Here is a 72089-nt window from a genome sequence, read left to right on the forward strand (position 1 = left end):
GCTGTATCACTGCACGTATGGAGCTGGCAGAGTGACCAGGAGCGCTGATGTGATGTAATACTGCTGTAGCGCTGCACGTATGGAGCTGGCAGAGTGACCAGGAGCGCTGATGTGATGTAATACTGCTATATCACTGCGCGTATGGAGCTGGCAGAGTGACCAGGAGCGCTGATGTGATGTAATACTGCTGTATCACTGCACGTATGGAGCTGGCAGAGTGACCGGGAGCACTGATGTGATGTAATACTGCTGTAGTGCTGCACGTATGGAGCTGGCAGAGTGACCAGGAGCGCTGATGTGATGTAACACTGCTGTATCACTGCACGTATGGAGCTGGCAGAGTGACCAGGAGCGCTGATGTGATGTAATACTGCTATATCACTAAGCGTATGGAGCTGGCAGAGTGACCAGGAGCGCTGATGTGATGTAATACTGCTGTAGTGCTACACGTATGGGGCTGGCAGAGTGACCAGGAGTGCTGATGTGATGTAACACTGCTGTAGCGCTGCACGTATGGAGCTGGCAGAGTAACCAGGAGTGCTGATGTGATGTAATACTGCTGTATCACTGCACGTATGGAGCTGGCAGAGTGACCGGGAGCACTGATGTGATGTAATACTGCTGTAGTGCTGCACGTATGGAGCTGGCAGAGTGACCAGGAGCGCTGATGTGATGTAATACTGCTATATCACTAAGCGTATGGAGCTGGCAGAGTGACCAGGAGCGCTGATGTGATGTAATACTGCTGTAGCGCTGCACGTATGGAGCTGGCAGAGTGACCAGGAGCGCTGATGTGATGTAACACTGCTGTAGCGCTGCACGTATGGAGCTGGCAGAGTAACCAGGAGCGCTGATGTGATGTAATACTGCTGTAGCGCTGCACGTATGGAGCTGGCAGAGTGACCAGGAGCGCTGATGTGATGTAATACTGCTATATCGCTGCACGTATGGGGCTGGCAGAGTGACCAGGAGCGCTGATGTGATGTAATACTGCTGTAGCGCTGCACGTATGGGGCTGGCAGAGTGACCAGGAGCGCTGCTGTGATGTAATACTGCTATATCGCTGCACGTATGGAGCTGGCAGAGTGACCAGGAGCGCTGATGTGATGTAACACTGCTGTAGCGCTGCACGTATGGGGCTGGCAGAGTGACCAGGAGCGCTGCTGTGATGTAATACTGCTATAGCGCTGCACGTATGGAGCTGGCAGAGTGACCAGGAGCGCTGATGTGATGTCATACTGCTGTATCACTGCACGTATGGAGCTGGCAGAGTGACCAGGAGCGCTGATGTGATGTAATACTGCTGTAGCGCTGCACGTATGGGGCTGGCAGAGTGACCAGGAGCGCTGATGTGATGTAATACTGCTGTATCACTGCACGTATGGAGCTGGCAGAGTGACCAGGAGCGCTGATGTGATGTAACACTGCTGTAGCGCTGCACGTATGGAGCTGGCAGAGTGACCAGGAGCGCTGATGTGATGTAACACTGCTGTATCACTGCACGTATGGAGCTGGCAGAGTGACCAGGAGCGCTGATGTGATGTAACACTGCTGTATCACTGCACGTATGGAGCTGGCAGAGTGACCAGGAGCGCTGATGTGATGTAACACTGCTATATCACTAAGCGTATGGAGCTGGCAGAGTGACCAGGAGCGCTGATGTGATGTAACACTGCTGTATCACTGCACGTATGGAGCTGGCAGAGTGACCAGGAGCGCTGATGTGATGTAATACTGCTGTAGCGCTGCACGTATGGAGCTGGCAGAGTGACCAGGAGCGCTGATGTGATGTAATACTGCTATATCACTGCGCGTATGGAGCTGGCAGAGTGACCAGGAGCGCTGATGTGATGTAATACTGCTGTATCACTGCACGTATGGAGCTGGCAGAGTGACCGGGAGCACTGATGTGATGTAATACTGCTGTAGTGCTGCACGTATGGAGCTGGCAGAGTGACCAGGAGCGCTGATGTGATGTAACACTGCTGTATCACTGCACGTATGGAGCTGGCAGAGTGACCAGGAGCGCTGATGTGATGTAATACTGCTATATCACTAAGCGTATGGAGCTGGCAGAGTGACCAGGAGCGCTGATGTGATGTAATACTGCTGTAGTGCTACACGTATGGGGCTGGCAGAGTGACCAGGAGTGCTGATGTGATGTAACACTGCTGTAGCGCTGCACGTATGGAGCTGGCAGAGTAACCAGGAGTGCTGATGTGATGTAATACTGCTGTATCACTGCACATATGGAGCTGGCAGAGTGACCGGGAGCACTGATGTGATGTAATACTGCTGTAGTGCTGCACGTATGGAGCTGGCAGAGTGACCAGGAGCGCTGATGTGATGTAATACTGCTATATCACTAAGCGTATGGAGCTGGCAGAGTGACCAGGAGCGCTGATGTGATGTAATACTGCTGTAGCGCTGCACGTATGGAGCTGGCAGAGTGACCAGGAGCGCTGATGTGATGTAACACTGCTGTAGCGCTGCACGTATGGAGCTGGCAGAGTAACCAGGAGCGCTGATGTGATGTAATACTGCTGTAGCGCTGCACGTATGGAGCTGGCAGAGTGACCAGGAGCGCTGATGTGATGTAATACTGCTATATCGCTGCACGTATGGGGCTGGCAGAGTGACCAGGAGTGCTGATGTGATGTAATACTGCTGTATCACTGCACGTATGGAGCTGGCAGAGTGACCGGGAGCACTGATGTGATGTAATACTGCTGTAGTGCTGCACGTATGGAGCTGGCAGAGTGACCAGGAGCGCTGATGTGATGTAATACTGCTATATCACTAAGCGTATGGAGCTGGCAGAGTGACCAGGAGCGCTGATGTGATGTAATACTGCTGTAGCGCTGCACGTATGGAGCTGGCAGAGTGACCAGGAGCGCTGATGTGATGTAACACTGCTGTAGCGCTGCACGTATGGAGCTGGCAGAGTAACCAGGAGCGCTGATGTGATGTAATACTGCTGTAGCGCTGCACGTATGGAGCTGGCAGAGTGACCAGGAGCGCTGATGTGATGTAATACTGCTATATCGCTGCACGTATGGGGCTGGCAGAGTGACCAGGAGCGCTGATGTGATGTAATACTGCTGTAGCGCTGCACGTATGGGGCTGGCAGAGTGACCAGGAGCGCTGCTGTGATGTAATACTGCTATATCGCTGCACGTATGGAGCTGGCAGAGTGACCAGGAGCGCTGCTGTGATGTAACACTGCTGTAGCGCTGCACGTATGGAGCTGGCAGAGTGACCAGGAGCGCTGATGTGATGTAACACTGCTGTAGCGCTGCACGTATGGGGCTGGCAGAGTGACCAGGAGCGCTGCTGTGATGTAATACTGCTATAGCGCTGCACGTATGGAGCTGGCAGAGTGACCAGGAGCGCTGATGTGATGTCATACTGCTGTATCACTGCACGTATGGAGCTGGCAGAGTGACCAGGAGCGCTGATGTGATGTAATACTGCTGTAGCGCTGCACGTATGGGGCTGGCAGAGTGACCAGGAGCGCTGATGTGATGTAATACTGCTGTAACGCTGCACGTATGGAGCTGGCAGAGTGACCAGGAGCGCTGATGTGATGTAATACTGCTGTAGCGCTGCACATATGGGGCTGGCAGAGTGACCAGGAGCGCTGATGTGATGTAATACTGCTGTAGCGCTGCATGTACAGAGCTGGCAGAGTGACCAGGAGCGCTGATGTGATGTAATACTGCTGCAGTGCTGTACGTATGGATCTGGCGGGCCAACCAGGAGCGATACAGGGAGGCCGCAGCAGCAGGACAGGAAGGCTGCAGGAGCAGCAGGACAGGGATGCAGGGAGGCCGCAGCAGCAAGACAGGGATGCAGGGAGGCTGAAGCAGCAGGACAGGGATGCAGGGAGGCTGCAGCAGCAGGACAGGGATGTAGGGAGGCTGCAGCAGCAGGACAGGGATGCAGGGAGGTCACAGCAGCAGGACAGGGATGCAGGGAGGTCACAGCAGCAGGACAGGGATGCTATAAAGCTGGCTAGTAATGTAGCTGTTGCCTATTAAAAGACTATATGTCCCAGCAGACCATGCCAGCCATCACCATAGTACTGTATGTCTAGGCTCTACAGCAGGGGTGGGGAACCTCAGGCCCATGGGCCGTATGAGGCCCGGGGAGCCACTTGATCCGCCGGCCAGCCTCACCTAACCGAGGGAGATGTCGGGCGCCCGCTGAGATTTTGTTACTAGCGGGCGCCCGCCTTCTTCCCCTCAGCAGCAGAAGCTCACTCCTGAGCTCCGGCTTCCAGCTCCGGCAGTGTGCGTGTGCGGTGATATGGGAGAGATGTCATGACGTCTCTCCCATAGTTCTGAGGAGCGGGTGGCCAGGTGGAGGGCAACAGTCCGGAAGCAGGAGCGGGGCTGGTGAGTATTGTGTTTTTTTTTTTTTTTTTCAATGTGTGTGTGTAAGCGGCGCTACTAGGGGGCATATCTACTGACTGGGAGCATATCTACTGACTGGGGGCATATCTACTGACTGGGAGCATATCTACTGACTGGGAGCATATTACTGACTGGGGGCATATTACTGACTGGGGGAATATTACTGACTGGGAGCATATTACTGACTGGGGGCATATCTACTGACTGGGGGCATATCTACTGACTGGGGGCATATTACTGACTGGGGCATATCTACTGACTGGGAGCATATCTACTGACTGGGGGCATATCTACTGACTGGGAGCATATCTACTGACTGGGAGCATATTACTGACTGGGGGCATATTACTGACTGGGGGAATATTACTGACTGGGAGCATATTACTGACTGGGGGCATATCTACTGACTGGGGGCATATTACTGACTGGGAGCATATTACTGACTGGGGGCATATCTACTGACTGGGAGCATATTACTGACTGGGGGCATATCTACTGACTGGGCGCATATTACTGACTGGGGGCATATCTACTGACCGGGGGCATATCTACTGACTGGGGGCATATTACTGACTGGGGGCATATCTACTGACTGGGGGCATATTACTGACTGGGGGCATATCTACTGACTGGGGGCATATTACTGACTGGGGGAATATTACTGACTGGGAGCATATTACTGACTGGGGGCATATTACTGACTGGGGGCATATCTACTGACTGGGGGCATATCTACTGACTGGGGGCATATTACTGACTGGGGGCATATCTACTGACTGGGGGCATATTACTGACTGGGGGAATATTACTGACTGGGAGCATATTACTGACTGGGGGCATATTACTGACTGGGGGCATATCTACTGACTGGGGGCATATCTACTGACTGGGGGCATATTACTGACTGGGGGCATATCTACTGACTGGGGGCATATTACTGACTGGGGGCATATCTACTGACTGGGGGCATATTACTGACTGGGGGAATATTACTGACTGGGGGCATATCTACTGACTGGGGGCATATTTCTGACTGGGGGCATATCTACTGACTGGGGGCATATTACTGACTGGGGGCATATTACTGACTGGGGGCATATTACTGACTGGGGGCATATTACTGACTGGGAGCATATTACTGACTGGGGGCATATTACTGACTGGGGGCATATCTACTGACTGGGGGCATATTACTGACTCGGGCATATCTACTGACTGGGGGCATATTACTGACTGGGGACATATCTACTGACTGGGGGCATATCTACTGACTGGGGGCATATTACTGACTGGGGGCATATCTACTGACTGAGGGCATATCTACTGACTGGGGGAATATTACGGACTGGGGGCATATCTACTGACTGGGGGCATATCTACTGACTGGGGGAATATTACGGACTGGGGGCATATCTACTGACTGGGGGCATATCTACTGACTGGGGGCATATTACTGACTGGGGGCATATCTACTGACTGGGGGCATATTACTGACTGGGGGCATATCTACTGACTGGGGGCATATTTGGGGGCATTTTACTGACTGTGGGCATATCTACTGACTGGGGCATATTACTGACTGGGGGCATATCTACTGACTGGGGGCATATTACTGACTGGGGGCATATCTACTGACTGGGGGCATATCTACTGACTGGGGGCATATTACTGACTGGGGGCATATCTACTGACTGGGGCATATTACTGACTGGGGGCATATCTACTGACTGGGGGCATATTACTGACTGGGGGCATATTACTGACTGGGGGCATATCTACTGACTGGGGGCATATTACTGACTGGGGGCATATCTACTGACTGGGGGCATATTACTGACTGGGGGCATATCTACTGACTGGGGGCATATTACTGACTGGGGGCATGACTGCGGGCATATTACTGACTGGGGGCATATCTACTGACTGGGGGCATATTACTGAATGGGGGCATATCTACTGACTGGGGGCATATTACTGACTGGGGGCATATCTACTGACTGGGGGCATATCTACTGACTGGGGGCATATTACTGACTGGGCGCATATTACTGACTGGGGCATATCTACTGACTGGGGGCATATTACTGACTGGGGGCATATCTACTGACTGGGGGCATATTACTGACTGGGGGCATATCTACTGACTGGGGGCATATTACTGACTGGGGGCATATTACTGACTGGGGGCATATCTACTGACTGGGGCCATATTACTGACTGGGGGCATATTACTGACTGGGGGCATATTACTGACTGGGGGCATATTACTGACTGGGGGGCATGACTGGGGGCATATTACTGACTGGGGGCATATTACTGACTGGGGCATATTACTGATTGGGGGCATATCTACTGACTTGGGGAATATTACTGACTGGGGGCATATCTACTGACTGGTTGCATATTACTGGCTGGGGGCATATCTACTGACTGGGGGTATATTACTGACTGGGGGCTGACTGGGGGCATATCTACTGACTTGACTGGGGGCATATCTACTGACTGGGGGCATATTACTGACTGGGGGCATAACTACTGACTGGGGGAATATTACTGACTGGGGGCATATCTACTGACTGGGGCATATTACTGACTGGGGGCATATCTACTAACTGGGGGCATATTACTGACTGGGGGCATATCTACTGACTGGGGGCATATTACTGACTGGGGGCATATCTACTGACTTGGGGGCATATCTACCCTCTGAGGGCATATCTACTGACTTGGGGTATATTATTGACTGGGGGCATATCTAATGACTGGGGGCTGACTGGGGGCATATCTACTGACTGGGGGCATATTACTGGCTGGGGGCATATCTACTGACTGGGGGCATATCTACTGACTGGGGGCATATTACTGACTGGGGGCATTACTACTGACTGGGCGAATATTACTGACTGGGGGCATATCTACTAACTGGGGGCATATTACTGACTGGGGGCATATCTACTGACTGGGGGCATATCTACTGACTGGGGGCATATCTACTGACTGGGGATATATTACTGACTGGGGGCATATCTACTGTCTGGGGGCATATTACTGACTGGGGGCATATCTACTGACTGGGGGCATATTACTGACTGGGGGCATATCTACTGACTGGGGGCATATTACTGACTGGGGGCATATTACTGACTGGGGGCATGACTGGGGGCATATCTACTGACTGGGGGGCATATTACTGACTGGGGGCATGACTGGGGGCATATTACTGATTGGGGGCATATGTACTGACGGGGCATATTACTGACTGGGGGAATATTACTGACTGGGGGCATATTAACTGACTGGGGGCATATTACTGACTGGGGGCATATCTACTGACTGGGGGCATATTACTGACTGAGGGCTGACTGGGGTCATATCTACTGACGGGCCATATCTACTGACTGGGGGCATATTACTGACTGGGGCATATCTACTGACTGGGGGAATATTACTGACTGGGGGCATATTACTGACTGGGCGCATATTACTGACTGGGGCATATCTACTGACTGGGGGCATATTACTGACTGGGGGCATATCTACTGACTGGGGGCATATTACTGACTGGGGGCATATTACTGACTGGGGGCATATCTACTGACTGGGGCCATATTACTGACTGGGGGCATATTACTGACTGGGGGCATATCTACTGACTGGGGGCATATTACTGACTGGGGGGCATGACTGGGGGCATATTACTGACTGGGGGCATATTACTGACTGGGGCATATCTACTGACTGGGGGCATATTACTGATTGGGGGCATATCTACTGACTGGGGGAATATTACTGACTGGGGGCATATCTACTGACTGGTTGCATATTACTGACTGGGGGCATATCTACTGACTGGGGGCTGACTGGGGGCATATCTACTGACTTGACTGGGGGCATATCTACTGACTGGGGGCATATTACTGACTGGGGGCATAACTACTGACTGGGGGAATATTACTGACTGGGGGCATATCTACTGACTGGGGCATATTACTGACTGGGGGCATATCTACTAACTGGGGGCATATTACTGACTGGGGGCATATCTACTGACTGGGGGCATATTACTGACTGGGGGCATATCTACTGACTTGGGGGCATATCTACCGACTGGGGGCATATCTACCCTCTGAGGGCATATCTACTGACTGGGGGTATATTATTGACTGGGGGCATATCTAATGACTGGGGGCTGACTGGGGGCATATCTACTGACTGGGGGCATATTACTGACTGGGGGCATATCTACTGACTGGGGGCATATCTACTGACTGGGGGCATATTACTGACTGGGGGCATTACTACTGACTGGGCGAATATTACTGACTAGGGGCATATCTACTGACTGGGGGCATATTACTGACTGGGGGCATATCTACTGACTGGGGGCATACATATTACTGACTGGGGGCATATCTACTGACTGGGGGCATATCTACTGACTGGGGATATATTACTGACTGGGGGCATATCTACTGTCTGGGGGCATATTACTGACTGGGGGCATATTACTGACTGGGGGCATATCTACTGACTGGGGGCATATTACTGACTGGGGGCATATCTACTGACTGGGGGCATATTACTGACTGGGGGCATATTACTGACTGGGGGCATGACTGGGGGCATATCTACTGACTGGGGGGCATATTACTGACTGGGGGCATATTACTGATTGGGGGCATATGTACTGACGGGGCATATTACTGACTGGGGGCATATCTACTGACTGGAGGAATATTACTGACTGGGGGTATATTACTGACTGGGGGCATATCTACTGACTGGGGGCATATTACTGACTGAGGGCTGACTGGGGTCATATCTACTGACGGGCCATATCTACTGACTGGGGGCATATTACTGACTGGGGGCATATTACTGACTGGGGCATATCTACTGACTGGGGGAATATTACTGACTGGGGGCATATTACTGACTGGGGGCATATTACTGACTGGGGGCATGACTGGGGGCATATCTACTGACTGGGGGCATATTACTGACTGGGGGCATATCTACTGACTGGGGGCATATCTACTGACTGGGGGCATATTTCTGACTGGGGGCATATCTACTGACTGGGGGCATATTACTGACTGGGGGCATATCTACTGACTGGGGGCATATCTACTGACTGGGGGTATATTACTGACTGGGGGCATATCTACTGACTGGGGGCATATCTACTGACTGGGGGTATATTACTGACTGGGGGCATATCTACTGACTGGGGGCATATTACTGACTGGGGGAATATCTACTGACTGGGGGCATATTACTGACTGGGGGAATATTACTGACTGGGGACATATCTACTGACTGGGGGCATATTACTGACTGGGGCATATCTACTGACTGGGGGTATATTACTGACAGAGGGCATATCTACTGACTGGGGGCATATCTACTGACTGGGGGCATATTACTGACTGGGGGAATATTACTGACTGGGGGCATATTACTGACTGGGGGCATATCTACTGACTGAGGGCATATTACTGACTGAGGGCATATTACTGACTGGGGGCATATTACTGACTGGGGGCATATCTACTGACTGGGGGCATATTACTGACTGGGGGAATATTACTGACTGGGGGCATATCTACTGACTGGGGGCATATCTACTGACTGGGGGCATATTACTGACTGGGGCATATCTACTGACTGGGGGTATATTACTGACTGGGGGCATATCTACTGACTGGGGGCATATCTACTGACTGGGGGCATATTACTGACTGGGGGAATATCTACTGACTGGGGGAATATTACTGACTGGGGGCATATTACTGACTGGGGGCATATCTACTGACTTGGGGGCATATCTACCCTCTGAGGGCATATCTACTGACTTGGGGTATATTATTGACTGGGGGCATATCTAATGACTGGGGGCTGACTGGGGGCATATCTACTGACTGGGGGCATATCTACTGACTGGGGGCATATCTACTGACTGGGGGCATATTACTGACTGGGGGCATTACTACTGACTGGGCGAATATTACTGACTGGGGGCATATCTACTGACTGGGGGCATATTACTGACTGGGGGCATATCTACTGACTGGGGGCATACATATTACTGACTGGGGGCATATCTACTGACTGGGGGCATATCTACTGACTGGGGATATATTACTGACTGGGGGCATATCTACTGTCTGGGGGCATATTACTGACTGGGGGCATATTACTGACTGGGGGCATATCTACTGACTGGGGGCATATTACTGACTGGGGGCATATCTACTGACTGGGGGCATATTACTGACTGGGGGCATATTACTGACTGGGGGCATGACTGGGGGCATATCTACTGACTGGGGGGCATATTACTGACTGGGGGCATGACTGGGGGCATATTACTGATTGGGGGCATATGTACTGACGGGGCATATTACTGACTGGGGGAATATTACTGACTGGGGGCTGACAATGCTAAATTCCTTTGTCGTATAAATAACCCTTATGAAGCTAAGAACACTGTACGCTGCTTACTTAAGAAGTACCGTAATGGTACGCTATCTGCGTAGCGATCGCTCAGCCGTAGGCGAGACGCTCAAGCGTCACGTTCGCTCGCGGCCCAGTGATCACAGGACACGTTATTGGTTAAGTCTAGGGGAAAGATTCGCTATGGCGTAGCGTACGCTAGAGACCACGAGGAGGTCACCAGCGATGCAGACGCTCACGACACTATACCTTTATGTTAAACCTTATACCGATGAAACACACAGAATACCTTAATGTGAGTACAGGGTGTAAATGCAACCTTGTGTAACCTGACTACCTACAAAGCTGTTTGAGCGTCACCGACGCTCAAATGAACACTTAACACTATAGTAAATACACAAATACTGATTTAGGGTTCCAAAGCCTATTATCTGTATTATATCTAGTATACTTGTAAAAGAGTAACACAGTACAAATGATACACTACAATATAACAAAGACTTCCTAACCAAACACCTAACTAAGGGATAAACTACAATGCTATCCTGGTCTAACACAATATAATACAATAATACTACGAAGTATTTAAGAGAAAAAGAGGAGAGGAGAGATAGAGAGAGAAAGAGAGATATTGGCTCACAGAAAGACAATGATTAAGGAGAGAACTTACGCACAAAGGGTATGATCGCCAGCGCCTCGATATCCAGCTCCCGATTATCAGCAGATAACCGTTGATGAGAGAGTGAGAGCTGGATGTGGTCGGTCTGCCTATTTATGCCCCACACACAATGCAATCTCCTAGTCCCTACAATCCTACAGTTTATTGGACACAGGAATTCGGCCCTGTACTGTAACCAAAGGTCATAGGTTGATTCATACAGGTGGGCTGTGCTGATTTCCAACAGCTCAGGTGGGTGGGGAACTGGGTTTCCCGCCGCATACCTGAGTATGTGCAAATCATAGAAATGGACATAAACTTCTTATGTCCATAACTATTCGCACGAGCGATTAATACGCTCCAAACCAACACCGGAATATTGCTAATTAAATACTCTTCCGATGGGTATCAAACACTGCTGTATGACTCCTGTTAGACCCTTCGTGCAATACAAAGAGGGATTCCTCCGCTCAGGGACATTCTATCTAAACCAAACTTACAGAAACTATTGAGGGGAACATGATCTATGAAATACATTAATTGTGAATATTTGTAACGAATGAGTCGCACGCTACGATCACATAAACTCTACCGTAAATGCGCATACTGCGCGTGCGAGTGCACGCTATTGCGGGTATGCGCTTCCACGGGAGAGCGTACGCATGCGCAGCACGGACCAGTGTGCGGTGCAAATATGGCAGTGTGCATTAAGACATTTTTCTGACTTCGACAGTCCACCCTTTGGCAGTCAATAATAACTGCCACAAAACATTTAAGGAGAAAAATGTAAGTCAGGGGTTAATTGATTTCCATGGTTGGGTAGGGGAGGAGAGAGGAGAAGGTGTGAAGAGGGTATGACCTAGTGAGAAAGCAGAAGCATGTGTGTATGAGTCCATGTTTGGAGGGTCATGTATCATCGTGCCGTACGTGTGGTAAATCAAGCTTCGAGGTATTGCGAAGTATACATTTGAATTCCTTCTTATCCCGTACTAAGGGTCTGTGGATGGGCTGTCAAACTCTACCGAGCTCATTTCGGCTGTGGTTGCAACAAAATGGGGATGTACATTTTAGTTGATGATACATGAATGGGGGAGGTATGTGGTTGCTGATATCTGTGCCTGTATTCCCTATCGACTATGTGTGTCATTACCTGAGGGTTGTAGAGATGAAGATAAAGAACACTTATGGAAAATGCAATGATATTCTATGTCAGGGAAATGTACATTCGTCGATTGAGGTCTTGATTGGTGTCATTTGCTTGGAGTCTTCTTCTTTGTGCTTTTGCTCATAAATCGTGAGTAAAGCAATCAACGTCCATGGATTTACAAAAAAATGTTGGGCTAGCGTGATTTTAAAGTTCCTAGGGAAACTGGGGTACCCATGGCATTGTCCATCAAAATCTTGTATATCAGGTCGTCTGCTCTTCCTCTTTCCATCTTTCCGTTGTCGGCCCCTTGGCTCATCAAATCCTTCGTCTACGTGGGTCTTTGTACCTCGGAGGAAAACATAGAAATGGGTGAAAGACGGACCGTATACTCATTACATCATTACGTCATGGTTTCTAGCATTGGGTCATAAATCAAATCCAGGTTAATTACAGTTTCCTCACTCCTCAAGCTCATCACTTTCGTACTTTGTTTACACTTCGTCAAAGCCTGCCCGCATCTAAATATCAATCCAATCGATATAACGACACCCAAGATACACAGTAGAAACTTTCCAACATCCATTATGACTCCTTGAGCCCACTCTCCCAAACCGGAGAACCAATTTCGCGGGTTCAACCATGACACCCAACCAGTCAGCTCATTACCTACAGCAACAAGGGTGAGATTGTGTTTTCGACGAAATTCCCATTTTAATTGCAGAATATCATCCATCTTTTGGTCTATGACCTCTACCGGATCCTCGGTACTATTTGTGATATACGTGCAACACTTTATGCCGTACTGTGTTGCCAATGTAACACAATATCCGCCTGTTACTGCTGTAAGGTAATTAAGAACCATCCTATGCTGAACTAGTTCCGTTTTGTAAGCTTGGAGTTCTCTTCCGGTGTATCTAAACGTGTCATCATACATTTCAGTGATATTATCTAACAAATTGGCGAGTGCGGAAATGTATTTATAATTCATCACTCCTCGAGCGGTACGAGTGAAATCTAACGCTACCAGAACCTGAATCCCGGTGGATTCATGGATAAGATCAGAGGCCGGATGCTCTAACCTTTCTGACAGTTGTCTTTTAACAAGGTGCTCGTAGTGAGTGTGAGTATAAGGAGCTTGGGCACCACGGTGTATGTCTTTCATTTTGTCATGTGTAACAGTCATCACTTCAGGCAATACTTTTCCAATATAACACAATCCTTCAGAGTTTGGGGCAAGCCACTTGTACGCCTTTCTCCCGCATATGAAATATGCATCATCGGGGAGAACATAAGGGACGGAGAAGGACATGACCATGTTACAAACCTTCCAGGTGAAATCTCCTGACCCTAATTCTTCCATCTGTCTAATGCACGTATCAGTTTGTACGATATGTGCACAGTATCCTGGTGATACCTCTCCAACTTTAGTAATCCTATTTCCTAAGGTATATCGATACCGAAAAGATTTTCCTCTACTGGCTATGTGGCGTACGAGCTCTGTATCTGTAGGCATTCTATCTGCTCTGTGTGAAAAGGTCATGGTAAGGTTGCTCCATGACACTTCCCAATTTCCCGGTTTTCTAGGATTTGAGATGTTAAAACATATGAGGGACCTATCCACATGGTATTGGTGGAGCTTCAAACTAGGAGGGCTGGAGATGTTAAACCTCCGGTCCACCGGTCTCCCACCACTTAGCTCAAGTACCTCCCCTAACGTTAAAGGAAATGGTACTAGCCCTGATTTTACTGTGACCCTGAGGTACTTGAGAGCATACCCAACAATCTGTTTGGTTCAACACGTTACCCACTATAGAGTGATAGTCACTCAATGGATGCCGGTCCATATGGATATTAAAACTGGATTGGCATTACTTTGTTACAGGGCCTACAGATACAACTTTCTTTTTGAACTAACATTCCTTCACAGTTGTTTACAGATAACATGGTTGTTAGATCGTGCCCGGTACTCGCCTTTGCTTGGTGATTGGGCTGCTATTGGAAATTTACACCTCCGTCTCAGTCATCAGGACCTTTCTGGATCCTTTCTCGACCTCACTGGTACTCTCACCGAAACAGACTGCTCTGGTCAACATCATGGTTAACGGGAAAAATCCATATCACAGTCTCTTGGGGCAAGTCCATCTTACAGGAGGAGAAAAGAAGAAATTTGTAAATGGGGTATAAGAAAATCAGTTTGAGGGGGAGAGAACTCGTTACGATAATAAGTTCTCTCGTCTTGTTGTTCTTCTTGTTCTGCTGTCCTCTCAAAGGTGTTGTCTCTCAGTCTTCAAAAACGATCATTCTGGTGATGCAATATTCCTTCCTAACCGGCGATCTTTCTGTAAGGAGAAAAAAAAATCTGGCATTACCATTGGTCCAACTGAGGGGTGACATACCATCTTTAAACCATGGAAACATGAGTGAGAAGAGAGAGAAAATAAAAAAACAAAAGAGATAGAGAACAATTCATGTGCATATATACATTACATAACTCGACAATAACCATCAATAAGAAAAGAGAAACAAAGCATTTTTAAACATTGTCAACATTAAGAAAACATTGTTAGCATTAGAAAAACATTGTCAGACTTATTAGGCTGTCGTATCTACGTGTCTAATGGTTTCCTTGAGCAGTCCCTCCCCACCAGCACTTGCATTATTCCACTGTCTGTATCTGGCCAGAATACATAGTGGCGGATAGGTCATGCTGGGGTTTGGTAGACTTCTGCAAGGACCAGGCGAATATGCAATGTTTGAATTCTTACCAATAATCATCAGAGATGGGGATAGAGAGTGAGAAAAGGGAAAAACATTTTTCACAAATACATTTACAACTTTTCACCCGGTCATTCCTGTGTCTTCAGGGAATGACCTCCCAATTTATTAACCGTTACCTCAGGCTTACCATCAGTCCTAATGATCACCTTTCCTGACTATATATTATGGGTGTGGCCCAAAATTCTTCCTATATGATCCCTGCTTGTAATTTGGTGTGTCATATTCATGCTCATTTTCATGTCTAGGGGGTCTAACTTTATGTGGGTTATTACAGTTACTGGCATAATGCCCTTCTCTTCTACAATGATAACAAATCCTGGGCTTCCTCCAAGTGTCAGTGAAATGGGGTCTTGGCTGATTTGATGCCTCCTCAAACGCTCGGATGCTCATCATCATCAATCGTTTCCCCTGTGCTTCCCTGGTTCCTTGGTTTTTATGATTATGGTGTGGTCTTTCTCGTGATCTACAATCTCTTGCAATGTGTCCCTTTCTATGACAATGGTAACAGACTACCATATCTGGATTTCTCGCAGGGGTGTGGGGCTTTTGTTGGGGTGGTCTTGTGGTTTGGGCCTGTATTTTTGCTGCCATTAACTTATCTCTTTGTGACTCTCTGTATCTGGTGATATTCTGATCCTGATTGATGACGGCCTCTCTTAGTGCAGTCACCGAGATATCTCTCCAGTTTGGGTTGGTGGTCTGTACCCTTGTTTTTAATTCATCTTTTAAACCATTCATTAATACCTTAACCGCTATTCTTCTATGTTGTGCATTTGTCTTGATGTCCGTGATCCCAGTGTTTCCAGCCATTATTTGCAGTGCTCGATTGAAATAATTAGAAACATTTTCCCTTTCGTTTTGTCTTATGGAGAAAATTTCATTCCACTTGACAGCAGCTGGGAAATATATTCCTAACTGTCGGTTAATCTGCCTAATACATTCCTGATTGTGTTCCTCCGTACAAGGTACCTCTGTGTTTAATTTACAATCAGCAATGAACTTTTCAGGGTCAACCCTGGAGGGCAAACATGCCCTCAGCACTGTCCGCCACTCTTTGTTGGTGGGTTCTGTGGCGTTTCCTAGTTCTTTTATAAACCTTTGACATTTGGCTAGATTTTTCCTAGGATCAGGAAATTCAGACACAATTGATCTCAATTCGGTCCGGGACAAGAGACAGCGCATTGCACTGTCCTTGACGGGAATGGTTCCCTGATCATCAGTCTTCCCATTGGGGACTGTGATCACCCTGACAGGACTAAACTCAATTACATCACCTTGTTTTGGTCTTACAATATGGGGTACATTTGTTTGTGCGTGATATAAAACATTGTACGTACCTGTGGACACGACCTCACCTGACCCTCCGTTAGGGGGTTTGATTATTGCCTTTACCAATTTGGTCGTGTCCACCTGGATGTCTTGTAGGATGGCTTCTGGAAGAGGTGCCGACATCGTTCTGGGCTCACTTTCTTGTTGGTAATCCTGAGGGAAGTTTAACATGGGGTGCGACTTGCACAGGTTAACATTTGTAATTTTTACACTTTCATTTTCATAAACATTATTACATTTAACACTTTCATTCTTAATACAGTTACTAAGTGCATTTTTATTGTTCCACCCTTGTGCTTTTCTCTCCGCAATCAACTCCTCTCCCGATGCCATGTCTCTCCTCTCAAGATAAGAGTCAGAAAAGTCAATAGACTCTCTTTGTAATTCACTTTCCTGTTGCCATAACTGTAAATATTCATAATGTTTATTTTGTCTCTTCGTTAGTTCAACGAGACTTATCCTCCTCCTTAAATTTTGTAACACCTCTGGACTGAAGCTACCTATTCTTGGGAACTTGTCCCTGTCTTGTACAGTCATTCTCTCCCATTCATCACAAAAAACTTCTGTGTGACTACCGTATTTTTCACACATAATGTATCTTGCCGACCCAACTGGTCGGTCCTCCGAATCAACCTGAACCTGGGTTGATCGCCCCCTACCGGAACAAATGGCCCCCATAATCTGTAGGCGTTGCTTATTCCTCCTTGGATCTTTTATCTCAAGGTTTTCAGCGAACCCTTACAAACAAACCAAGATGTCCTTGGGCAGGCCGGCGGTGGTGGTTTATCAAGTACCCCACTTACTTCTCGCCCACGTTGGCCTGTGCCGCAATCACTGTAAACCAGAGCTGTGGTACCCAACCCAGGGCCCCTGTGAACCTTTAGTTTACTGGAACATATGAGGGTTACCCGCAGGACACTTACTCTTTCCAGTAAAGTTGGGGTTGTTAGATAGTTCCTGAGTGACCAGCGAACTTCCCTTCCAAAAATAAAAAATTACACAAATCACGTCAGAATGTACAGATAGCGTTTGTGACCACTTTACTCTAATGGTATTAGGTCAGATTACTAACTACTGCACACAATTACGTGCGGTCCAATCGTTCAGTACGCGAGCACTATTTGTCATGTACTGAAAGATTAATGGAATCGATGTTTCCGGCTGCGATTCCTTCAACCAGAGCTTGTATGGCCTATATGGGTTCTGCACCAACACCCCAGGCGTTGTGCCACTGGACTTTTATAGCGGACCTTTTTACCTTATGGTCCGCTATACTCTAATGCTCAAATATTATTTTAACCAGGGATGCCTCCCTGGCCACCGTATATGTCACTTACACGTATGTTCCTTAACGAGTACCCGACTTTCCTTTTGGTTCCACCTTTAAAATTGTATAAACTTTTGTATACAAAACACACTCACTCAACACATGTACACTTTTGTTTCTATATCTATTTCTGCGCAGAAATTGTCTTCAGGCCAAGAGTGTTACCAATTAGGAGCAGGATCTGTTAAACTAAATTTCAGATTTCCCAAAAATAGATTTGCGTTATTTACCGCTTCGCGTTATTTATCGCTGTGCGTTAAAATCCACTTTTCGTGACTTGGGCTACGTGGGCGTAACCAGACGCTACGTTGCGTAGTGTACGCTGCGTGCGTCTGCCTTTTGGATTGCGTACGCTAGTCTTTGTTAGCGACACGTGTACGCAATGCAAAGGATCCACCGTAACACAATATATATTTTATCAATGTAGATGATCCCTGATCATCTACCGCAATCCACACTGCACACTGGCTGCCTCGTCTCTCGGACAAGCCGTGTGTTGTTCTATACTTTAACTATTACCTCTATTATTAAATAACAGCAAATCTCCTTTTAGCCCTTTCTATCAACTATAAAAATTTGGCAAACAGGAATAGTGATATACGAAAAATGAAACAGAAATGCAGATATATATGCGTGCGTGTATACGCAAGACAGAAGAGAAATAAAACAGTTTTAAAAAGACACAAGCGTTTTGTTCTTACTTCCGGTTACCGGGTTCCTTCAGCACTCTTTACCTAAGTGAAGCAGACGCTTATCCCGTCAGCAACTGCGAGACAACCTCCCACCCTTTGCTGGGGGATAATGTCTGCTGATCTACCTAGTGCAGATGTGAAAAGGACCGGACGAGTCCGCAATTGACAATGCTAAATTCCTTTGTCGTATAAATAACCCTTATGAAGCTAAGAACACTGTACGCTGCTTACTTAAGAAGTACCGTAATGGTACGCTATCTGCGTAGCGATCGCTCAGCCGTAGGCGAGACGCTCAAGCGTCACGTTCGCTCGCGGCCCAGTGATCACAGGACACGTTATTGGTTAAGTCTAGGGGAAAGATTCGCTATGGCGTAGCGTACGCTAGAGACCACGAGGAGGTCACCAGCGATGCAGACGCTCACGACACTATACCTTTATGTTAAACCTTATACCGATGAAACACACAGAATACCTTAATGTGAGTACAGGGTGTAAATGCAACCTTGTGTAACCTGACTACCTACAAAGCTGTTTGAGCGTCACCGACGCTCAAATGAACACTTAACACTATAGTAAATACACAAATACTGATTTAGGGTTCCAAAGCCTATTATCTGTATTATATCTAGTATACTTGTAAAAGAGTAACACAGTACAAATGATACACTACAATATAACAAAGACTTCCTAACCAAACACCTAACTAAGGGATAAACTACAATGCTATCCTGGTCTAACACAATATAATACAATAATACTACGAAGTATTTAAGAGAAAAAGAGGAGAGGAGAGATAGAGAGAGAAAGAGAGATATTGGCTCACAGAAAGACAATGATTAAGGAGAGAACTTACGCACAAAGGGTATGATCGCCAGCGCCTCGATATCCAGCTCCCGATTATCAGCAGATAACCGTTGATGAGAGAGTGAGAGCTGGATGTGGTCGGTCTGCCTATTTATGCCCCACACACAATGCAATCTCCTAGTCCCTACAATCCTACAGTTTATTGGACACAGGAATTCGGCCCTGTACTGTAACCAAAGGTCATAGGTTGATTCATACAGGTGGGCTGTGCTGATTTCCAACAGCTCAGGTGGGTGGGGAACTGGGTTTCCCGCCGCATACCTGAGTATGTGCAAATCATAGAAATGGACATAAACTTCTTATGTCCATAACTATTCGCACGAGCGATTAATACGCTCCAAACCAACACCGGAATATTGCTAATTAAATACTCTTCCGATGGGTATCAAACACTGCTGTATGACTCCTGTTAGACCCTTCGTGCAATACAAAGAGGGATTCCTCCGCTCAGGGACATTCTATCTAAACCAAACTTACAGAAACTATTGAGGGGAACATGATCTATGAAATACATTAATTGTGAATATTTGTAACGAATGAGTCGCACGCTACGATCACATAAACTCTACCGTAAATGCGCATACTGCGCGTGCGAGTGCACGCTATTGCGGGTATGCGCTTCCACGGGAGAGCGTACGCATGCGCAGCACGGACCAGTGTGCGGTGCAAATATGGCAGTGTGCATTAAGACATTTTTCTGACTTCGACAGGGCATATTAACTGACTGGGGGCATATTACTGACTGGGGGCATATCTACTGACTGGGGGCATATTACTGACTGAGGGCTGACTGGGGTCATATCTACTGACGGGCCATATCTACTGACTGGGGGCATATTACTGACTGGGGGCATATTACTGACTGGGGCATATCTACTGACTGGGGGAATATTACTGACTGGGGGCATATTACTGACTGGGCGCATATTACTGACTGGGGCATATCTACTGACTGGGGGCATATTACTGACTGGGGGCATATCTACTGACTGGGGGCATATTACTGACTGGGGGCATATTACTGACTGGGGGCATATCTACTGACTGGGGCCATATTACTGACTGGGGGCATATTACTGACTGGGGGCATATCTACTGACTGGGGGCATATTACTGACTGGGGGGCATGACTGGGGGCATATTACTGACTGGGGGCATATTACTGACTGGGGCATATCTACTGACTGGGGGCATATTACTGATTGGGGGCATATCTACTGACTGGGGGAATATTACTGACTGGGGGCATATCTACTGACTGGTTGCATATTACTGACTGGGGGCATATCTACTGACTGGGGGCTGACTGGGGGCATATCTACTGACTTGACTGGGGGCATATCTACTGACTGGGGGCATATTACTGACTGGGGGCATAACTACTGACTGGGGGAATATTACTGACTGGGGGCATATCTACTGACTGGGGCATATTACTGACTGGGGGCATATCTACTAACTGGGGGCATATTACTGACTGGGGGCATATCTACTGACTGGGGGCATATTACTGACTGGGGGCATATCTACTGACTTGGGGGCATATCTACCGACTGGGGGCATATCTACCCTCTGAGGGCATATCTACTGACTGGGGGTATATTATTGACTGGGGGCATATCTAATGACTGGGGGCTGACTGGGGGCATATCTACTGACTGGGGGCATATTACTGACTGGGGGCATATCTACTGACTGGGGGCATATCTACTGACTGGGGGCATATTACTGACTGGGGGCATTACTACTGACTGGGCGAATATTACTGACTAGGGGCATATCTACTGACTGGGGGCATATTACTGACTGGGGGCATATCTACTGACTGGGGGCATACATATTACTGACTGGGGGCATATCTACTGACTGGGGGCATATCTACTGACTGGGGATATATTACTGACTGGGGGCATATCTACTGTCTGGGGGCATATTACTGACTGGGGGCATATTACTGACTGGGGGCATATCTACTGACTGGGGGCATATTACTGACTGGGGGCATATCTACTGACTGGGGGCATATTACTGACTGGGGGCATATTACTGACTGGGGGCATGACTGGGGGCATATCTACTGACTGGGGGGCATATTACTGACTGGGGGCATATTACTGATTGGGGGCATATGTACTGACGGGGCATATTACTGACTGGGGGCATATCTACTGACTGGAGGAATATTACTGACTGGGGGTATATTACTGACTGGGGGCATATCTACTGACTGGGGGCATATTACTGACTGAGGGCTGACTGGGGTCATATCTACTGACGGGCCATATCTACTGACTGGGGGCATATTACTGACTGGGGGCATATTACTGACTGGGGCATATCTACTGACTGGGGGAATATTACTGACTGGGGGCATATTACTGACTGGGGGCATATTACTGACTGGGGGCATGACTGGGGGCATATCTACTGACTGGGGGCATATTACTGACTGGGGGCATATCTACTGACTGGGGGCATATCTACTGACTGGGGGCATATTTCTGACTGGGGGCATATCTACTGACTGGGGGCATATTACTGACTGGGGGCATATCTACTGACTGGGGGCATATCTACTGACTGGGGGTATATTACTGACTGGGGGCATATCTACTGACTGGGGGCATATCTACTGACTGGGGGTATATTACTGACTGGGGGCATATCTACTGACTGGGGGCATATTACTGACTGGGGGAATATCTACTGACTGGGGGCATATTACTGACTGGGGGAATATTACTGACTGGGGACATATCTACTGACTGGGGGCATATTACTGACTGGGGCATATCTACTGACTGGGGGTATATTACTGACAGAGGGCATATCTACTGACTGGGGGCATATCTACTGACTGGGGGCATATTACTGACTGGGGGAATATTACTGACTGGGGGCATATTACTGACTGGGGGCATATCTACTGACTGAGGGCATATTACTGACTGAGGGCATATTACTGACTGGGGGCATATTACTGACTGGGGGCATATCTACTGACTGGGGGCATATTACTGACTGGGGGAATATTACTGACTGGGGGCATATCTACTGACTGGGGGCATATCTACTGACTGGGGGCATATTACTGACTGGGGCATATCTACTGACTGGGGGTATATTACTGACTGGGGGCATATCTACTGACTGGGGGCATATCTACTGACTGGGGGCATATTACTGACTGGGGGAATATCTACTGACTGGGGGAATATTACTGACTGGGGGCATATTACTGACTGGGGGCATATCTACTGACTGAGGGCATATTACTGACTGGGGGCATATCTACTGACTGGGGGCATATTACGGACTGGGGGCATATTACTGACTTGGGACAGGCTAATTTTTAAGTTGATAATTTTTGTATGGCCCGTAAAGGATTTTATAAATATCCAAATGACCCTTGGTAGAAAAAAATGGTTCCCCACCCCTGCTCTAGGGTGACAAGGTAGTGTCTAGTTACCTTTACTAAGAGGGAAAACTACAACTCCCAGCGACCTCTGCGCCGCGCATGCGCATCAGGCGGGTGCTCCTGGGGAGACTCTGGCGATAGATGTATAGCGCTCCCGTGGCCGGTATATTAGCGGTACACGTATTCCGGGCGGCAACCTATACAGCGGGTAACGGAGGGAGGACCGGACTTCTCAGCATTCCTGCCCCGGACTCCCCCCACACCCGCAGTGAGCCCGTCCAGTGAGCGCAGGCTGCCAGTACTAGGTGTGGGTGCTACCATTCCCCTGGGGGGGTGTGCCGGCGTGTAGTGCGATGATAGGGACGCGTACCGGCGGGGCAGGGACACGGTGACAGTGACGGATCGGTGTCCGGTGACAGACGGGTCTCTTCCTCTGCTCCGGATCCCCGCACAGACCCCCGGTCCCGTCTCCCCCTCCCCCGGCACGGTGGTAGCGCCCAGTCGGCTTCCGGTGCGCTCGCGTTCTGGCGTTTCCGCTGCTTGTGCGGAGGGTGAGCGGCCTGGTGAGCGGAGAGCAGCGCGGGGACTGGCGGCGGGAGATGCCCGCCCTGTGACCCGATCACCCCACTGATGGCCGCGGACCAGGACAAGCTGGACGGACTCACCATCCCGGGCCGCAGAGCCAAAGCCGGTACGGGGGCAGCGAGGAGGAGGGGGTAATAGGGGGGGCAGTGAGGAGGAGGGGGTAATAGGGGGGCAGTGAGGAGGAGGGGGTAATAGGGGGGGCAGTGAGGAGGAGGGGGTAATAGGGGGGGCAGTGAGGAGGAGGGGGTAATAGGGGGGGCAGTGAGGAGCAGGGGGTAATAGGGGGGCAGTGAAGAGGAGGGGGTAATAGGGGGGGCAGTGAGGAGGAGGGGGTAATAGGGGGCAGTGAGGAGGAGGAGGTAATAGGGGGGGCAGTGAGGAGGAGGGGGTAATAGGGGGGAAGCGAGGAGGAGGGGGTAATAGGGGGGAAGCGAGGAGGGGGTAATAGGGGGGCAGCGAGGAGGAGGGGGTAATAGGGGGGCAGCGAGGAGGAGGGGGTAATAGGGGGGGCAGCGAGGAGGAGGGGGGTAATAGGGGGGCAGCGAGGAGGAGGGGGTAATGGGGGGGCAGCGAGGAGGAGGGGGTAATGGGGGGGCAGCAAGTTGGAGGGGGTAATAGGGGGCGGCGGGGAGGGGGTAATAGGGGGCAGCGAGGAGGGGGAGGGGGTAATAGGGGGGCAGCGAGGAGGGGGAGGGGGTAATACGGGGGCAGCGGGGAGGGGGTAATACGGGGGCAGCGAGGAGGAGGGGGTAATAGGGGGGCAGCGAGGAGGAGGGGGTAATTTGGGGCAGCGAGGAGGAGGGGGTAATACGGGGGCAGCGAGGAGGAGGGAGTAATAGGGGGGCAGCGAGGAGGAGGGGGTAATAGGGGGGCAGCGAGGAGGAGGGGGTAATAGGGGGGCAGCGAGGAGGAGGGGGTAATAGGGGGGCAGCGAGGAGGAGGGGGTAATAGGGGGGCAGCGAGGAGGAGGGGGTAATAGGGGGGCAGCGAGGAGGAAGAGGTAATAGGGGGCAGCGAGGAGGAAGAGGTAATAGGGGGCAGCGAGGAGGAAAGGGTAATAGGGGGCAGCGAGGAGGGGGACGGGGTAATGGGGGCAGCGAGGATGGGGTAATAGGGGGCAGCGAGGAGAAGGATGGGGTAATTGGGGGACAGCGAGGAGGAGGATGGGGTAATAGGGGGGCAGCGAGGAGGAGGATGGGTTAATAGGGGGGGGAGGAGGGGGTAATAGGGGGGCAGCGAGGGAAAGGAGGGAGTAATAGGGGGGGCAGCAAGGGGGAGGAGGGAGTAATAGGGGGGTAGCGAGGAGGAGGGGGTAATAGGGGGGCAGCGAGGATGAGGGGGTAATAGGGGGACGGCGAGGAAGAGGATGGGGTAATAGGGTGGGCAGTGAGGATGGGGGGTGTAATATGGGGGCAGCGAGGAGTGGGAGGGGCTAATAGGGGGGGGCAGTGAGGAGGTGGGGGTAATGGGGGGACAGTGAGGAGGAGGGGGTGATAAGGGGGGCAGCGAGGAGGGGGTAATAGGGGGGCAGCGAGGGAAAGGAGGGAGTAATAGGGGGGGCAGCGAGGAGGAGGGGGTAATAGGGGGGCAGTGAGGAGGAGGGGGTAAAAGGGGGGACAGCGAGGAGGAGGAGGGGGTAATAGGGGGATGGCGAGGAAGAGGAGGGGGTAATAGGGTGGGCAGTGAGGAGGGGGAGTGTAATATGGGGGCAGCGAGGAGTGGGAGGGGCTAATAGGGGGGCAGTGAGGAGGTGGGGGTATAGGGGGGGCAGTGAGGAGGATGGGGTAATAAGGGGGGCAGCGAGGAGGGGGTATTAGGGGGGCAGCGAGGAGGAGGGGGTAATGGCGGGGCAGCGAGGAGGGGGAAATAGGGGGCAGCGGGGAGGGGGTAATAGGGGGCAGCGAGGAGGGGGAGGGGGTAATAGGGGACAGCGAGGAGGAGGAGGGGGTAATAGGGAGCAGTGAGGAGGGGGTGTGGGGAGTATTAGGGGGCAGCGAGGAGGAGTTGGGGGGTAATAGGGAGGCGGCGAGGAGGAGGGGGTAATAGGGGGGCACCGAGCAGGGGGTCTGGGGGTAATAGGGGGGCAGTGAGGTGGGGGTAATAGGGGGGCAGCGAGGCGGGGTTGTGGGGTTAATAGGGGGGGCAGCGAGGTGGGTGTGTGAGGGTAATAGGGGGGCAGCGAGTAGGGTGTGTGGGGGTAATAGGGGGGCAGCGAGGAGGGGTGCGTAGGTAATAGGGGGCAGTGAGGAGGGGATAATAGCGGGAGTGGAGGGGATGCAGGGGTAATGGGGGGGAGTGAAGAGGGGATAATAGGAGGAGAGGAGTGTTGCAGTGGTAATAGGGGGCCAGTGAAGAGGGGATAATAGGGAGAGAGGAAGGGGTGCAGGGGCTGTCTGCGAGTGGGGGTAATGTACGGTGAGCTGATTGGTAGTGGAGATGTTGGGGTGGAAGGGAGAGCTGTTGGCCAGTGGGGGTAATGCAGGTTGAGCTGATTGGTAGTGGAGACGTTGGGGTGAAAGAGAGCTGATTGGTAGTGGAGATGTTGGGGTAGAAGGGAGAATTGATTGGTAGTGGAGATGTTGGGGTGGAAGGGAGAGGTGATTGGTAGTGGAGATGCTGGGGTGGAAGGGTTAGCTGATTGGTAGTGGAGATGTTGGGGTGGAAGGGTTAGCTAATTGGTAGTGGAGATGTTGGGGTGGAAGGGAGAGGTGATTGGTAGTGGAGATGTTGGGGTGGAAGGGAGAGCTGTTTGGTAGTGGAGATGTTGGGGTGGAAGGGAGCGCTGTTTGGTAGTGGAGATGTTGGGGTGGAAGGGAGAGCTGTTTGGTAGTGGAGATGTTGGGGTGGAAGGGAGAGCTGTTTGGTAGTGGAGATGTTGGGGTGGAAGGGAGAGCTGATTGGTAGTGGAGATGTTGGGCTGGAAGGGAGAGGTGTTTGGTAGTGGAGATGTTGAGGTGAAAGGGAGAGCTGTTTGGTAGTGGAGCTGTTAGGGTGGAAGGGAGAGGTGATTGGTAGTGGAGATGTTGGGGTGGAAGGGAGAGCTGATTGGTAGTGGAGATGTTGGGATGGAAGGGAGAGGTGTTTGGTAGTGGAGCTGTTGGGGTGGAAGGGAGAGCTGATTGGTAGTGGAGATGTTGGGGTGGAAGGGAGAGTTGTTTGGTAGTGGAGCTGTTGGGGTGGAAGGGAGAGGTGATTGGTAGTGGAGATGTTGGGATGGAAGGGAGAGCTGTTTTTTAGTGGAGATGTTGGGGTGGAAGGGAGAGCTGATTGGTAGTGGAGATGTTGGGGTGGAAGGGAGAGCTGATTGGTAGTGGAGATGTTGGGGTGGAAGGGAGAGCTGATTGGTAGGGGAGATGTTGGGGTGGAAGGGAGAGCTGTTTGGTAGTGGAGATGTTGGGGTGGAAGGGAGAGCTGTTTGGTAGTGGAGATGTTGGGGTGGAAGGGAGAGCTGATTGGTAGTGGAGATGTTGGGGTGGAAGGGAGAGCTGATTGGTAGTGGAGATGTTGGGTGTTGGGGTGGAAGGGAGAGCTGATTGGTAGTGGAGATGTTGGGGTGGAAGGGAGAGCTGATTGGTAGTGGAGATGTTGGGGTGGAAGGGAGAGCTGATTGGTAGTGGAGATGTTGGGGTGGAAGGGAGAGCTGATTGGTAGTGGAGATGTTGGGGTGGAAGGGAGAGCTGTTTGGTAGTGGAGATGTTGGGGTGGAAGGGAGAGCTGATTGGTAGTGGAGATGTTGGGGTGGAAGGGAGAGGTGTTTGGTAGTGGAGGGTATTAGAGTAGGGGGCTGTGGCATTAGTACAGATGGAGGGAAGTGGGGTACTGGTGCCATAGAAGTGGATGTAAATAGATTGTGTGGCATTGAGGGGGCAGGAGATCCTGATCAGTGCTGCGCTGCCCGGATAATCTCCCTATCCGCAGAGGGGTGGGCACGTAGCCCCCATATCTGTACCGGCTGCAGGGGGATTGGGGGCAGTAATTCTGCTCTCTGTGGGGCTCATACGATGTAACGTCCTGACGGCTGATGTCTCTCTTCCAGGCATGCAGATGAAGAGTCCTGAGAAGAAACGACGCAAGTCTAACACTCAGGTATGGAGAACAGGGGGTTGGGAGGAGTCTCAGAGGAGAATAAAGGGATCGCTGACTGGCCAGTATCAGAAGGTTGGGACCATCCACTATCTCCTGTGTGTGTAGGGTCGTCCATTGCTCCGTATCTTCCTGTCCGTCATACCTCCGTGTCATTGTAGGGGTGTTCCCTGTATCGCCATAGGAGCATCAACCAGGGGGGATGCTTCAATTTCCTGTTCATTCCAGTTACCAAAGCGCCAATACATGTTAAGGGGGGGTACTCACAGAGCGATCGCTGCTTAAAATCTAAGCAATCTGACTAGATTGCTTAGATTTTAAGCAGTGTTCTCTCCGTGTGTAGCCCTCACAGCGATAGCGAAGCGCAGCCCCGCGCATCGCTATCGCTGGTGCTAGATTGGCCTGCATGCAGGCCAATCTAGCGGGTCGCTCACTTCACCCGCTGAGCCCGTCTCCCACCGCACGCTCAGCACACATCTCTCCCCGCATCGGCCCGTCTATATGGGCCTTAAGATTCTTGTAGCCTGGGGGTGCCGGGAAACAATGCTGATGCTTTAGGGCACCGTGATTCAACAAGTTTAAAGACCACTTCCATAGAGAAAATAAATGTTTTATTACAAGAGACTGTAGTTTAGTAAGTGTTCTGTAGGTGGCGCTGTGGTGCCCGGTGTGTAACTGCACGCTGTCGCTGGGTCTGTATGTGACTTGTCTCCTCTCTGGTATAGGGCCTGCTTACTCTCATCTCTCAGAGTTTGTATGTTATTACATGACGGGGTTAGGAAGTGTTCTGTAGGTGGCGCTGTGGTGCCCGGTGTGTAACTGCACGCTGTCGCTGTGTCTGTATGTGACTTGTCTCCTCTCTGGTGTAGGGGCTGCTTACTCGCCTCTCTGAGTTTGTATGTTATTACATGACGGGGTTAGGAAGTGCTCTGTAGGTGGCGCTGTGGTGCCCGGTGTGTAACTGCACGCTGTCGCTGTGTCTGTATGTGACATGTCTCCTCTCTGGTGTAGGGGCTGCTTACTCTCATCTCTCTGAGTTTGTATGTTATTACATGACGGGGTTAGGAAGTGCTCTGTAGGTGGCGCTGTGGTGCCCGGTGTGTAACTGCACGCTGTCGCTGGGTCTGTATGTGACTTGTCTCCTCTCTGGTGTAGGGGCTGCTTACTCGCCTCTCTGAGTTTGTATGTTATTACATGACGGGGTTAGGAAGTGCTCTGTAGGTGGCGCTGTGGTGCCCGGTGTGTAACTGCACGCTGTCGCTGTGTCTGTATGTGACATGTCTCCTCTCTGGTGTAGGGGCTGCTTACTCGCCTCTCTCAGAGTTTGTATGTTATTACATGACGGGGTTAGGAAGTGCTCTGTAGGTGGCCCTGTGGGGCCCGGTGTGTAACTGCACGCTGTCGCTGTGTCTGTATGTGACTTGTCTCCTCTCTGGTGTAGGGGCTGCTTACTCTCATCTCTCAGAGTTTGTATGTTATTACATGACGGGGTTAGGAAGTGCTCTGTAGGTGGCGCTGTGGTGCCCGGTGTGTAACTGCACGCTGTCGCTGTGTCTGTATGTGACTTGTCTCCTCTCTGGTGTAGGGGCTGCTTACTCGCCTCTCTCAGAGTTTGTATGTTATTACATGACGGGGTTAGGAAGTGCTCTGTAGGTGGCCCTGTGGGGCCCGGTGTGTAACTGCACGCTGTCGCTGGGTCTGTATGTGACTTGTCTCCTCTCTGGTGTAGGGGCTGCTTACTCGCCTCTCTCAGAGTTTGTATGTTATTACATGACGGGGTTAGGAAGTGCTCTGTAGGTGGCGCTGTGGTGCCCGGTGTGTAACTGCACGCTGTCGCTGGGTCTGTATGTGACTTGTCTCCTCTCTGGTATAGGGCCTGCTTACTCTCATCTCTCAGAGTTTGTATGTTATTACATGACGGGGGTTAGTAAGTGCTCTGTAGGTGGCGCTGTGGTGCCCGGTGTGTAACTGCACGCTGTCGCTGGGTCTGTATGTGACTTGTCTCCTCTCTGGTGTAGGGGCTGCTTACTCGCCTCTCTGAGTTTGTATGTTATTACATGACGGGGTTAGTAAGTGCTCTGTAGGTGGCGCTGTGGTGCCCGGTGTGTAACTGCACGCTGTCGCTGGGTCTGTATGTGACTTGTCTCCTCTCTGGTGTAGGGCCTGCTTACTCTCATCTCTCTGAGTTTGTATGTTATTACATGACGGGGTTAGGAAGTGCTCTGTAGGTGGCGCTGTGGTGCCCGGTGTGTAACTGCACGCTGTCGCTGGGTCTGTATGTGACTTGTCTCCTCTCTGGTATAGGGGCTGCTTACTCGCCTCTCTCAGAGTTTGTATGTTATTACATGACGGGGTTAGGAAGTGCTCTGTAGGTGGCGCTGTGGTGCCCGGTGTGTAACTGCACGCTGTCGCTGTGTCTGTATGTGACTTGTCTCCTCTCTGGTGTAGGGGCTGCTTACTCGCCTCTCTCAGAGTTTGTATGTTATTACATGACGGGGTTAGGAAGTGCTCTGTAGGTGGCCCTGTGGGGCCCGGTGTGTAACTGCACGCTGTCGCTGGGTCTGTATGTGACTTGTCTCCTCTCTGGTGTAGGGGCTGCTTACTCGCCTCTCTCAGAGTTTGTATGTTATTACATGACGGGGTTAGGAAGTGCTCTGTAGGTGGCGCTGTGGTGCCCGGTGTGTAACTGCACGCTGTCGCTGGGTCTGTATGTGACTTGTCTCCTCTCTGGTATAGGGCCTGCTTACTCTCATCTCTCAGAGTTTGTATGTTATTACATGACGGGGGTTAGTAAGTGCTCTGTAGGTGGCGCTGTGGTGCCCGGTGTGTAACTGCACGCTGTCGCTGTGTCTGTATGTGACATGTCTCCTCTCTGGTGTAGGGGCTGCTTACTCGCCTCTCTCAGAGTTTGTATGTTATTACATGACGGGGTTAGGAAGTGCTCTGTAGGTGGCCCTGTGGGGCCCGGTGTGTAACTGCACGCTGTCGCTGGGTCTGTATGTGACTTGTCTCCTCTCTGGTGTAGGGGCTGCTTACTCGCCTCTCTCAGAGTTTGTATGTTATTACATGACGGGGTTAGGAAGTGCTCTGTAGGTGGCGCTGTGGTGCCCGGTGTGTAACTGCACGCTGTCGCTGGGTCTGTATGTGACTTGTCTCCTCTCTGGTATAGGGGCTGCTTACTCTCATCTCTCAGAGTTTGTATGTTATTACATGACGGGGTTAGGAAGTGCTCTGTAGGTGGCGCTGTGGTGCCCGGTGTGTAACTGCACGCTGTCGCTGGGTCTGTATGTGACTTGTCTCCTCTCTGGTATAGGGGCTGCTTACTCTCATCTCTCAGAGTTTGTATGTTATTACATGACGGGGTTAGGAAGTGTTCTGTAGGTGGCGCTGTGGTGCCCGGTGTGTAACTGCACGCTGTCGCTGTGTCTGTATGTGACTTGTCTCCTCTCTGGTATAGGGCCTGCTTACTCTCATCTCTCAGAGTTTGTATGTTATTACATGACGGGGGTTAGTAAGTGCTCTGTAGGTGGCGCTGTGGTGCCCGGTGTGTAACTGCACGCTGTCGCTGGGTCTGTATGTGACTTGTCTCCTCTCTGGTATAGGGGCTGCTTACTCGCCTCTCTCAGAGTTTGTATGTTATTACATGACGGGGTTAGGAAGTGCTCTGTAGGTGGCGCTGTGGTGCCCGGTGTGTAACTGCACGCTGTCGCTGTGTCTGTATGTGACTTGTCTCCTCTCTGGTATAGGGGCTGCTTACTCTCATCTCTGAGTTTGTATGTTATTACATGACGGGGGTTAGTAAGTGCTCTGTAGGTGGCGCTGTGGTGCCCGGTGTGTAACTGCACGCTGTCGCTGTGTCTGTATGTGACTTGTCTCCTCTCTGGTGTAGGGCCTGCTTACTCTCATCTCTCTGAGTTTGTATGTTTTCTCCTTCATCCACTAGGGGCCACTGGAGTGTAGTTACAATGGGGAGATAGTAGGTGGTATTGGTAGCTGGCACTTTAAAAATTCTCACACTGTGGCTAGCTCCTCCCCTACTATCTCCCCTCCAAGCCAGTCTTAGTTAAGTGCCCGAGGTAGCTGGTTCACTTGGGTTTAGCTGAAGAATTTTCTTCTTTTTTCTTTATTATTTTATTTTTCTTACGCACACTCACAGACTGGCAGCTCTGCCACTGCCAGTCTGCACCGTGGGAGCTGCCGGCGGGGTCCCATCGCAGCTGCGTGCGGCTAGGGATGGGCCCCGGCTGAGGGAGACACTGAGCTCTCCTGAGTTGGCGGACACCGCTGCGTGCGGCGCGTGTCGCGGCCACTCCATCCAGCAGAAGATTCCGGCAGCATGGCAGCGGTGAGTATCAAAAAATGGTCGGACACCGCTGCGTGCGGCTTGTGTCGGGACCACCCCACCACAGAAGATTCCGGCTGGACGCCGCTGCGTGCGGCGTGTGTCGGGGCCGATCCACCAAGAACACAGTGGTGAGTGAAGTATACTTTATTTGTGGTGGCTATGTATGTTTTTAGAGCAATGCACTGTTTATTGTTGTACAACCCACTCCAGAAGGGCTCTCTGGGGCTGTAATGTACTTTATTGTATCCTTACCTGTCCTCCTCATGGAGAAACAGACAGGATGATTGGGGGAGGCTGAGTATGTGTTTATACAACCCTGACTGAAAAACGGGTGTGTGTCATTCTGATAACCCTCTGCTCCCCCAGCTCCCCGCACCCCCCGCACAGATCCCCACTCAGCGCGACTCACAGAGCCGGCACAGGGATCCCGCTCGAGCGCAAAGCAATGTTTAAATTTGGCGCCTTGTACGGAGGGGGCGGAGCTAAGTCCCGCTCTGTAGAGCGAGCTCAGCGCTCCCTGCTCCCAGGCGGCGACTCGCGCTCTGTTCAGCGCAACACTCCCCGGCGGCGGCTAGCAGATACAGGGCTCTACTAGCGCTGTATAGCGGGCTCAGCGCTCAGCGCTCCCCGGCGGTGACTCGCAGGCCCAGCGGAGGGTACAGCTCGCTTCCCGCTTAGTTTTGCAATAAGGCGCCATAGCCGGGGGGCGGAGCTAACTCCCGCTCTGTACAGCGGGCTCAGCATTCTCCGCTCCCCGGCCACTGTTATAGTGTAATAGGCATTTATGTGAGTTTAATGCACATGGTGCTGAGGAGAATGTGATATAGTCAGAGTGGCTCAGCACTAATCCAGTTATCCACTATATAGATTTTATCGCATAGCCCAGAGGAGTTTCACTCTGGCGGCCATTTCCTCCATGCACAGACCTGGCTTCATATTTGCAGTGTCTCCTATAGCCCAGTGGGCTAATCTTGCATACTCAGAGACAAATACAAATAAAGTCCCAGGTATATTAACAGTTAACCTGCTTTACTCAGCGGGCTCCCAGGTCTCCCCGTCGCTAGGCAACAGCTCTGGGATTTGTAACTTTTCGATACTTCAGGCTGCTGAAATATAGATACATTCCTCCTGCAGTAGAGTCCTCTACCCAGCATTTTCCTACTTGCAAATCAGGGAACCTGCTCTATTACAGTAGCTGGGACTCAGCTCAATAATAATTAAAAGGATCTACTGTGCAGTATTTATTTACCTACGGTGTGTGTGTATATATACATATATAGTTATGTTTGTGCATGTATATATATAGATATATATATTTAAGTGCGTGTAGGTATGTATATAGATAAATCCATAAAATACCAGATATAGGGGATAAAAGCCTATGGCCACACCACCCTGAACACGCCCGATCTCGTCTGATCTCGGAAACTAAGCAGGGTCAGGCCCGGTTAGTACTTGGATGGGAGACCGCCTGGGAATACCAGGTGCTGTAGGCTACTTCCGCAATGTTTTCTAATAACAACATCTTGCACATAACATTTTCCCCCATCTTTCTCACAGGCTGGTCACCATTTTGAAAAGCCAGCGGAACCTCAGAGAAACATCTGGTGCACCTTAATTAGCGGTACACTAAATACAGGGCGGGGTGTTGCCTTCCCTTTATTATTCCTTGTTGTCACTAGTTACTAATGCTATTTGTAATTGTGGAATGCGTGTAAGGCATAAGACAAATAGCGCTGCGGCTCAGTACGCTAGTAGCGGGTATCTGAACAGGGGTTTGAATCCAAACAAAACTTTAAGGAGAACTCCTATAGCCTAGGGCTAAGACTCCTGTCCCACAGCGCAGCGTTGCTGGTTCAGGTCTCCGCTGCTCCAGAAAGTTTATTTTAATCGTATCGGTCACTACACATTATAGTGCACACCTTACGTAGGGCTCTGTTTATTTAACCCACCTTTTCTCCTTTCGTTTGTCTCTCCTGGGATAGTCGAAGAATTCCCTCTTAGGTGTGAAGTATGCGGCGGAGCCATCTGCTTCGCCCTCCACGCACCTGCACACCCCTGTTTGATCAATGATGCAGGTAATGTCACTATTAACCAGACAATAACTCATCAGGTAAGCCCTTGGACTTTGGTTTCCAAGGTCACAGGATCAAATCACAGCGGGACCAAACACACCTTTCCAAAAAGAAACTTTGCTAACATTCCATGCATTACTGATGTCTGTTTTCTGTGGATCTGAACCAGTGTCTCAGAATATACAGGTACATAATACAGCAGTTCATCTGATACTGCAGGTAAAGGAGGAGGACACGTCAAGTCCATCAGGGTTCCACGCCATTGACGAAAATGACAGCGACTGGTTCAGTTTCGGATGAGCTGGGCAGGCTCCGGTAGGCGGCCGACAGACACCCGAATACACAATATCAGGTATCAAACAAGGTTTGTTTTCCTATCTTTTCCCCGCAGATGGCAGGAGAGGGTATCAGAACCTCTCTAGGGTATACACCTCGGTGTATCGCCGGTCCATCAAGCCGCCGTTTTCCTGAGGCAACCTTGCTCAGGGATCCATCGACATATGCGGCAGCATGGTTCTACCGTATCCGGAGCAGGTAGGTTGGGGAACAATTGTCCTCTAGGTTACAGGATGCTTCGCATCAGGATCAATTGATACTTTGATACAGGTCAGAATCACGATTCTGCTTTATGTTCCTTGGAGGTCTCCATGTCTACAGACTCGGACCCTGCATCTTCGCTTGGGCTGTCTTAACCCGACGACCTCTGGGGCTGCGACAGTGACAAGTAAACATGAAATCCTACGGGGCAGATGGTTCTGGGGAAGGAACTTTCTGCAGGATTTCTTGAACCAATGGAGGTAGGTCCACTTTGATTTCTCCTACTACTGCCCCAGCTCCAAGACAGACCTTTACTGGTCTTCCCTTTAGATTTTTTCGTGCCCTTTCAGGTTTTTGACTCCACACGGGTGATATCTTCGTCGCCAGGGGTTCTCAGGGTAAAAAGGCTGAAGCAGAGGTTCAACATCCTCAGTCCAGTCTGATTTTATGTCATCCTATACACCCATTACACCTGCAGGGTCCCAGGGTAGGCGCAGGTCGATGGGAGAAGGCTTGGGCGGTTACAACCGTCTCAGGAGTCCCTCGGCATAGGTCGGCTGATTTACGATGACAAGAGAGTCATACTGCAGGCTGCGCTCCATAGGTTTCTAACCGCAAAGGGTGTTGATCCCTGTTTTTCACATATCATTTGAATTAGGACAGTTCTCAGGCCTTTGTTTTCTTTTCACGTTCCGAAGCCAAGTGGCTCGGACAGGCCTATTCTGGCCTTACAATCCTTTTAGTCTGTGATTGCTAGTTTAAACAAGAAAGGGAGTTTTACGTGTCCCTTGTCTTCAGAGATGCCTGTTTACTGATTTCCGTTGGACAGGCTTTTCTCAGATTCCCCCTTAACAGGATTCTCATTTTCACTGTAAGTCCTTTACTCTTCTCTCTTCCGCTCCCACAGAGTTTAGAAAGATAACAGAATAACTCTTTTTCAGGGGCAGTGGGTGACGTTGGTTCCCTAATGGGACAATTTACTGCTACTATCCCACTCTGTACATTAGGTGGCTTCTGAATATCCGGAGGATCCACGAGCTTCTGATTCGACACAGATCCAATTTATGCTCCGCATAGACGTTTCTCAACACGGTCCGTCAGAGGTTTTTTCATTCTTCGGCACCAGAGACTCTATTTCTTCAGTCAAGTTGCGACGTAATGAGTGGTCGCCTCCATTCCTCTCGGAACGGGGGACAACAATCTTGTTTCCAGATCAAGCCACCAGGTCAGACTCCTGGGTGAGGGAACATGCCCCGGAGTTTTGTCAGCTGGTCCGCTGTGGGCGGAGATTTCGGATCGACCTCAGGGCGTTCTGACTGACTCGTTAACCCTTTATTACTCTCGGACGGCAGTAGCCGTGGAGGCCCTCAGGGCTCCGGGGAGTTTTCTGGTTATTCTATCCTGCCTCCTTTTTCTATTTCTACTTCATGTTCAGTAACACAGGAGGGGATTATGCGTGCTAGTCCTCTCGGTGGCGCTGGTTGGGCCACGCATGACTTGAAGATACAGATACGCCTGTTGTCAGTAGAGGAGCCTTGGCTCCTACCTCGACTGGACTGTCTACTTCAACAGGCTCCTTTTTTCTCCTTGTTCAATTTTACACTGGTTTCGGTTACCCGTGTGACTGTTCACGAGACCTCAGAAGGGAGGAGTTCCCTAGTTCGGTTAGGCCTACTGGGCTCCGATTTCAGAAGTCTATTACCTCTTCTCGCTTTTGCCACTTTGGGAAAACTTTATGGAACATAATGAAGATAAAAGGGGTTTTTTCCCCCTTCTTCCAGTTACCATTCATCTTTGGTTTCTCTGGGAGGTTTTTTGCTCCGCTGCGCTTCAAACCACACTGACCGGAATTTTAGGTCTCTGCCTTTTTCGCTTTTCTTCCAAATGAGATTAGCCTAGCGGCCGTAAGTTCGGCCTCTTGTTCAGGGAGTACTCTATTGGCAACTCCCCGGGCTCGGCTTCGGCCTCAGCGGTCGTTTCTTCCAGAGGGGAGGTCCATTTTTCATATAAATCTGACACTAGTGGTTTTCAATCCTCTCTGAATGTTGTCAGGGCTCGTCAACTCTCTCTACAGAGGTCTCAGGCTATTCGATGAAGTGTTTTTTCTTCTTTGCTCTGGATGATGCTCCCGTACTAAATAGCCGGGGCCCCAGCATATGCTGGACAGTTGGATACATCTGATCATCAGACAGTCTTCTTGGCGGTTACTAGGGAACCTCCGTTTTCCATTTCAGCGCGCTTTACGCGCATTGTAAGACTTTCGTGGGCAGCCGCCCGCGGGGTCTCCATGAATATTTTGTCGGGCGGCTACTTGGTCAAACCGACATTCGTTTTGTCAAATTCTACAAGTTTGACACTTTTACGGCCTCTGCATCACTGTTTGGCCGAGCAGTTTTTACAGGACTCTCAGCGCTTTCCCACCCGTTTTTTGGGAGCTCTGGGACGTCCCCATTGTAACTACACTCCAGTGGCCCCTAGTGGATGAAGGAGAAATCAGGATTTTGGTACTTACCGATAAATCCCTTTCTCCGATTCCACAGGGGCCACTGGACGCCCGCCCAGCGCTGTTTCTCCTGATTTTTGTTTGATTAACGATTGCAGATCACCATATGACTGCTTGTTGGGTTCAGGCTAGCCTGGTTTTTTGTCAGGTTCTGTTCCAGGTTTAGTTTGTGTTCGCCTGGTTTACAGGGCGTCGTTAACCTCCTCTACCTTACGGTTTGTTTATCACAGCTCTCCTCGGGCACAGTTTAACGTAGACTGGCTTGGAGGGGAGATAGTAGGGGAGGAGCTAGCCACAGTGTGAGAATTTTTAAAGTGCCAGCTACCAATACCACCTACTATCTCCCCATTGTAACTACACTCCAGTGGCCCCTGTGGAATCGGAGAAAGGGATTTATCGGTAAGTACCAAAATCCTGATATTACATGACGGGGTTAGTAAGTGCTCTGTAGGTGGCGCTGTGGTGCCCGGTGTGTAACTGCACGCTGTCGCTGGGTCTGTATGTGACTTGTCTCCTCTCTGGTGTAGGGGCTGCTTACTCTCATCTCTCAGAGTTTGTATGTTATTACATGACGGGGTTAGGAAGTGCTCTGTAGGTGGCGCTGTGGTGCCCGGTGTGTAACTGCACGCTGTCGCTGGGTCTGTATGTGACTTGTCTCCTCTCTGGTGTAGGGGCTGCTTACTCTCATCTCTCTGAGTTTGTATGTTATTACATAACGGGGTTAGGAAGTGCTCTGTAGGTGGCGCTGTGGTGCCCGGTGTGTAACTGCACGCTGTCGCTGTGTCTGTATGTGACTTGTCTCCTCTCTGGTGTAGGGGCTGCTTACTCTCATCTCTCAGAGTTTGTATGTTATTACATGACGGGGTTAGGAAGTGCTCTGTAGGTGGCGCTGTGGTGCCCGGTGTGTAACTGCACGCTGTTGCTGGGTCTGTATGTGACTTGTCTCCTCTCTGGTGTAGGGGCTGCTTACTCTCATCTCTCAGAGTTTGTATGTTATTACATGACGGGGGTTAGTAAGTGCTCTGTAGGTGGCGCTGTGGTGCCCGGTGTGTAACTGCACGCTGTCGCTGGGTCTGTATGTGACTTGTCTCCTCTCTGGTATAGGGGCTGCTTACTCTCATCTCTCTGAGTTTGTATGTTATTACATGACGGGGTTAGGAAGTGCTCTGTAGGTGGCGCTGTGGTGCCCGGTGTGTAACTGCACGCTGTCGCTGGGTCTGTATGTGACTTGTCTCCTCTCTGGTATAGGGGCTGCTTACTCTCATCTCTCTGAGTTTGTATGTTATTACATGACGGGGTTAGGAAGTGCTCTGTAGGTGGCGCTGTGGTGCCCGGTGTGTAACTGCACGCTGTCGCTGTGTCTGTATGTGACTTGTCTCCTCTCTGGTGTAGGGGCTGCTTACTCTCATCTCTCTGAGTTTGTATGTTATTACATGACGGGGTTAGGAAGTGCTCTGTAGGTGGCGCTGTGGTGCCCGGTGTGTAACTGCACGCTGTCGCTGGGTCTGTATGTGACTTGTCTCCTCTCTGGTATAGGGGCTGCTTACTCTCATCTCTCTGAGTTTGTATGTTATTACATGACGGGGTTAGGAAGTGCTCTGTAGGTGGCGCTGTGGTGCCCGGTGTGTAACTGCACGCTGTCGCTGTGTCTGTATGTGACTTGTCTCCTCTCTGGTATAGGGGCTGCTTACTCTCATCTCTCTGAGTTTGTATGTTATTACATGACGGGGTTAGTAAGTGCTCTGTAGGTGGCGCTGTGGTGCCCGGTGTGTAACTGCACGCTGTCGCTGGGTCTGTATGTGACTTGTCTCCTCTCTGGTGTAGGGGCTGCTTACTCTCATCTCTCAGAGTTTGTATGTTATTACATGACGGGGTTAGTAAGTGCTCTGTAGGTGGCGCTGTGGTGCCCGGTGTGTAACTGCACGCTGTCGCTGGGTCTGTATGTGACTTGTCTCCTCTCTGGTGTAGGGCCTGCTTACTCGCCTCTCTCAGAGTTTGTATGTTATTACATGACGGGGTTAGTAAGTGCTCTGTAGGTGGCGCTGTGGTGCCCGGTGTGTAACTGCACGCTGTCGCTGGGTCTGTATGTGACTTGTCTCCTCTCTGGTGTAGGGGCTGCTTACTCTCATCTCTCTGAGTTTGTATGTTATTACATGACGGGGTTAGGAAGTGCTCTGTAGGTGGCGCTGTGGGGCCTGGTGTGTAACTGCACGCTGTTGCTGGGTCTGTATGTGACTTGTCTCCTCTCTGGTGTAGGGCCTGCTTACTCTCATCTCTCAGAGTTTGTATGTTATTACATGACGGGGTTAGTAAGTGCTCTGTAGGTGGCGCTGTGGTGCCCGGTGTGTAACTGCACGCTGTCGCTGGGTCTGTATGTGACTTGTCTCCTCTCTGGTGTAGGGCCTGCTTACTCTCATCTCTCTGAGTTTGTATGTTATTACATGACGGGGTTAGTAAGTGCTCTGTAGGTGGCGCTGTGGTGCCCGGTGTGTAACTGCACGCTGTCGCTGTGTCTGTATGTGACTTGTCTCCTCTCTGGTATAGGGCCTGCTTACTCTCATCTCTCTGAGTTTGTATGTTATTACATGACGGGGTTAGGAAGTGCTCTGTAGGTGGCGCTGTGGTGCCCGGTGTGTAACTGCACGCTGTCGCTGGGTCTGTATGTGACTTGTCTCCTCTCTGGTGTAGGGGCTGCTTACTCTCATCTCTCTGAGTTTGTATGTTATTACATGACGGGGTTAGGAAGTGCTCTGTAGGTGGCGCTGTGGGGCCCGGTGTGTAACTGCACGCTGTCGCTGTGTCTGTATGTGACATGTCTCCTCTCTGGTATAGGGGCTGCTTACTCTCATCTCAGAGTTTGTATGTTATTACATGACGGGGTTAGTAAGTGCTCTGTAGGTGGCGCTGTGGTGCCCGGTGTGTAACTGCACGCTGTCGCTGGGTCTGTATGTGACTTGTCTCCTCTCTGGTGTAGGGGCTGCTTACTCTCATCTCAGAGTTTGTATGTTATTACATGACGGGGTTAGGAAGTGCTCTGTAGGTGGCGCTGTGGTGCCCGGTGTGTAACTGCACGCTGTCGCTGTGTCTGTATGTGACTTGTCTCCTCTCTGGTATAGGGGCTGCTTACTCTCATCTCAGAGTTTGTATGTTATTACATGACGGGGTTAGGAAGTGCTCTGTAGGTGGCGCTGTGGTGCCTGGTGTGTAACTGCACGCTGTCGCTGTGTCTGTATGTGACTTGTCTCCTCTCTGGTATAGGGCCTGCTTACTCTCATCTCTCTGAGTTTGTATGTTATTACATGACGGGGTTAGGAAGTGCTCTGTAGGTGGCGCTGTGGGGCCTGGTGTGTAACTGCACGCTGTTGCTGGGTCTGTATGTGACTTGTCTCCTCTCTTTTGTAGGGGCCTGCTTACTCTCATCTCTCAGAGTTTGCTCCACCGCCTACCCCAATGGTGGATCATCTTGTTGCCTCCAATCCCTTTGAAGATGACTTTGGAGCCCCTAAAGTCAGTGCCGCAGGCTCTCCCTTTATGAACAACCCCGTGCCGTTTGGAAACTTCCGCATGCAGGGCGGCATGCCTCATCAGGTGCCTCCTGGGTACCCAGGGGGCCCACAGCCTATGAGACGTCAACCACCACACTTCCCTCCTAACCAGATGGGCCCCGGGTTCGGCATGCCTCAGAACCCAAATTATGTGCAGCCCGGGAATATGAACTTCTCTAACCAGCCTTTCAATCAAGCCATGGGACAGAGCTTCAGCCCGCCAGCTGGCCAGATGATGCAGGGACCTGTTGGAGGGTTTGGGCCTATGATTTCACCTACCATGGGACAGCCCCCACGTGGGGATATGGGCCCCGGCCCCGTGTTACACTCTCCTGGCGGCCCGCCATTCTCTCAGAGGTTTGGCTCGCCCGGTCACCCCTTTGGGCAGCCCACAATGCAGAGACCCAGCCTCCCGCCCAACACCAGCCCTTTTGCTGGGGCGGATCAGAGCTTTCCTTCAGGGGTGGAGGATCACGGTAAAACTTTAAACCCTCCCAATCCCGCCTTCAGCCAGGATCAGCACGTTGGCTCTCCGTCTGCCGTCAATGGCAACCAGCAAAACTTCACGCCAAATAGCGCCGCGCGCGGGAACGCTAGCACTCCGGAGGTGAACAACATCCCCCCGCCCAATAAACCCACGGGGAACTCCGGCCACCAGCCCCCTCCAGGACTTGTTTATCCGTGCGGAGCGTGTCGGAACGAGGTGAACGACGATCAGGACGCCATCTTATGCGAGGCGTCTTGCCAGAAGTGGTTTCACCGTGAGTGCACAGGGATGACTGAGAGCGCCTACAGCCTGCTGACGCGGGAGGCCTCCGCCGTGTGGGCTTGTGACTACTGCCTGAAAACGAAGGACATTCAGTCTGTCTACATTCGGGAGCCCATGGGCCAGTTAGTGGCGGCCAATGACGGCTGATATCAGTCGCTTAAAACTTTAGCAACTGGCACACTCGGATGTGATTGGGCTGCCGGGGGAAGAAGAGGGGGGGTGTTCAGCAGCTGGGAACCCGCAGGAACACTCTCCGCTGGTGTATTCAGGAGGGATGTATTCTGCTGCACTCTCCCACCCTTCATCTTGTCATGCGGTTTGCTGGGGGATCCCCCGTGGGGGGGTCTGATGGGTTTTTTTTTTTTTTACTCATTTTATTCCATACAGGTCAACTAAAGTGCTTTGCTTGTTTGTATGTTTGTGTATGATTCTGTGCGCAGACCCCCGGAGCCTTCGCTGCCCGCCGTACAGCCGTGTCCTGGGGGTATAGCGGTACAGCCGTGTCCTGGGGGTATAGCGGTACAGCCGTGTCCTGGGGGTATAGCGGTACAGCCGTGTCCTGGGGGTATAGCGGTACAGCCGTGTCCTGGGGGTATAGCGGTACAGCCGTGTCCTGGGGGTATAATGGTCAGAGCTGTCCCGCCTATCAGACGGTTGGAGTGGGCTGTTACCTCTCTGGTCGGGGCAGAATCAGATAATAGGTTATACGAGACCATATAATATCGGCCTCCATCATCCAGAGTCAGGTGAGATTACAATACCCCAGACCCCTCCCCCCGCCCCGTTTTCCTGCCCCCCCCCCTCCCCCCCAACTCTTGAGCTCTGCCGAGTTTGCATTCTACCTCATTCTAAAAACCATGCAACCCAGAGGTGTGCGGCTGCTGGGCGCTGTGCGGAGCGTGTCCGGCGCGTGTCCGAGCCTTCGTCCGTGTTCGTGAAACTGCTTCTGTGATATGAACTGTTACTTGGGCGACTTCTTGCCGCTTTGTATCTGGACAGTGACCATGCACTTAATAAAGCCTGGGGGAGGTGTCCTTGCACACTAGGCGGGTGTGCAGTGCTAGCCCGTCATAGTCATGTGATAGTAGCGCCCCCTTCTGAGCGTGTATAGTACTTGTATGATGCGAATATGCTGGGACTGGGGGTCATGTAACTTCCGCTGTGGATGGAGCGCTGTCACAATTATACTCTGGTATTGTTACATTTCCATCTTGATATAAAGCTATATAATTATATGTCTCCTGCCTGTGTGTTACATTACTGCTCCTGTCTGCTGCGTCAGGGGAACCGCAGCCCCTCCCAAGGATGGAATGGGACGGGTTCTCCGCATCGGCAGGTACAGTGGTTGACGGGGGAAGAACAGAAGAGGGGGCGGCGTTATGGGTGTAAATGGAGTGATCACCAAATCCAATGTCTTCATTAATGCTCACCACAGGTCATAGCTACAGACCCCCCTCTCTGTGATATACAGAGCTACAGACCCCCCTCTCTGTGATATACAGAGCTATAGACCCCCCCTCCCTGTGATATACATAGCTACAGACCCCCCCCTCTCTGTGATATACAGAGCTACAGACCCCCCTCTCTGTGATATACAGAGCTACAGACCCCCCTCTCTGTGATATACAGAGCTACAGACCCCCCTCTCTGTGATATACAGAGCTACAGACCCCCCTCTCTGTGATATACAGAGCTACAGACCCCCCCCCCCCCCCCCCTCTCTGGGATATACAGAGCTACAGACCCCCCCCCCTCTCTATGATATACAGAGCTACAGACCCCCCCTCTCTGTGATATACAGAGCTGCAGACCCCCCTCTCTGTGATATACAGAGCTACAGACCCCCCCTCTCTGTGATATACAGAGCTACAGACCCCCCTCTCTGTGATATACAGAGCTACAGACCCCCCCTCCCTGTGATATACATAGCTACAGACCCCCCCCTCTCTGTGATATACAGAGCTACAGACCCCCCTCTCTGTGATATACAGAGCTACAGACCCCCCCTCTCTGTGATATACAGAGCTACAGACCCCCCTCTCTGTGATATACAGAGCTACAGACCCCCCTCCCTGTGATATACACAGCTACAGACCCCCCCTCTCTGTGATATACAGAGCTACAGACCCCCCCTCTCTGTGATATACATAGCTACAGACCCCCCCCCCTCCCTGTGATATACATAGCTACAGACCCCCCCTCTCTGTGATATACAGAGCTACAGACCCCCCTCTCTGTGATATACAGAGCTACAGACCCCCCTCTCTGTGATATACAGAGCTACAGACCCCCCTCTCTGTGATATACAGAGCTACAGACCCCCCCCCCCCCCCCCTCTCTATGATATACAGAGCTACAGACCCCCCCCTCTCTGGGATATACAGAGCTACAGACACCTCTCTGTGATATACACAGCTACAGACCCCCCTCTCTGTGATATACAGAGCTACAGACCCCCCTCTCTGTGATATACAGAGCTACAGACCCCCCTCTCTGTGATATACAGAGCTACAGACCCCCCTCTCTGTGATATACACAGCTACAGACCCCCCTCTCTGTGATATACACAGCTACAGACCCCCCTCTCTGTGATATACAGAGCTACAGACCCCCCCCCTCTCTGTGATATACAGAGCTACAGACCCCCCCTCTCTGTGATATACAGAGCTATAGACCCCCCTCTCTGTGATATACAGAGCTACAGACCCCCCCCCCCCCCCCTCTGGGATATACAGAGCTACAGACCCCCCTCTCTGTGATATACAGAGCTACAGACCCCCCTCTCTGTGATATACAGAGCTACAGACTCCCCCTCTCTGTGATATACACAGCTACAGACGCCCCTCTCTCTGTGATATACAGAGCTTCAGACGCCCCTCTCTCTGTGATATACAGAGCTACATACCCCCCTCTCTGTGATATACAGAGCTACAGACCCCCCTCTCTGTGATATACAGAGCTATAGACTCCCCCTCTCTGTGATATACAGAGCTACAGACTCCCCCTCTCTGTGATATACAGAGCTACAGACTCCCCCTCTCTGTGATATACAGAGCTACAGACTCCCCCTCTCTGTGATATACAGAGCTACAGACCCCCCTCTCTGTGATATACAGAGCTACAGACCCCCCTCTCTGTGATATACATAGCTACAGACCACCCTCTCTGTGATATACAGAGCTACAGACCCCCCCCCCCACTCTGTGATATACATAGCTACAGACCCCGCTCTCTGTGATATACATATTTACAGTGGATGCGGTCAAGTTGCCGCCGGCCAGAATCCCGGCGGTCGAAATACCGACGCCGGAATCCCGACCGCCACAAGCCCGACATATTCTCCCTCCGTGGGTGTCCACGACACCCATAGAGGGAGAATATAATAGTGTGCCGAGTGTAGCGAGGCACCGTGCCCGCAGCTTGGCGAGCGAAGCGAGCTTGCAAGGGGCTGCGTTCCGCTCGCCACCCCTGTCGGGATTGTGTGGTCGGGATTCCGGCGTTGGTATTTCGACCGCCAGGATTCCGGCCGGCGGCATTTAGTACTGATCCCAGCTACAGACTCCCCTCTCTGTGATATACAGAGCTACAGACCCCCCCTCTCTGTGATATACAGAGCTACAGACCCCCCTCTCTGTGATATACAGAGCTACAGACCCCCCTCTCTGTGATATACAGAGCTACAGACCCCCCCCCCCCTCTCTGTAATATACAGAGCTACAGACCCCCCTCTCTGTGATATACAGAGCTACAGACCCCCCCCCCTCTCTGTGATATACAGAGCTACAGACCCCCCTCTCTGTGATATACAGAGCTACAGACCCCCCCTCTCTGTGATATACAGAGCTACAGACCCCCCTCTCTGTGATATACAGAGCTACAGACCCCCCTCTCTGTGATATACAGAGCTACAGACCCCCCCCCCTCTCTGTGATATACAGAGCTACAGACCCCCCTCTCTGTGATATACAGAGCCCCCTCTCTGTGATATACAGAGCTACAGACCCCCCCCCCTCTCTGTGATATACAGAGCTACAGACCCCCCTCTCTGTGATATACAGAGCCCCCTCTCTGTGATATACAGAGCTACAGACCCCCCCCCTCTCTGTGATATACAGAGCTACAGACCCCCCTCTCTGTGATATAAAGAGCTACAGACCCCCCCCCCCTCTCTGTGATATACAGAGCTACAGACCCCCCTCTCTGTGATATACAGAGCCCCCCCACCTCTGTGATATACAGAGCTACAGACCCCCCCTCTCTGTGATATACAGAGCTACAGACCCCCCTCTCTGTGATATACAGAGCTACAGACCCCCCTCTCTGTGATATACAGAGCTACAGACCCCCCTCTCTGTGATATACAGAGCTACAGACCCCCCTCTCTGTGATATACAGAGCTACAGACCCCCCTCTCTGTGATATACAGAGCTACAGACCCCCCTCTCTGTGATATACATAGCTACAGACCCCCCTCTCTGTGATATACAGAGCTACAGACCCCCCTCTCTGTGATATACAGAGCTACAGACCCCCCTCTCTGTGATATACATAGCTACAGACCCCCCTCTCTGTGATATACAGAGCTACAGACCCCCCTCTCTGTGATATACAGAGCTACAGACCCCCCCCCTCTCTGTGATATACACAGCTACAGACCACCCTCTCTGTGATATACACAGCTACAGACCCCCCTCTGTGATATACAGAGCTACAGACCCCCCCCCCCCTCTCTGTGATATACAGAGCTACAGACCCCCCCCCCCTCTCTGTGATATACACAGCTACAGACCTCCCCCTCTCTGTGATATACAGAGCTACAGACCCCCCTCTCTGTGATATACAGAGCTACAGACCCCCCCTCTCTGTAATATACAGAGCTACAGACCCCCCTCTCTGTGATATACAGAGCTACAGACCCCCCTCTCTGTGATATACAGAGCTACAGACCCCCTCTCTGTGATATACAGAGCTACAGACCCCCCTCTCTGTGATATACAGAGCTACAGACCCCCCTCTCTGTGATATACAGAGCTACAGACCCCCCACCCCTCTCTGTGATATACACAGCTACAGACCACCCTCTCTGTGATATACACAGCTACAGACCCCCCTCTGTGATATACAGAGCTACAGACCCCCCCCCCTCTCTGTGATATACAGAGCTACAGACCCCCCCCCCCCTCTCTGTGATATACAGAGCTACAGACCCCCCTCTCTGTGATATACAGAGCTACAGACCCCCCCTCTCTGTGATATACAGAGCTACAGACCCCCCTCTCTGTGATATACAGAGCTACAGACCCCCCCCTCTCTGTAATATACAGTGCTACAGACCCCCCTCTCTGTGATATACATAGCTACAGACCCCCCTCTCTGTGATATACATAGCTACAGACCCCCCTCTCTGTGATATACATAGCTACAGACCCTCCTCTCTGTGATATACATAGCTACAGACCCCCCTCTCTGTGATATACAGAGCTACAGACCCCCCTCTCTGTGATATACAGAGCTACAGACCCCCCCTCTCTGTGATATACAGAGCTACAGACCCCCCCTCTCTGTGATATACAGAGCTGCAGACCCCCCCTCTCTGTGATATACAGAGCTACAGACCCCCCTCTATATGATATACAGAGCTACAGACCCCCCTCTCTGTGATATACAGAGCTACAGACCCCCCTCTCTGTGATATACAGAGCTACAGACCCCCTTCTATGTGATATACAGAGCTACAGACCCCCCTCTCTATGATAATAACACCGTCACACAGTCGCATCTAGTTCCCGCACACGCTCCGTCTATGATAACGCCGTCACACAGTCACATCTAGTTCCCGCACACTCAGTCTATGATAATAACGCTGTCACACAGTCACATCTAGTTCCCGCACACGCTCAGTCTATGATAATAACACCGTCACACAGTCGCATCTATTTCCCGCACACGCTCAGTCTATGATAATAACGCCATCACACAGTCGCATCTAGTTCCCGCACACGCTCAGTCTATGATAATAACGCCATCACACAGTCACATCTAGTTCCCGCACACGCTCAGTCTATGATAACGCCATCACAGAGTCACATCTAGTTTCCGCACACGCTCAGTCTATGATAATAACACTGTCACACAGTCGCATCTAGTTCCCACACACGCTGAGTCTATGATAATAACGCCGTCACACAGTCACATCTAGTTCCCGCACACGCTCAGTCTATGATAATAACGCCGTCACATCTAGTTCCTGCACACGCTCAGTCTATGATAATAACACCGTCACACAGTCACATCTAGTTCCCGCACACGCTCAGTCTATGATAATAACACCGTCACACAGTCACATCTAGTTCCCGCACACGCTCAGTCTATGATAACGCAATCACACAGTCACATCTAGTTCCCACACACGCTGAGTCTATGATAATAACGCCGTCACACAGTCACATCTAGTTCCCGCACACGCTCAGTCTATGATAATAACGCCGTCACATCTAGTTCCTGCACACGCTCAGTCTATGATAATAACACCGTCACACAGTCACATCTAGTTCCCGCACACGCTCAGTCTATGATAATAACACCGTCACACAGTCACATCTAGTTCCCGCACACGCTCAGTCTATGATAACGCAATCACACAGTCACATCTAGTTCCCACACACGCTGAGTCTATGATAATGGCGTCACACAGTCAAATCTAGTTCCCGCACACGCTCAGTCTATGATAATAACGCCGTCACACAGTCACATCTAGTTCCCGCACACGCTCAGTCTATGATAATAACACTGTCACACAGTCACATCTAGTTCCCGCACACGCTCAGTCTATGATAACGCCGTCACACAGTCACATCTGTTTCCCGCACACGCTCAGTCTATGATAATAACGCCGTCACACAGTCACATCTAGTTCCCGCACACGCTCAGTCTATGATGATAACGCCATCACACAGTCACACCTAGTTCCCGCACACGCTCAGTCTATGATAATAACGCCATCACACAGTCACATCTAGTTCCCGCACACACTCAGTCTATGATAATAACGCCGTCACACAGTCGCACCTAGTTCCTGCACACGCTCGGTCTATGATAATAACACTCACACAGTCACATCTAGTTCCCGCACACGCTCAGTCTATGATAATAACACAGTCACACAGTCACATCTAGTTCCCGCACACGCTCAGTCTATGATAACGCCGTCACACAGTCACATTGAGTTCCCGCACACGCTCAGTCTATGATAATAACACTGTCACACAGTCACATCTAGTTCCCGCACACGCTCAGTCTATGATAATAACACTGTCACACAGTCACATCTAGTTCCCGCACACGCTCAGTCTATGATAACGCCATCACAGAGTCGCATCTAGTTTCCGCACACGCTCAGTCTATGATAATAACACTGTCACACAGTCGCATCTAGTTCCCACACACGCTGAGTCTATGATAATAACGCCGTCACACAGTCACATCTAGTTCCCGCACACGCTCAGTCTATGATAATAACGCCGTCACATCTAGTTCCTGCACACGCTCAGTCTATGATAATAACACCGTCACACAGTCACATCTAGTTCCCGCACACGCTCAGTCTATGATAATAACGCCGTCACACAGTCGCATCTAGTTCCCGCACACGCTCAGTCTATAATAATAACGCCATCACACAGTCACATCTAGTTCCCGCACACGCTCAGTCTATGATAATAACGCCGTCACACAGTCACATCTAGTTCCCGCACACGCTCAGTCTATGATAATAATGCTGTCACACAGTCACATCTAGTTCCCGCAAACGCTCAGTCTATGATAATAACGCCGTCACACAGTCACATCTAGTTCCCGCACACGCTCAGTCTATGATAACGGCGTCAAGCAGTCACAACTAGTTCCTGCACACGCTCAGTCTATGATAATAACACCGTCACACAGTCACATCTAGTTTCCGCACACGCTCAGTCTATGATAATGGCGTCACACAGTCACATCTAGTTCCCGCACACGCTCAGTCTATGATAATAACACCGTCACACAGTCACATCTAGTTCCCGCACACGCTCAGTCTATGATAACGCCGTCACACAGTCACATCGAGTTCCCGCACACGCTCAGTCTATGATAATAACGCCGTCACACAGTCACATCTAGTTCCTGCACACGCTTAGTCTATGATAATAACACTGTCACACAGTCACATCTAGTTCCCGCACACGCTCAGTCTATGATAATAACACCGTCACACAGTCACATCTAGTTCCCGCACACGCTCAGTCTATGATAATAACGCCGTCACACAGTCACATCTAGTTCCCGCACACGCTCAGTCTATGATAATAACGCCATCACACAGTCGCATCTAGTTCCCGCACACGCTCAGTCTATGATAATAACACTGTCACACAGTCACATCTAGTTCCCGCACACGCTCAGTCTATGATAACACCGTCACACAGTCACATCGAGTTCCCGCACACGCTCAGTCTATGATAATAACGCCGTCACACAGTCACACCTAGTTCCCGCACACGCTCAGTCTATGATAATAACACCGTCACACAGTCACATCTAGTTCCCGCACACGCTCAGTCTATGATAATAACACTGTCACACAGTCACATCTAGTTCCCGCACACGCTCAGTCTATGATAATAACACCGTCACACAGTCACATCTAGTTCCCGCACACGCTCAGTCTATGATAATAACACCGTCACACAGTCACATCTAGTTCCCGCACACGCTCAGTCTATGATAATAACACTCACACAGTCACATCTAGTTCCCGCACACGCTCAGTCTATGATAATAACACTTGTCACACAGTCACATCTAGTTCCCGCACACGCTGAGTCTATGATAATAACACAGTCACACAGTCACATCTAGTTCCCGCACACGCTCAGTCTATGATAATAACGCCGTCACACAGTCACATCTAGTTCCCGCACACGCTCAGTCTATGATAATAACGCCATCACACAGTCACATCTAGTTCCCGCACACGCTCAGTCTATGATAATAACACTGTCACAGTCACATCTAGTTCCCGCACACGCTCATTCTATGATAACACCGTCACACAGTCACATCGAGTTCCCGCACACGCTCAGTCTATGATAATAACGCCGTCACACAGTCACATCTAGTTCCCGCACACGCTCAGTCTATGATAATAACGCCATCACACAGTCACATCTAGTTCCCGCACACGCTCAGTCTATGATAACACCGTCACACAGTCACATCTAGTTCCCGCACACGCTCAGTCTATGATAATAACACTTGTCACACAGTCGCATCTAGTTCCCGCACACGCTCAGTCTATGATAATAACACTGTCACACAGTCACATCTAGTTCCCGCACACGCTCAGTCTATGATAATAACGCCGTGACACAGTCACATCTAGTTCCCGCACACGCTCAGTCTATGATAATAACGCCGTGACACAGTCACATCTAGTTCCCGCACACGCTGAGTCTATGATAATAACGCCGTCACACAGTCACATCTGGTTCCCGCACACGCTGAGTCTATGATAATAACGCCGTCACACAGTCGCATCTAGTTCCTGCACACGCTCAGTCTATGATAATAACACTGTCACACAATCACATCTAGTTCCCGCACACGCTTAGTCTATGGTAATAACGCCGTCACACAGTCACATCTAGTTCCCGCACACGCACAGTCTATGATAACGCCGTCACACAGTCACATCGAGTTCCCGCACACGCTCAGTCTATGATAATAACACTGACACACAGTCACATCTAGTTCCCGCACACGCTCAGTCTATGATAATAACGCCGTCACACAGTCACATCTAGTTCCCGCACACGCTCAGTCTATGATAATAACGCCATCACACAGTCACATCTAGTTCCCGCACACGCTCAGTCTATGATAATAACGCCATCACACAGTCACATCTAGTTCCCGCACACGCTTAGTCTATGATAATACTGTCACACAGTCACATCTAGTTCCCGCACACGCTCAGTCTATGATAATAACACCGTCACACAGTCACATCTAGTTCCCGCACACGCTCAGTCTATGATAATAACGCCATCACACAGTCACATCTAGTTCTCGCACACGCTCAGTCTATGATAATAACACTGTCACACAGTCACATCTAGTTCCCGCACACGCTCAGTCTATGATAACACCGTCACACAGTCACACCTAGTTCCTGCACACGCTCAGTCTATGATAATAACGCCGTCACACAGTCACATCTAGTTCCCGCACACGCTCAGTCTATGATAATAACGCCGTCACACAGTCACATCTAGTTCCCGCACACGCTCAGTCTATGATAATAACGCCATCACACAGTCACATCTAGTTCCCGCACACGCTCAGTCTATGATAATAACGCCATCACACAGTCACATCTAGTTCCCGCACACGCTCAGTCTATGATAACACCGTCACACAGTCACATCTAGTTCCCGCACACGCTCAGTCTATGATAACGCTGTCACACAGTCACATCGAGTTCCCGCACACGCTCAGTCTATGATAATAACACTGTCACACAGTCACATCTAGTTCCCGCACACGCTCAGTCTATGATAATAACACTGTCACACAGTCCCATCTAGTTCCCGCACACGCTCAGTCTATGATAACGCCATCACAGAGTCGCATCTAGTTTCCGCACACGCTCAGTCTATGATAATAACGCCGTCACATCAAGTTCCTGCACACGCTCAGTCTATGATAATAACACCGTCACACAGTCACATCTAGTTCCCGCACACGCTCAGTCTATGATAATAACACCGTCACACAGTCACATCTAGTTCCCGCACACGCTCAGTCTATGATAATGCCATCACACAGTCACATCTAGTTCCCGCACACGCTCAGTCTATGATAATGCCATCACACAGTCACATCTAGTTCCCGCACACGCTCAGTCTATGATAATAACGCCTGTCACACAGTCGCATCTAGTTCCCGCACACGCTCAGTCTATGATAATAACGCCGTCACACAGTCGCATCTAGTTCCCGCACACGCTCAGTCTATAATAATAACGCCATCACACAGTCACATCTAGTTCCCGCACACGCTCAGTCTATGATAACGCCGTCACACAGTCACATCTAGTTCCCGCACACGCTCAGTCTATGATAATAATGCTGTCACACAGTCACATCTAGTTCCCGCAAACGCTCAGTCTATGATAATAACGCCGTCACACAGTCACATCTAGTTCCCGCACACGCTCAGTCTATGATAACGGCGTCAAGCAGTCACAACTAGTTCCTGCACACGCTCAGTCTATGATAATAACACCGTCACACAGTCACATCTAGTTCCCGCACACGCTCAGTCTATGATAATGGCGTCACACAGTCACATCTAGTTCCCGCACACGCTCAGTCTATGATAATAACACCGTCACACAGTCACATCTAGTTCCCGCACACGCTCAGTCTATGATAACGCCGTCACACAGTCACATCGAGTTCCCGCACACGCTCAGTCTATGATAATAACGCCGTCACACAGTCACATCTATTTCCCGCACACGCTCAGTCTATGATAATAACGCCGTCACACAGTCACATCTAGTTCCCGCACACGCTCAGTCTATGATAATAACGCCATCACAGTCACACCTAGTTCCCGCACACGCTCAGTCTATGATAATAACGCCATCACACAGTCACATCTAGTTCCCGCACACGCTCAGTCTATGATAATAACGCCTTCACACAGTCACACCTAGTTCCCGCACACGCTTAGTCTATGATAATAACACTGTGACACAGTCACATCTAGTTCCCGCACACGCTCAGTCTATGATAATAACACCGTCACACAGTCACATCTAGTTCCCGCACACGCTCAGTCTATGATAATAACGCCGTCACACAGTCACATCTAGTTCCCGCACACGTTCAGTCTATGATAATAACGCCATCACACAGTCACATCTAGTTCCCGCACACGCTCAGTCTATGATAATAACACTGTCACACAGTCACATCTAGTTCCCGCACACGCTCAGTCTATGATAACACCGTCACACAGTCGCATCGAGTTCCCGCACACGCTCAGTCTATGATAATAACGCCGTCACACAGTCACACCTAGTTCCCGCACACGCTCAGTCTATGATAATAACGCCATCACACAGTCACATCTAGTTCCCGCACACGCTCAGTCTATGATAATAACGCCATCACACAGTCACATCTAGTTCCCGCACACGCTCAGTCTATGATAATAACGGCGTCACACAGTCGCATCTAGTTCCCGCACACGCTCAGTCTATGATAACGCCATCACACAGTCACATCTAGTTCCCGCACACGCTCAGTCTATGATAATAACACCGTCACACAGTCACATCTAGTTCCCGCATACGCTCAGTCTATGATAACGCCATCACACAGTCACATCTAGTTCCCGCACATGCTCAGTCTATGATAATAAGTGTCACACAGTCACATCTAGTTCCCGCACGCGCTCAGTCTATGATAATAACACCGTCACACAGTCACATCTAGTTCCCGCACACGCTCAGTCTATGATAACACCGTCACACAGTCACACCTAGTTCCTGCACACGCTCAGTCTATGATAATAACGCCGTCACACAGTCACATCTAGTTCCCGCACACGCTCAGTCTATGATAATAACACCGTCACACAGTCACATCTAGTTCCCGCACACGCTCAGTCTATGATAATAACATTGTCACACAGTCACATCTAGTTCCCGCACACGCTCAGTCTATGATAATAACACCGTCACACAGTCGCATCTAGTTCCCGCACATGCTCAGTCTATGATAATAACACTGTCACACAGTCGCATCTAGTTCCCGCGCACGCTCAGTCTATGATAATAACACCGTCACACAGTTGCATCTAGTTCCCGCACACGCTCAGTCTATGATAATAACACCGTCACACAGTCGCATCTAGTTCCCGCACACGCTCAGTCTATGATAATGACACCGTCACACAGTCGCATCTAGTTCCCGCACACGCTCAGTCTATGATAATAACACCGTCACACAGTCGCATCTAGTTCCCGCACACGCTCAGTCTATGATAATAACACAGTCGCATCTAGTTCCCGCACACGCTCAGTCTATGATAATAACACCGTCACACAGTCGCATCTAGTTCCCGCACACGCTCAGTCTATGATAATAACACCGTCACACAGTCGCATCTAGTTCCCGCAAACGCTCAGTCTATGATAATAACACCGTCACACAGTCGCATCTAGTTCCCGCACACGCTCAGTCTATGATAATAACACCGTCACACAGTCACATCTAGTTCCCGCACACGCCCAGTCTATGATAATAACGCCATCACACAGTCACACCTAGTTCCCGCACACGCCCAGTCTATGATAATAACGCCATCACACAGTCGCACCTAGTTCCCGCACAAGCTCAGTCTATGATAATAACACCGTCACACAGTCCCATCTAGTTCCCGCACACGCTCAGTCTATGATAATAACGCCGTCACACAGTCACAACTAGTTCCCGCACACGCTCAGTCTATGATAATAACGCCGTCACACAGTCACATCTAGTTCCCGCACACGCTCAGTCTATGATAATAACGCCGTCACACAGTCACATCTAGTTCCCGCACACGCTCAGTCTATGATAATAACACCGTCACACAGTCACATCTAGTTCCCGCACACGCTCAGTCTATGATAATAACACCGTCACACAGTCACATCTAGTTCCCGCACACGCTCAGTCTATGATAATAACACCGTCACACAGTCACATCTAGTTCCCGCACACGCTCAGTCTATGATAATAACACCGTCACACAGTCACATCTAGTTCCCGCACACGCTCAGTCTATGATAATAACACCGTCACACAGTCACATCTAGTTCCCGCACACACTCAGTCTATGATAATAACACCGTCACACAGTCACATCTAGTTCCCGCACACGCTCAGTCTATGATAATAACGCCATCACACAGTCACATCTAGTTCCCGCACACACTCAGTCTATGATAATAACACTGTCACACAGTCACATCTAGTTCCCGCACACGCTCAGTCTATGATAATAACACCGTCACACAGTCACAACTAGTTCCCGCACACGCTCAGTCTATGATAACGCCGTCACACAGTCACATCGAGTTCCCGCACACGCTCAGTCTATGATAATAACACTGTCACACAGTCACATCTAGTTCCCGCACACGCTCAGTCTATGATAACGCCATCACAGAGTCACATCTAGTTTCCGCACACGCTCAGTCTATGATAATAACGCCGTCACACAGTCACATCTAGTTCCCGCACACGCTCAGTCTATGATAATAACGCCGTCACACAGTCATATCTAGTTCCTGCACACGCTCAGTCTATGATAATAACGGCGTCACATCTAGTTCCCGCACACGCTCAGTCTATGATAATAACGCTGTCACTCAGTCACATCTAGTTCCCGCACACGCTCAGTCTATGATAATAACACTGTCATACAGTCACATCTAGTTCCCGCACACGCTCAGTCTATGATAATAACACTGTCACACAGTCACATCTAGTTCCCGCACACGCTCAGTCTATGATAATAACACCGTCACACAGTCGCATCTAGTTCCCGCACACGCTCAGTCTATGATAATAACACCATCACACAGTCACATCTAGTTCCCGCACACGCTCAGTCTATGATAATAACGCCGTCACACAGTCACATCTAGTTCCCGCACACGCTCAGTCTATGATAATAACACCGTCACACAGTCGCATCTAGTTTCCGCACACGCTCAGTCTATGATAATAACACCGTCACACAGTCGCATCTAGTTCCCGCACACGCTTAGTCTATGATAATAACACCATCATCACACAATCGCATCTAGTTCCCGCAAACGTTCAGTCTATGATAATAACACCGTCACACAGTCGCATCTAGTTCCCGCACACGCTCAGTCTATGATAATAACGCAGTCACACAGTCACATCTAGTTCCCGCACACGCCCAGTCTATGATAATAACGCCATCACACAGTCACACCTAGTTCCCGCACACGCTCAGTCTATGATAATAACGCCATCACACAGTCACATCTAGTTCCCGCACACGCTCAGTCTATGATAACGCCATCACACAGTCACACCTAGTTCCCGCACACGCTCAGTCTATGATAATAACGCCATCACATAGTCACATCTAGTTCCCGCACACGCTCAGTCTATGATAATAACACCGTCACACAGTCACATCTAGTTCCCGCACACGCTCAGTCTATGATAATTACGCCATCACACAGTCACATCTAGTTCCCGCACACGCTCAGTCTATGATAATAACAGTGTCACACAGTCACATCTAGTTCCCGCACGCGCTCAGTCTATGATAATAACACCGTCACACAGTCACATCTAGTTCCCGCACACGCTTAGTCTATGATAATAACACCGTCACACAGTCACATCTAGTTCCCGCACACGCTCAGTCTATGATAATAACACTGTCACACAGTCACATCTAGTTCCTGCACACGCTCAGTCTATGATAATAACGCCATCACACAGTCACATCTAGTTCCCGCACACGCTCAGTCTATGATAATAACGCCATCACACAGTCACACCTAATTCCCGCACACGCTCAGTCTATGATAATAACGCCATCACACAGTCACATCTAGTTCCCGCACACGCTCAGTCTATGATAATAACACCGTCACACAGTCGCATCTGGTTTCCGCACACGCTCAGTCTATGATAATAACACCGTCACACAGTCACATCTAGTTCCCGCACACGCTCAGTCTATGATAATAACACCGTCACACAGTCGCATCTAGTTCCCGTACACGTTCAGTCTATGATAATAACACCGTCACACAATCGCATCTAGTTCCCGCAAACGCTCAGTCTATGATAATAACACCGTCACACAGTCGCATCTAGTTCCCGCACACGCTCAGTCTATGATAATAACACTGTCACACAGTCACATCTAGTTCCCGCACACGCCCAGTCTATGATAATAACGCCATCACACAGTCACACCTAGTTCCCGCACACGCTCAGTCTATGATAATAACGCCATCACACAGTCACGTCTAGTTCCCGCACACGCTCAGTCTATGATAATAACGCCATCACACAGTCACATCTAGTTCCCACACACGCTCAGTCTATGATAATAACGCCGTCACACAGTCACATCTAGTTCCCGCACACGCTCAGTCTATGATAATAACACTGTCACACAGTCACATCTAGTTCCCGCGCACGCTCAGTCTATGATAATAACACCGTCACACAGTCGCATCTAGTTTCCGCACACGCTCAGTCTATGATAATAACACCGTCACACAGTCACATCTAGTTCCCGCACACGCTCAGTCTATGATAATAACACCGTCACACAGTCGCATCTAGTTCCCGTACACGTTCAGTCTATGATAATAACACCGTCACACAATTGCATCTAGTTCCCGCAAACGCTCAGTCTATGATAATAACACCGTCACACAGTCGCATCTAGTTCCCGCACACGCTCAGTCTATGATAATAACACCGTCACACAGTCGCATCTAGTTCCCGCACACGCCCAGTCTATGATAATAACGCCATCACACAGTCACACCTAGTTCCCGCACACGCTCAGTCTATGATAATAACGCCATCACACAGTCACATCTAGTTCCCGCACACGCTCAGTCTATGATAATAACGCCATCACACAGTCACATCTAGTTCCAGCACACACTCAGTCTATGATAATAACGCTGTCACTCAGTCACATCTAGTGCACACGCTCAGTCTATGATAATAACACTGTCACACAGTCACATCTAGTTCCCGCACACGCCCAGTCTATGATAATAACGCCATCACACAGTCACACCTAGTTCCCGCACACGCTCAGTTTTTGATAATAACGCCATCACACAGTCACATCTAGTTCCCGCACACGCTCAGTCTATGATAATAACGCCATCACACAGTCACATCTAGTTCCCGCACACGCTCAGTCTATGATAATAACGCCATCACACAGTCACATCTAGTTCCCGCACACGCTCAGTCTATGATAATAACACTGTCACACAGTCACATCTAGTTCCCGCACACGCTCAGTCTATGATAATAACGCCATCACATAGTCACATCTAGTTCCCGCACACGCTCAGTCTATGATAATAACACCGTCACACAGTCACATCTAGTTCCCGCACACGCTCAGTCTATGATAATTACGCCATCACACAGTCACATCTAGTTCCCGCACACGCTCAGTCTATGATAATAACACTGTCACACAGTCACATCTAGTTCCCGCACACGCTCAGTCTATGATAATAACACTGTCACACAGTCACATCTAGTTCCCGCACACGCTCAGTCTATGATAATAACACCGTCACACAGTCACATCTAGTTCCCGCACACGCTCAGTCTATGATAATAACACCGTCACACAGTCACATCTAGTTCCCGCACACGCTCAGTCTATGATAATAACAGTGTCACACAGTCACATCTAGTTCCCGCACGCGCTCAGTCTATGATAATAACGCCGTCACACAGTCACACCTAGTTCCCGTACACGCTCAGTCTATGATAATAACACCGTCACACAGTCGCATCTAGTTTCCGTACACGCTCAGTCTATGATAACACCGTCACACAGTCACATCTAGTTCCCGCACACGCCCAGTCTATGATAATAACGCCATCACACAGTCACACCTAGTTCCCGCACACGCTCAGTCTATGATAATAACGCCATCACACAGTCACACCTAGTTCCCGCACACGCTCAGTCTATGATAATAACGCCATCACACAGTCACATCTAGTTCCCGCACACGCTCAGTCTATGATAATAACACCGTCACACAGTCTTATCTAGTTCCCGCACACGCTCAGTCTATGATAATAACGCCATCACACAGTCACATCTAGTTCCCGCACACGCTCAGTCTATGATAATAACACTGTCACACAGTCACATCCAGTTCCGGCACGCGCTCAGTCTATGATAATAACACAGTCACACAGTCACATCTAGTTCCCGCACACGCTCAGTCTATGATAATAACACTGTCACATAGTCACATCTAGTTCCTGCACACGCTCAGTCTATGATAATAACGCCATCACACAGTCACATATAGTTCCCGCACACGCTCAGTCTATGATAATAACGCCATCACACAGTCACACCTAGTTCCCGCACACGCTCAGTCTATTATAATAACGCCATCACACAGTCACATCTAGTTCCCGCACACGCTCAGTCTATGATAATAACACTGTCACACAGTCACATCTAGTTCCCGCACACGCTCAGTCTATGATAATAACACTGTCACACAGTCACATCTAGTTCCCGCACACGCTCAGTCTATGATAATAACACCGTCACACAGTCACATCTAGTTCCCGCACACGCTCAGTCTATGATAATAACACTGTCACACAGTCACATCTAGTTCCCGCACACGCTCAGTCTATGATAATAACGCCATCACAGAGTCACATCTAGTTTCCGCACACGCTCAGTCTATGATAATAACACTGTCACACAGTCACATCTAGTTCCCGCACACGCTCAGTCTATGATAATAACACCGTCACACAGTCGCATCTAGTTCCCGTACACGTTCAGTCTATGATAATAACACCGTCACACAATCGCATCTAGTTCCCGCAAACGCTCAGTCTATGATAATAACACCGTCACACAGTCGCATCTAGTTTCCGCACACGCTCAGTCTATGATAATAACACCGTCACACAGTCGCATCTAGTTCCCGCACACGCCCAGTCTATGATAATAACGCCGTCACACAGTCACACCTAGTTCCCGCACACGCTCAGTCTATGATAATAACGCCATCACACAGTCACATCTAGTTCCCGCACACGCTCAGTCTATGATAATAACGCCATCACACAGTCACATCTAGTTCCAGCACACACTCAGTCTATGATAATAACGCTGTCACTCAGTCACATCTAGTGCACACGCTCAGTCTATGATAATAACACTGTCACACAGTCACATCTAGTTCCCGCACACGCCCAGTCTATGATAATAACGCCATCACACAGTCACACCTAGTTCCCGCACACGCTCAGTTTTTGATAATAACGCCATCACACAGTCACATCTAGTTCCCGCACACGCTCAGTCTATGATAATAACGCCATCACACAGTCACATCTAGTTCCCGCACACGCTCAGTCTATGATAATAACGCCATCACACAGTCACATCTAGTTCCCGCACACGCTCAGTCTATGATAATAACGCCATCACACAGTCACATCTAGTTCCCGCACACGCTCAGTCTATGATAATAACACTGTCACACAGTCACATCTAGTTCCCGCACACGCTCAGTCTATGATAATAACGCCATCACATAGTCACATCTAGTTCCCGCACACGCTCAGTCTATGATAATAACACCGTCACACAGTCACATCTAGTTCCCGCACACGCTCAGTCTATGATAATTACGCCATCACACAGTCGCATCTAGTTCCCGCACACGCTCAGTCTATGATAATAACACTGTCACACAGTCACATCTAGTTCCCGCACACGCTCAGTCTATGATAATAATAACACTGTCACACAGTCACATCTAGTTCCCGCACACGCTCAGTCTATGATAATAACACCGTCACACAGTCACATCTAGTTCCCGCACACGCTCAGTCTATGATAATAACACCGTCACACAGTCGCATCTAGTTCCCGCACACGCTCAGTCTATGATAATAACAGTGTCACACAGTCACATCTAGTTCCCGCACGCGCTCAGTCTATGATAATAACGCCATCACACAGTCACACCTAGTTCCCGTACACGCTCAGTCTATGATAATAACACCGTCACACAGTCGCATCTAGTTCCCGTACACGCTCAGTCTATGATAACACCGTCACACAGTCACATCTAGTTCCCGCACACGCCCAGTCTATGATAATAACGCCATCACACAGTCACACCTAGTTCCCGCACACGCTCAGTCTATGATAATAACGCCATCACACAGTCACACCTAGTTCCCGCACACGCTCAGTCTATGATAATAACGCCATCACACAGTCACATCTAGTTCCCGCACACGCTCAGTCTATGATAATAACACCGTCACACAGTCTTATCTAGTTCCCGCACACGCTCAGTCTATGATAATAACGCCATCACACAGTCACATCTAGTTCCCGCACACGCTCAGTCTATGATAATAACACTGTCACACAGTCACATCCAGTTCCGGCACGCGCTCAGTCTATGATAATAACACAGTCACACAGTCACATCTAGTTCCCGCACACGCTCAGTCTATGATAATAACACTGTCACATAGTCACATCTAGTTCCTGCACACGCTCAGTCTATGATAATAACGCCATCACACAGTCACATATAGTTCCCGCACACGCTCAGTCTATGATAATAACGCCATCACACAGTCACACCTAGTTCCCGCACACGCTCAGTCTATTATAATAACGCCATCACACAGTCACATCTAGTTCCCGCACACGCTCAGTCTATGATAATAACACTGTCACACAGTCACATCTAGTTCCCGCACACGCTCAGTCTATGATAATAACACTGTCACACAGTCACATCTAGTTCCCGCACACGCTCAGTCTATGATAATAACACCGTCACACAGTCACATCTAGTTCCCGCACACGCTCAGTCTATCATAATAACACTGTCACACAGTCACATCTAGTTCCCGCACACGCTCAGTCTATGATAATAACACCGTCACACAGTCACATCTAGTTCCCGCACACGCTCAGTCTATGATAATAACGCCATCACAGAGTCACATCTAGTTTCCGCACACGCTCAGTCTATGATAATAACACTGTCACACAGTCACATCTAGTTCCCGCACACGCTGAGTCTATGATAATAACGCCGTCACACAGTCACATCTAGTTCCCGCACACGCTCAGTCTATGATAACGCCGTCACACAGTCACATCTAGTTCCTGCACACGCTCAGTCTATGATAATAACACTGTCACACAATCACATCTAGTTCCCGCACACGCTCAGTCTATGGTAATAACGCCGTCACACAGTCACATCTAGTTCCCGCACACGCTCAGTCTATGATAATAACGCCGTCACACAGTCACATCTAGTTCCCGCACACGCTCAGTCTATGATAATAACGGCATCACACAGTCGCATCTAGTTCCCGCACACGCTCAGTCTATGATAATAACGCTGTCACTCAGTCACATCTAGTTCCCGCACACGCTCAGTCTATGATAATAACACTGTCACACAGTCACATCTAGTTCCCGCACACGCTCAGTCTATGATAATAACACCGTCACACAGTCACATTTAGTTCCCGCACACGCTCAGTCTATGATAATAACACCGTCACACAGTCGCATCTAGTTCCCGCACACGCTCAGTCTATGATAATAACACTGTCACACAGTCACATCTAGTTCCCGCACACGCTCAGTCTATGATAATAACACCGTCACACAGTCACATCTAGTTCCCGCACACGCTCAGTCTATGATAATAACGCCATCACACAGTCACACCTAGTTCCCGCACACGCTCAGTCTATGATAATAACGCCATCACACAGTCACATCTAGTTCCCGCACACGCTCAGTCTATGATAATAACACTGTCACACAGTCACATCTAGTTCCCGCACACGCTCAGTCTATGATAATAACACTGTCACACAGTCACATCTAGTTCCCGCACACGCTCAGTCTATGATAATAACACCGTCACACAATCGCATCTAGTTCCCGCACACGCTCAGTCTATGATAATAACGCCATCACACAGTCTTATCTAGTTCCCGCACACGCTCAGTCTATGATAACGCCGTCACACAGTCACATCTAGTTCCCGCACACGCTCAGTCTATGATAATAACGCCATCACACAGTCACATCTAGTTCCCGCACACGCTCAGTCTATGATAATAACACTGTCACACAGTCACATCCAGTTCCGGCACGCGCTCAGTCTATGATAATAACACCGTCACACAGTCACATCTAGTTCCCGCACACGCTCAGTCTATGATAATAACACTGTCACATAGTCACATCTAGTTCCTGCACACGCTCAGTCTATGATAACGCCATCACACAGTCACATATAGTTCCCGCACACGCTCAGTCTATGATAATAACGCCATCACACAGTCACACCTAGTTCCCGCACACGCTCAGTCTATTATAATAACGCCATCACACAGTCACATCTAGTTCCCGCACACGCTCAGTCTATGATAATAACACTGTCACACAGTCACATCTAGTTCCCGCACACGCTCAGTCTATGATAATAACACTGTCACACAGTCACATCTAGTTCCCGCACACGCTCAGTCTATGATAATAACGCCGTCACACAGTCACATCTAGTTCCCGCACACGCTCAGTCTATGATAATAACACTGTCACACAGTCACATCTAGTTCCCGCACACGCTCAGTCTATGATTACGCCATCACAGAGTCACATCTAGTTTCCGCACACGCTCAGTCTATGATAATAACACTGTCACACAGTCACATCTAGTTCCCGCACACGCTGAGTCTATGATAATAACGCCGTCACACAGTCACATCTAGTTCCCGCACACGCTCAGTCTATGATAACGCCGTCACACAGTCACATCTAGTTCCTGCACACGCTCAGTCTATGATAATAACACTGTCACACAATCACATCTAGTTCCCGCACACGCTCAGTCTATGGTAATAACGCCGTCACACAGTCACATCTAGTTCCCGCACACGCTCAGTCTATGATAATAACGCCGTCACACAGTCACATCTAGTTCCCGCACACGCTCAGTCTATGATAATAACGGCATCACACAGTCACATCTAGTTCCCGCACACGCTCAGTCTATGATAATAACGCTGTCACACAGTCACATCTAGTTCCCGCACACGCTCAGTCTATGATAATAACACCGTCACACAGTCACATTTAGTTCCCGCACACGCTCAGTCTATGATAATAACACCGTCACACAGTCGCATCTAGTTCCCGCACACGCTCAGTCTATGATAATAACACCATCACACAGTCACATCTAGTTCCCGCACACGCTCAGTCTATGATAATAACACCGTCACACAGTCACATCTAGTTCCTGCACACGCTCAGTCTATGATAATAACACCGTCACACAGTCACATCTAGTTCCCGCACACGCTCAGTCTATGATAATAACACCGTCACACAGTCACATCTAGTTCCCGCACACGCTCAGTCTATGATAATAACACCATCACACAGTCACATCTAGTTCCCGCACACGCTCAGTCTATGATAATAACACCGTCACACAGTTACATCTAGTTCCCGCACACGCTCAGTCTATGATAATAACACCGTCACACAGTCTCATCTAGTTCCCGCACACGCTCAGTCTATGATAATAACACTGTCACACAGTCACATCTAGTTCCCGCACACGCTCAGTCTATGATAATAACACCGTCACATAGTTCCCGCACACGCTCAGTCTATGATAATAACACCGTCACACAGTCACATCTAGTTCCCGCACACGCTCAGTCTATGATAATAACACCGTCACACAGTCACATCTAGTTCCCGCACACGCTCAGTCTATGATAATAACGCTGTCACTCAGTCACATCTAGTTCCCGCACACGCTCAGTCTATGATAATAACACTGTCACACAGTCACATCTAGTTCCCGCACACGCTCAGTCTATGATAATAACACCGTCACACAGTCACATTTAGTTCCCGCACAAGCTCAGTCTATGATAATAACACCGTCACACAGTCGCATCTAGTTCCCGCACACGCTCAGTCTATGATAATAACACCATCACACAGTCGCATCTAGTTCCCGCACACGCTCAGTCTATGATAATAACACCGTCACACAGTCACATCTAGTTCCTGCACACGCTCAGTCTATGATAATAACACCGTCACACAGTCACATCTAGTTCCCGCACACGCTCAGTCTATGATAATAACACCGTCACACAGTCACATCTAGTTCCCGCACACGCTCAGTCTATGATAATAACACCGTCACATAGTTCCCGCACACGCTCAGTCTATGATAATAACACCGTCACACAGTCACATCTAGTTCCCGCACACGCTCAGTCTATGATAATAACACCGTCACACAGTCACATCTAGTTCCCGCACACGCTCAGTCTATGATAATAACGCTGTCACTCAGTCACATCTAGTTCCCGCACACGCTCAGTCTATGATAATAACACTGTCACACAGTCACATCTAGTTCCCGCACACGCTCAGTCTATGATAATAACACCGTCACACAGTCACATTTAGTTCCCGCACAAGCTCAGTCTATGATAATAACACCGTCACACAGTCGCATCTAGTTCCCGCACACGCTCAGTCTATGATAATAACACCATCACACAGTCACATCTAGTTCCCGCACACGCTCAGTCTATGATAATAACACCGTCACACAGTCACATCTAGTTCCTGCACACGCTCAGTCTATGATAATAACACCGTCACACAGTCACATCTAGTTCCCGCACACGCTCAGTCTATGATAATAACACCGTCACACAGTCACATCTAGTTCCCGCACACGCTCAGTCTATGATAATAACACCGTCACACAGTTACATCTAGTTCCTGCACACGCTCAGTCTATGATAATAACACTGTCACACAGTCACATCTAGTTCCCGCACACGCTCAGTCTATGATAATAACACTGTCACACAGTCACATCTAGTTCCCGCACACGCTCAGTCTATGATAATAACACCGTCACACAGTCACATCTAGTTCCCGCACACGCTCAGTCTATGATAATAACACTGTCACACAGTCACATCTAGTTCCCGCACACGCTCAGTCTATGATAATAACGCCATCACAGAGTCACATCTAGTTTCCGCACACGCTCAGTCTATGATAATAACACTGTCACACAGTCACATCTAGTTCCCGCACACGCTCAGTCTATGATAATAACACCGTCACACAGTCGCATCTAGTTCCCGCACACGCTCAGTCTATGATAATAACACTGTCACACAGTCACATCTAGTTCCCGCACACGCTCAGTCTATGATAATAACACAGTCACATCTAGTTCCCGCACACGCTCAGTCTATGATAATAACGCCATCACACAGTCACACCTAGTTCCCGCACACGCTCAGTCTATGATAATAACGCCATCACACAGTCACATCTAGTTCCCGCACACGCTCAGTCTATGATAATAACACTGTCACACAGTCACATCTAGTTCCCGCACACGCTCAGTCTATGATAATAACACTGTCACACAGTCACATCTAGTTCCCGCACACGCTCAGTCTATGATAATAACACCGTCACACAATCGCATCTAGTTCCCGCAAACGCTCAGTCTATGATAATAACACCGTCACACAGTCGCATCTAGTTCCCGCACACGCTCAGTCTATGATAATAACACCGTCACACAGTCGCATCTAGTTCCCGCACACGCCAAGTCTATGATAATAACGCCATCACACAGTCACACCTAGTTCCCGCACACGCTCAGTCTATGATAATAACGCCATCACACAGTCACATCTAGTTCCCGCACACGCTCAGTCTATGATAATAACGCCATCACACAGTCTTATCTAGTTCCCGCACACGCTCAGTCTATGATAACGCCGTCACACAGTCACATCTAGTTCCCGCACACGCTCAGTCTATGATAATAACGCCATCACACAGTCACATCTAGTTCCCGCACACGCTCAGTCTATGATAATAACACTGTCACACAGTCACATCCAGTTCCGGCACGCGCTCAGTCTATGATAATAACACCGTCACACAGTCACATCTAGTTCCCGCACACGCTCAGTCTATGATAATAACACTGTCACATAGTCACATCTAGTTCCTGCACACGCTCAGTCTATGATAATAACGCCATCACACAGTCACATATAGTTCCCGCACACGCTCAGTCTATGATAATAACGCCATCACACAGTCACACCTAGTTCCCGCACACGCTCAGTCTATTATAATAACGCCATCACACAGTCACATCTAGTTCCCGCACACGCTCAGTCTATGATAATAACACTGTCACACAGTCACATCTAGTTCCCGCACACGCTCAGTCTATGATAATAACACTGTCACACAGTCACATCTAGTTCCCGCACACGCTCAGTCTATGATAATAACGCCGTCACACAGTCACATCTAGTTCCCGCACACGCTCAGTCTATGATAATAACACTGTCACACAGTCACATCTAGTTCCCGCACACGCTCAGTCTATGATTACGCCATCACAGAGTCACATCTAGTTTCCGCACACGCTCAGTCTATGATAATAACACTGTCACACAGTCACATCTAGTTCCCGCACACGCTGAGTCTATGATAATAACGCCGTCACACAGTCACATCTAGTTCCCGCACACGCTCAGTCTATGATAACGCCGTCACACAGTCACATCTAGTTCCTGCACACGCTCAGTCTATGATAATAACACTGTCACACAATCACATCTAGTTCCCGCACACGCTCAGTCTATGGTAATAACGCCGTCACACAGTCACATCTAGTTCCCGCACACGCTCAGTCTATGATAATAACGCCGTCACACAGTCACATCTAGTTCCCGCACACGCTCAGTCTATGATAATAACGGCATCACACAGTCACATCTAGTTCCCGCACACGCTCAGTCTATGATAATAACGCTGTCACTCAGTCACATCTAGTTCCCGCACACGCTCAGTCTATGATAATAACACTGTCACACAGTCACATCTAGTTCCCGCACACGCTCAGTCTATGATAATAACACCGTCACACAGTCACATCTAGTTCCCGCACACGCTCAGTCTATGATAATAACACCGTCACACAGTCACATCTAGTTCCCGCACACGCTCAGTCTATGATAATAACACCATCACACAGTCACATCTAGTTCCCGCACACGCTCAGTCTATGATAATAACACCGTCACACAGTTACATCTAGTTCCTGCACACGCTCAGTCTATGATAATAACACCGTCACACAGTCTCATCTAGTTCCCGCACACGCTCAGTCTATGATAATAACACTGTCACACAGTCACATCTAGTTCCCGCACACGCTCAGTCTATGATAATAACACCGTCACATAGTTCCCGCACACGCTCAGTCTATGATAATAACACCGTCACACAGTCACATCTAGTTCCCGCACACGCTCAGTCTATGATAATAACACCGTCACACAGTCACATCTAGTTCCCGCACACGCTCAGTCTATGATAATAACGCTGTCACTCAGTCACATCTAGTTCCCGCACACGCTCAGTCTATGATAATAACACTGTCACACAGTCACATCTAGTTCCCGCACACGCTCAGTCTATGATAATAACACCGTCACACAGTCACATTTAGTTCCCGCACAAGCTCAGTCTATGATAATAACACCGTCACACAGTCGCATCTAGTTCCCGCACACGCTCAGTCTATGATAATAACACCATCACACAGTCACATCTAGTTCCCGCACACGCTCAGTCTATGATAATAACACCGTCACACAGTCACATCTAGTTCCTGCACACGCTCAGTCTATGATAATAACACCGTCACACAGTCACATCTAGTTCCCGCACACGCTCAGTCTATGATAATAACACCGTCACACAGTCACATCTAGTTCCCGCACACGCTCAGTCTATGATAATAACACCGTCACACAGTTACATCTAGTTCCCGCACACGCTCAGTCTATGATAATAACACCGTCACACAGTCTCATCTAGTTCCCGCACACGCTCAGTCTATGATAATAACACTGTCACACAGTCACATCTAGTTCCCGCACACGCTCAGTCTATGATAATAACACCGTCACACAGTCGCATCTAGTTCCTGCACACGCTCAGTCTATGATAATAACACCGTCACACAGTCACATCTAGTTCCCGCACACGCTCAGTCTATGATAATAACGCCGTCACACAGTCGCATCTAGTTCCCGCACACGCTCAGTCTATGATAATAACACCGTCACACAGTCACATCTAGTTCCCGCACACGCTCAGTCTATGATAATAACACCGTCACACAGTTGCATCTAGTTCCCGCACACGTTCAGTCTATGATAATAACGCCGTCACACAGTCGCATCTAGTTCCCGCACACGCTTAGTCTATGATAACACCGTCACACAGTCACATCTAGTTCCCGCACACGCTCAGTCTATGATAATAACACTGTCACACAGTCACATCTAGTTCCCGCACACGCTCAGTCTATGATAATAACACCATCACACAGTCACATCTAGTTCCCGCACACGCTCAGTCTATGATAATAACACCGTCACACTGTCACATCTAGTTCCCGCACACGCTTAGTCTATGAGAATAACACCGTCACACAGTCACATCTAGTTCCCGCACACGCTCAGTCTATGATAATAACACTGTCACACAGTCACATCTAGTTCCCGCACACGCTCAGTCTATGATAATAACACCGTCACACAGTCACATCTAGTTCCCGCACACGCTCAGTCTATGATAATAACGCCGTCACACAGTCACATCTAGTTCCCGCACATGCTCAGTCTATGATAATAACGCCGTCACACAGTCACATCTAGTTCCCGCACACGCTCAGTCTATGATAATAACGCCGTCACACAGTCACATCTAGTTCCCGCACACGCTCAGTCTATGATAACGCCGTCACACAGTCACATCTAGTTCCCGCACACGCTCAGTCTATGATAATAACGCCATCACACAGTCACATCTAGTTCCCGCACACGCTCAGTCTATGATAATAACGCCGTCACACAGTCACATCTAGTTCCCGCACACGCTCAGTCTATGATAATAACACCGTCACACAGTCACATCTAGTTCCCGCACACGCCCAGTCTATGATAATAACGCCATCACACAGTCACATCTAGTTCCCGCACACGCTCAGTCTATGATAATAACGCCATCACACAGTCACATCTAGTTCCCGCACACGCTCAGTCTATGATAATAACGCCATCACACAGTCACACCTAGTTTCCGCACACGCTCAGTCTATTATAATAACGCCATCACACAGTCACATCTAGTTCCCGCACACGCTCAGTCTATGATAATAACACTGTCACACAGTCACATCTAGTTCCCGCACACGCTCAGTCTATGATAATAACACTGTCACACAGTCACATCTAGTTCCCGCACACGCTCAGTCTATGATAATAACACTGTCACACAGTCACATCTAGTTCCCGCACACGCTCAGTCTATGATTACGCCATCACAGAGTCACATCTAGTTTCCGCACACGCTCAGTCTATGATAATAACACTGTCACACAGTCGCATCTAGTTCCCGCACACGCTGAGTCTATGATAATAACGCCGTCACACAGTCACATCTAGTTCCCGCACACGCTCAGTCTATGATAACGCCGTCACACAGTCACATCTAGTTCCTGCACACGCTCAGTCTATGATAATAACACTGTCACACAATCACATCTAGTTCCCGCACACGCTCAGTCTATGGTAATAACGCCGTCACACAGTCACATCTAGTTCCCGCACACGCTCAGTCTATGATAATAACGGCATCACACAGTCACATCTAGTTCCCGCACACGCTCAGTCTGATAATAACGCTGTCACTCAGTCACATCTAGTTCCCGCACACGCTCAGTCTATGATAATAACACTGTCACACAGTCACATCTAGTTCCCGCACACGCTCAGTCTATGATAATAACACCATCACACAGTCACATCTAGTTCCCGCACACGCTCAGTCTATGATAATAACACCGTCACACAGTCACATCTAGTTCCTGCACACGCTCAGTCTATGATAATAACACCGTCACACAGTCACATCTAGTTCCCGCACACGCTCAGTCTATGATAATAACACCGTCACACAGTCACATCTAGTTCCCGCACACGCTCAGTCTATGATAATAACACCGTCACACAGTTACATCTAGTTCCTGCACACGCTCAGTTTATGATAATAACACCGTCACACAGTCACATCTAGTTCCCGCACACGCTCAGTCTATGATAATAACACTGTCACACAGTCACATCTAGTTCCCGCACACGCTCAGTCTATGATAATAACACCGTCACATAGTTCCCGCACACGCTCAGTCTATGATAATAACACCGTCACACAGTCACATCTAGTTCCCGCACACGCTCAGTCTATGATAATAACACCGTCACACAGTCGCATCTAGTTCCTGCACACGCTCAGTCTATGATAATAACACCATCACACAGTCACATCTAGTTCCCGCACACGCTCAGTCTATGATAATAACACCGTCACACAGTCACATCTAGTTCCTGCACACGCTCAGTCTATGATAATAACGCCATCACACAGTCACATATAGTTCCCGCACACGCTCAGTCTATGATAATAACGCCATCACACAGTCACACCTAGTTCCCGCACACGCT

At 49.7% G+C, this 72089-nt stretch overlaps 1 protein-coding gene and 1 non-coding gene across 3 annotated transcripts; both read left to right on the forward strand.

The window, feature by feature from the left end:
- The first annotated feature begins 23158 nt into the window (after positions 1 to 23158).
- Positions 23159 to 42761, forward strand: PYGO2 (pygopus family PHD finger 2). 2 transcript variants are annotated; one of them, XM_063954840.1, is made up of 3 exons: positions 23159 to 23775; positions 27706 to 27827; positions 40615 to 42761. In XM_063954840.1, exons 1-3 carry the CDS (start codon positions 23715 to 23717, stop codon positions 41671 to 41673), a joined length of 1242 nt encoding a protein of 413 aa, XP_063810910.1. In that variant the 5' UTR covers positions 23159 to 23714; the 3' UTR covers positions 41674 to 42761. The 2 variants fall into 2 exon arrangements, with proteins under 2 accessions (XP_063810910.1, XP_063810911.1); XM_063954841.1 differs by having other exon boundaries at positions 23164 to 23775; positions 27706 to 27755.
- Positions 33475 to 33593, forward strand: LOC135040600 (5S ribosomal RNA). The gene has a single exon (XR_010234462.1). It is a non-coding gene; the product is annotated as a 5S ribosomal RNA (ribosomal RNA).
- Positions 42762 to 72089: the final 29328 nt, after the last annotated feature.

This window comes from Pseudophryne corroboree, unplaced genomic scaffold (assembly GCF_028390025.1).
Source record: "Pseudophryne corroboree isolate aPseCor3 unplaced genomic scaffold, aPseCor3.hap2 scaffold_751, whole genome shotgun sequence".
Classification (NCBI taxonomy): domain Eukaryota; kingdom Metazoa; phylum Chordata; class Amphibia; order Anura; family Myobatrachidae; genus Pseudophryne; species Pseudophryne corroboree.

Coding starts and splice junctions, on each gene's coding strand:
- PYGO2 (XM_063954840.1), top strand. CDS start 23,715: ATGGCCGCGGACCAGGACAAGCTGGACGGACTCACCATCCCGGGCCGC. Junction 23,776..27,705: donor GGGCCGCAGAGCCAAAGCCG/GTACGGGGGCAG, acceptor TCTCTCTTCCAG/GCATGCAGATGAAGAGTCCT. Junction 27,828..40,614: donor TGACTGGCCAGTATCAGAAG/GTTGGGACCATC, acceptor TCTCTTTTGTAG/GGGCCTGCTTACTCTCATCT.